General features: G+C 42.0%; 1 long non-coding RNA gene across 1 annotated transcript; it reads right to left on the minus strand.

Moving 5' to 3' along the window:
* Positions 1–2,939: 2,939 nt before the first annotated feature.
* Positions 2,940–21,414, minus strand: LOC115660200. Its single transcript, XR_004002776.1, has 3 exons — positions 21,297–21,414; positions 21,167–21,168; positions 2,940–2,950 (listed from the first exon to the last, which is right to left on the minus strand). It is a non-coding gene; the product is annotated as an uncharacterized LOC115660200 (long non-coding RNA).
* Between the last annotated feature and the right edge of the window lie 50,675 nt (positions 21,415–72,089).

Below are 72,089 nucleotides of genomic sequence, written 5' to 3' on the forward strand. Positions count from 1 at the left end.
GCCCATTTCCAACAATTGACAAGAAGGTGTGAGGAACAGTAGGGGGAATAGTTATACTTTGTTTAACAATCCATCCACTCCCAGTCTTTATTCAAGCCTAATTTAATGGTGTCTAGTTTTCAAATTAATTATAATTCAACAGTTTCTCATTGGAGTCTGTTTTTGAAGTTTTTTTGTTGAAGAATTTCCAGTTTTAGGTCTGTTATTGAATGACCAGAGAGACTGAAGTGTTCTCCTACTGATTTCTGAATGTTACGATTCCTGATGTCAGATTTGTGTCCATTTATTCTTTTGTGTAGAGACTGTCCAGTTTGGCCAATGTACATGGCAGAGGGGCATTGCTGACACATGATGGCATATATCAAATTAGTAAATGTGCAGGTGTACGAGCCTCTGATAAGTGTGGCTGATGTGATTAGGTCCTATAATGGTGTCCCTTGAATCGATATGTGGACAGAGTTAGCAACAGGCTTTGTTGCAAGGATAGGTTCTTGGGTTAGTGTTTTTGTTGTGTGGTTGCTGGTGAGTATTTGTTTCAGGTTGGGGGGCTGTCTGTAAGCGAGGGCTGGCCTGTCTCCCAAGAGCTGTGACAGTGAGGGATCGTCCTTCAGGATAGGTTGTAGATCCTTGATGATGCGCTGGAGAGGTTTTAGTTGCGGGATGAAGGTGACAGCTAGTGGTGTTTTGTTAGGTTCTTTGTTGGGCCTGTCCTGTAGCAGGTGACTTCTGGTTACTCTTCTAGCTCTGTCAGTCTGTTTCTTCACTTCAGCAGGTGGGTATTGTAGTTGTAAGAATGCTTGATAGAGATCTTGTAGGTGTTAGTCTCTGTCTGAGGGGCTGGAGCAAATGTGGTTGTATCTTAGAGCTCGGCTGTAGACAATGGATCATGTGGTGTGGTCTGGATGAAAGCTCGAGGTAAGTATAGCGATCAGTAGGTCTCTGGTAGAGGGTGGTGTTTATGTGACCATCGCTTATTAGCACTGTAGTGTCGAGGAAGTGGATCTCTTGTGTGGACTGGTCCAGGCTGAGGTTGATGGTGGGATGGAAATTGTTGAAATCATGGTGGAATTCCTCAAGGGCTTCTTTTCCATGAGTCCAGATGATGAAGATGTCATCAATGTAGTGCAAGTAGAAGAGAGGTGTTCGGGGATGAGAGCTGAGAAAGCATTGTTCTAAGTCAGCCATAAAAATGTTGGCATACCCTGGGGCCATGCAGGTACCCATAGCAGTGCCGCTGACTTGAAGGTATACATTGTCCCCAAATGTGAAGTAGTTGTGGGTGAGAACAAAGTCACAAAAGTTCAGCCACCAGGTTAGCTGTGACATTATCAGGGATGCTGTTCCTGACGGCTTGTGGTCCATCCTTGTGTGGAATGTTGGTGTAAAGGGCTTCTACATCCATAGTGGCCAGGAGGGTGTTTTCTGGAAGATCACCAATGGATTGTAGTTTAATAAATTTAATAAATAAATCTGTTAGTCTCTAAGGTGCCACAATGAAATCTGAATTTCCAATTCATTTGACGGAAATTACATTTAAAAAGACCCTAAAAAGATTCACTAAAACTGTGCTGATATTCAAAGCTCCATACAAACATTAACCTATTAATCCTCACCCAGCCACACCCCTCGCAAGTTATGTAAGAGCTTTTTCCCCATTTCACAAATAGGAGAATTAAGACAGTGAGATTAAAGCCAACATTTTCAGCAATGTCCCTTAATTGTGAATATCCCATTGGAGACAGCTAGGACCTTGTTTTCAGAAGCTGTGACCTCTCTCAGCTCTAACCAAAATAGTTACTTAGACTTTGCCAAAGCTAAACCATGTGTGCCTAGACCAACTTTCAATACATGTTGGACATCATATTTATTTTTAAAATATTCTTCTTTTTAGCTATCCTTCCATGCAAAGCCTGAATATTTCCCATGGGCACAGCATTATTTAGCATTTCTTTAGAGGAACAACGCTCAACTTATTTAAAAACAGACAAGCAGCATCACAGCTCATTTGTTCTGATGCAAATCCGAGAAAGTAGTTACAGTCTGTACGCTCAACCAGAGGGAACATTTTGCACAGAAAGACATGGCAGGACCTATGTTTTTAAAAAAGGCAAGGAATGACAGTCTGGGAGAAAACTATTCATCTGAACTTCAAGAAGTAGATGAATGGCCAAATTCCCCTTTCTTGTCCAGCAGTGCAGCTCCCAGTGGAACTAAAAGGGAGATGTGGCACCAAGTCTGTGATTGTAGGAAGCTTTCATACAGTCATGGTCAACCCAGTGTATTTCTGTCCTTGTCCAATAGGGGGAGTGCTGCCCTGTAGGAGGATACAGTGAAAAATCCCAGCTCTACAGAGGGAACACAAGCTTAAGTTTCCTTCAAAAGACACATCTCCTCTTTCTGGCAGTAACACATTTGAGGATGCAAAATTGTAGCTACTCATCAACATCATCATGGCAAATCTCAAAAGGGATGTAACCTCCTTGCAGACTGAGTGCCATCCAGATCAATCTCTAACTAGGTTCTTAAGATTGCCAATGATAGACAGACAATCTGTCTGGATGTTCACTGCCACTGAACCTTTTGATGCCCATATGATCACCGATGACTTTGAGGCATTCCTTGGTGAACACACTGTGCAATTTATTGGTCCCAAAAATAAGTCTACACCAAGGAAGTCACCAAAACCAAACTAATACTGATGGAGGAGGTTGGTGGGTTTGGCTTCAAATAAGCTTATTGCTGATCTTATCCTGCTACTTATTATGGAGCATCTGACAAAGACAACAAGCATCAAAAATGTCAATCTGAGCTCTTCAGCCTTCCTCAGTGCACGTGTTTCACTGCTGTACAGGAGAGAGTAAGGGTATGGCTACACTTACAGCTGTACAGCGCTGGGAGTTACAGCTGTCTTCGTACAGCTGTGTACGGAAAGCGCTGCAGTGTGGCCACACTGACAGCTACCAGCACTGCAGTGTGGCCACATTTGCAGCGCTGTTGGGAGTGGTGCCTTATGGGCAGCTATCCCAGCGTTCAAGTGGCTGCAACGTGATTTTCAAAAGGGGGGGGGGGCGGTGGAGTGTGACAGGGAGCGTGGGAGAGACAGAAAGAGTGGATTTTTGGAGCTGACACTGTGTCAGCTTCCTGCCTTGCAAGTTCTAAGGACTGGAAGATACACAGCACCAACCTTCAATCATTTTAGAAGTTTCGACCCCTTCCCCCACCCCTCTCTTATTCACTAAATGCAAAAGCCTTCAGATCAGATAAGCAGCTGCTCCAAAATGGACTCCTCCCTCTCCCCCCGGCTGTGTTGCTTCTCTCCTCAAGCAAACTGTGAACATTCCAAATGAATCCCCCTGCCTGCCTCTGCTCGAGCAAATGAGCTGTGTTTGTTTTTTAGATAAGCAGCTCCAGGAGCCCGGAGTTCACAACAAAACAGCAGAGTGGCTGAACAGGCATTCTGGGATATCTCCGAATACCTCGGAGGCCAATTACAGCACTTTTGATGGCCACACTTTGCTGAGCAGCGCTGCATCACCAGCGCTGCAATCCTTATACCCCAGGCAGAGCAGGAGTACAGCCAGCGCGGCAGCCAGGGAGATGCAGCGCTGTATGTGTCTTGCAAGTGTGAACGGTGAGTAAGTTGCAGCGCTGTAAACCCACCGCCAGCGCTGCAACTTTCCAGTGTAGCCAAGCCCTAAGTATAGCTGTAGACCCATAGAGCTGCAGCTTCATAGTAAGCTTGATGTCACAATGTTTCCACAGAGGCTACTGAAGGGTCTGGCACATGGCAGTGGCTGCTGCTCTAGGAGCATCCACATATTTCAAACATCCTCCAGCACTGTCTATGATGCTTCCTAAGTATTTGACAATAGATGGCTACTAAATATCCATCCAGACAGGTTGATACTAATCAGTTTGTAATCTAGAGTAGGGGCTTCTTGATAGTAATGACCAGGGACTCAGTTTTATTTGGATTAACAACCAGATGAATACATGCTGCTTCTTGTCTGACCAAATTGGCCATCTGCTGCAACAACTGACCAGACTGAGACAATAAGGCAACAGCATCAGTGTGTTTGAGATTTCAAAGCAAGATGGTGTTCAGCTTGATGCCACCAACAGCTGCCACTTCAAGCTTATCCGTCAACCAGTCAGTGCCTCTATTGAACAACAATTTGGACAATGCACAGCCTTGCTTAACTCCTGTGGAAACAGGAAACCATGCTGTGTATCTACCATTAGCTAGAAAATAGCATCATCAGTCGAAGAGCTGCATAATGGAATGGACAGCTATCTGCTGAGTCACCTTACCAGATCCCACAAACTTGTTCAAAGCATTGTATAAAAGGCTTAACAAAAGTCTATAGAAATTGCTGTGCAGGGCTGATTAAATTCAGCCATTTTCTACAAAAGCTGTCTCAAGGTAAAAGATCTGGTTGACAGCGAAATGAGCAGGTCTAAAGCTGCACTTAGGATCCCAACAATTGCCATGAAGCACATCATTGATTTGGGACATTAACGCAGAAACAAAGACTCTCCCTGGGGCAGACAACAGCATAATACCTCAATAAAATTTGGCTTTATTGTCTTTTTAGAACAATGGCTGAACAGCAACCTTCTTCCTAACATCGGGGATTATATTATTAGTGCGCCAGATGGCTTGGAAGAGCCTATGCAGCCATGGTACAACAATATTCTCATCTGTCTTCATCAACTTAGGGTCTTACAATCTCAAATTCAGATCTCTTCTTGGTTGAAGGAAGGTGGCCCTATTGGAACTTTCTGACCCACTTCAAGCAGAAGGGGGGCAGTAGGTGGAGGACAATTGGGAAGCACCTTGAAATAAATAACCTTACTATCAATATAAGTGATCTTGCAGACTCTGGATGCTACAGCCATATAGAGTCTTCACTGGACAAGATGGTGCCACTTTCTACCCCAACACCACAAAGTTGCCCACAAGCTGTGGGGTTTGCTAACTAATATGACAAAACTGAAACTTTAATGTTTTGATCTACCTCTGTAACTGCACGTTTAATGTTTCTCTGCATCCTTTTCACATCATTCTTTCTCACTCTTCTACCAATGCTGTGCAGAGCTGACTTGATACACTATATAAACATACATAAATAAAAGCAGGTAAGACTCAAGAGGGGACCCTCAGACCATAGGCAGTATCTCTACTTCTTGCTCTACTTGATACAAGAGAAGAGCATCTCTATGGTGAGCCAATAGTTTTATTTATTTTTTTTGCCAGTTCATCAAGTAATTGGGCGGGCGGGGAGGGGGGGGAGGTAGGTGCTTTAAAATAAACTTCGTATCTGATTCACTTCCAATCACTCTTGAACAAATATTTTAGTGATGTTCATGCACTTTCTATGTATACAGCATACAAGAAGGTTGCTTCACTGTTATGCTTTAGAAGTACTAACAACCATTTTGTTACCTGCAAACCTGAAAACTCCAGCCACCTTCTGTGTACAATGGAGTTCTTGCCTTACCACTTCATTGCTTACGTGATTTTGTTCCCTTTTGTTTTACAGAACTGTTTCCGTTTTGCCAGTCCTGCCTTCAAATGAAACATCAGGGTGATCGACTGGTGTGTAGAAATGAGGGACAGATACCTGCATAGATGATAACACCTATTTTATTACCCACCCTTTTCTGCACTTGTCTCATAACAAATTTATGGGTTAACTTTTTTCCATTTTGGAATTTCTTAAGCCTTAATTTTTCCCTAGGGGTGAAAAGGACAACAAGCCAATCAGAAGTAATTCCTGATTTGTGTTACATTTTACAGGAGAGACAGAATTAGTAACATTATCTGGCATAACAAGCACTAAGGAAAAAAACAATCCTGGTAAAAAAGCGTTTTTATTTAAAGCAGTTACCAACTACTGTAAATGTACAAATAAATACATAAATAAATAAAATAAGAAGCCTGCATTACCCAGTGGGTAGCCCAATGATGCCATTAATTCCATTAATCATGTGGAATCATATTCATCTCAGCCAAGAATGTTAATTTACAGGTCTCTAAAGCATTTAGTTTGAGACTCATTAACACCTGACAATTGGGCGTTCATATTGGAAGGCTCCATCGACCTGACTGAGCAGTGACTCCTGTCACTGGGTAACAGATGTAGCCATATTATGATTTAGTGCTATGAATCACTGTGCAATCCCGTCGACCATTCTGACTCTTTTTTTCCCCCCTTTTCTTTATGTGGAATATTTTTCCCTAAGATTTGTGGACATGAGAAGGACTGTGTACCAGAGGCTGCAGCCTTGAACAATACAGAACTTCTTGTATTATAATTTCCAATCAGCAACAATATTCCATAGCTGTTTGTAATAATTCCCATTATATTTCAACAAATGTTTTATGGCTAACATTTGAATATATCTATCTATCTATCTATAATGGCCCATAATATTGTTCTGACAGGCATCACCAGGTGACACTTAACAGTCTTCCATATTCTTTGTCTCAACATGCAAGCAGATGTTCAGTCCTGAAAAAACAAGCTATGCTGTTATTTTTGTTATGCAAGAGAGTCGGTGTAGAGGCCATAGTCCCAGAGAGAGGGGAGCTGTGAGAATAACAGGAGAGTTTGATTGGTATCAATGAGGCTTTGGTTATTGGGCAGTGGTATTGGGCTGAGATTTCTTCAAGAAGAGATCACTCTGCATGCTGTTTGACCACCATTGTCCCAGGACTGGCATGCCTGTGTAAATAAAACAAGGTAAATTTAGAATATATCCAGATACCACATCACTGATTTCTCCTCCACTCAGAAGTTGACCTTCAAGGCCGTAGACATCTGCTATCACTCAGCAAAGGGATGACACTGGTGCCAGAATGGGACACTGAAGTCAGAAGGAATAACATTATACTATGAATATTGGTAAGAGCAAATTTCACTCCATGTGGATAAAACCAGAATGCTCTAGCTCTATGCCTATAATCTGGAGAGTTTGGGGAGATGAGAGTCACTTTGCAAATCAGTGCCAGAGTGGAGGGCTGCCATTGCAGCCCTCAGTGCAGCTGTGGGGCTTTGGATAGTGACTGAACTCCATGCTGGTTGACTATAGTTCAGGGGCAAATGGACCTGCATAAATGCAGATCTTCATCTCTTCTTCTTGCTTTCCCCTGAACCCGCAGTGACCCATTCCCAAACTGACCTCCCACACCAAACCAACACAGACAGGTGCTGGACAAAGAAGAGCTATGTAGCTGCCTGTATGGGTCTTGAGTGTTGTAGAAAACCTTGCAAACCAGTGTGAATTTCACCCATCATATATAATTATTACACTAAAAACCTACATTAAAAGAACATTATTATGGTTACAAAGTCTGATACTCAAAAGTCAGGAAAAGCCAGATTTAAAGTTCCCTGTGCAATCTCAATTCTGCGCACTTGTTCATATGCAGTATGATATTATCTTTAATCACATACCATTTTTCTACAGTACCCCTGCCTTATTCAGTGCACAGAATGAATTGTGCTTACTTAATATTTTGTTTCCTGCACATTCATGGCCCCACACTTTAGTCATTGCACGCTAGCCAAATCCTGCTACAAAAGGATAGAATTATTAATTTCCTCCTGTGCTCTTCTATGGTATTCTTCACTACAGTATTTAAGTTCTTCACAAACATTAATTAATTTTTCGCAACACCCCTATGAAGTGAGGGGGGTGGCATTATCCTCATTTTATAGATGGGCAACTGAGGCACTGAGAGATTAAGGTCAAAAGCATCCACCAGTTTTGAGTGCCCAAACTGAGATGTCTAGGATCTGATTTATCAGAGTACTTAGTATTATATAGACTTTATATAATCAAAGCACAGTTCCCATTGACTTGAGCTGCAGCTGTAAACACTCAGCACTTCTGCAAATCAGATGCCTGGGCCTCAGGGCACACACCAAGAAAATGAGAAACAAATATTGTGAAAAGTTTGGTTTAAGTGACATGCCTAGCATTACATAGGAACTCTGTGGCAGATGCAGGGATAGAATCCTGTTCTTCAGAGCAGTATCCAACTGCCTCATGAGACCCTCCTTCCTGTTCCTGCAGTTCCCTGCTTAATTTACTGTACCCCAGGGGTTCTCAAACTGGGGGTCAGGACCCCTCAGGGGGTCACAAGGTTATTACATGGGGGAGTCACGAGCTGTCAACCTCCACCCCAAAACCCCATTTTGCCTCCAGCATTTAAAATGGTGTTAAATATATAAAAAGTGTTTTTAATTTATAAGGGGAGAGTCACACTCAGAGGCTTGCTATGTGAAAGGGGTCACCAGTACAAAAGTTTGAGAGCCACTGCTGTACACCTTCCAACTTCTGCAACTAAATAAAAGAGGACATATGACCTTAATCCACAAATACATTGTCTTTGAGCACAAAGTACAATCTATATGGAAAGATCATGAGATTTACACTATCAGTATGTTTGGAATCAGAAGAAAATAGTTTACAGGATCTTAAAGGGAGACTTTTTACAGGGGATATCTACAAGGGCCAGTCTTACAATACTAAAGAGTGATGACTCACACCGAGTTATCTATGAGCCAGAGCCTCCTTGACGTGGTGAGTCATCAATTACCTGCAGGGTTTAGCCAATCCACAGGCAAGGGTCCCACCCAGGTTATCCCCAGGCAAGTATAAAGGCTCCTAAGGAAAGCAGTTTCTCCAGTCTGTTCAATGTTGCAACCTGGCTAGAAACACTCCCCTTTTCTCTGCTCTCACAGGTGCCCTTTTCCATTCTACAGTCGTTCCTGCCTCAGCCAGCCACTCAGCCACTCTGACAAAGCCACATTCTGTAAATCACTGTGTCATGGTATAATTCCCCACTCTGACCCTTAGCGTCCAAAAGATGGGGTACCAGCATGAATTCCTCTAAGCTCAGTTACCAGCTTAGTACTTGTAGCGCTGCCACCAACCAGGAATTCCAGTGCCTGGTACACTCTGGTCCCCCCAAAACCTTGCCAGGGACCCCCAAGACCCAGTCCCTCTGGATCTTAACACAAGGAAAGTAAACCCCTTCCCTCACCGTTGCTCTCCCAGGCTTCCCCTCCCTGGGTTACCCTGGAAGATCACTGTGATTCAAACTCCTTGAATCTTAAAACAGAGAGGAAAATTCACCTTCCCCCCTCCTCCTCTCTCCCCCTCCCGACTCTCCCTGAGAGAGAAGGTAATCCGAGCACAGAGAGAAAATTAACCTCTCTCTCCCCCTTCCCTCCTTTCTCCCCACCAATTCCCTGGTGAATGCAGACCCAGTCCTCTGGGGTCTCACACCAGAATAAAAAAAACAATCAGGTTCTTAAACAATAAAAGCTTTTAATTAAAGAAAGAAAAACAGTAAAAATTATCTTTGTAAATTTAAGATGGAATATGTTACAGGGTCTTTCAGCTATAGACACTGGGAATACCCTCCCAGCCTAAGTATACAAGTACAAATTAAAATCCTTTCAGCAAAATACAAATTTGAACTCCTTCCAGCCAAATACACATTTGCAAATGAAGAAAACAAGCATAAGTCTAACTTGCCTTATCTAAGTCACTATTCTGGACATATAGGAGCCTGTATCAGAGAGATTCGAGAGAAACCTAGTTGCACATCTGGTCGCTGTCAGAACCCAGAGAGAACAACCACCAAATTCTAACAGCACACACAAAAACTTCCCTCCCTCAAGATTTGAAAGTATCCTGTCCCCTGATTGGTCCTCTGGTCAAGTGACAGCCAGGCTCACTGATCTTGTTAACCCTTTACAGGCGAAAGAGACATGAATTACTTCTGTTCTATTAACTCTTAACTATCCGTTTATGACACACTGCTAGGCAAGTAAGGCTTGCAGGATCAGTCACAATCACTAGGGCCTATTCCTGAACACACCCTGAGCTGACTGTGCTCTAACCTTCCATTTTAGTTAAGGTTATGTACTTTGGTGCCACAAGTTAATTTTGGAAGGCCTCCTTCTGAATAGTTTTTCAAGTCTGGTGTTCCCAAACCTCTCCAAAAGTTTTCCCAAGATTTGTAAGATTTTACACCCTCCCTCCCCTCTGTGAGAAAGATTTAAATCCTGACTTTGAGTGGTACTTCCATCACAGCTTGACTAGGGCACAGAATTTTGCACACACCCTATACCTCCCTGCAATTGAGCTTTGGGTGCATTAAAACCTGTGCACACTGATGAAAGTTTCCAATGCCAGCACAACGAGGGGACAGAATTTGTATATACAAAGTTATTTTGTTCAAATAGATTTTGCACATGACAACTCTCTTCACCTGCATGTTAGTGTTGCAAAAATATACACACAGGTGTTTTTATGCTGGTGCATGGAGAGGCTTGGGTCTGAAAATCAGGCCCTTTGTGTTCTGTGAACCGGCCTCATTTTGTACTCCTTTGCATTTGGTAATACATCAAAGCCCAGCCCTTGAATGTTTATCTTTCGGTGAAACAACAAAAGCTGCCTTATAGCTGGATTTTAAACTTTTAGTGAAGATCAGGTTAAATTTTGATCATTGCTTTTCTGATCCAATAGAACTGCTTATGGAGTTAGGTCATTTTGAAAGGTGAAAACAACTACAGATTTGCTGGGCTTTTTTCTTCTGAAGGGAAAAAAAATGCTGATAACTAAGACTGTGTCTGAACTACTGTAACAAAGTGTCTCCCTAGAAATCTTAAAATCATGAAGATAGCTGGTTTCAAAGGAGTTGGTAGGACAGTTTTATTGTTTACATGCAGTTCTGGTTTATTGGTAAGAAAGCTAATATACCAAAAAAATGTTCACAGTCAAGAACCTGACATTAAAATTAAAGGCAAAATTCTGTTTCTCACCAATAGATTCTGCAGCGAGGATTATCCTAGAACTCACCTGTCCGTCCCGCACCTCCCCCCGCCTGCCGAGCACCCATTTAGGGTATGTCAACACTGCAAAGTAAAGGTGTGATTGGGGCACTGGTAGGCATACCAACGTTACCTGTGCCAGCTAGATTAAAGCTAACAATACCAGTGTAGATGTGCTACCCCAGGGGAAACCAGAGTACAAAGCCTCCAGGGACCCTGAGTATGTATTCTTGGGCTTCAGTACATGTTAGCAACCAAGCAACATGTTTACACTGCTATTTTACCCATGCTACAATCACACCTTCACCTTGCAATGTGGACATACCCAGAGTCACGTCAGAGCTGCTACACTAACCCTTGGACTATTCACAGTGCTGCCTTTATCTTCCCCGAATATAATGGTTTTGGCCAGTACATCTTAATTCTGGTGGATGAACAGACCAAGGCCATGCCTTTCATTTGGTATGGGTTAATCCAGGGCCTAAGCCCTCTTCACACACACTGGAGCAGAAGAGTTGATGCAGAGTAGTGCTCCTTGGCTCAAAGGCAGGGGTATAGGCACATGTAAACCCTCTCCACAACCTGGACCTATACATGGAGAAACAGTGCCACTTGTGCTGCATTTAGTGCCTTTCATGCCTGCTGGGTGGGGAGGGGGCAGCACGTGACCCTGACACTTTTGGTTTGTTTATTATATCTCGTTCTCTTAGGAAATTCTTGTGTTAAGTATGTGTTTGGATGCATAGAATGGGGAATATGGGCTTTTCTCTGTCATTTGCCAGTCAGTTTTTCACAAATTTTCACATATTCCAAAAACAAAGACTCACTTTCAGAAAGTGAATGTCTCCCCCCTTCCCCCAAAAAAGCTTTTGTTTTCAGTTAAGTGTTTCTTAAAACAGACACATCCGCATTCAATACAATGTTCCATATATAGGGTTAGATTTTCAAAAGAGCTCAGATTTCATCAGCTACACTCAAGACAGTGGGAGCTGTTAGGTGCCGAGATCTATATATTTCGGAGAGGTGCAAGCACGTATATTACTTTCCCAAGCCCTTCTTTTACCCTGCCAACCATTTCAGCTACCTCCTCAGCTTTAGCACACAGGCAGCTAGTGGGGCATACTGGAACATGAAATATAGGAAGGGAAAAGAGAAGCAGTAGGAGGGAGTAGCAGGGTCTAGAGGTCACTTAGCAAGTAGCATGAGAGTAGAGAGATCTACACAATGCATAACTAATCTTGCAAACCCTACTATTTCGAAGTTCTACTTTAAAAGAAGTCCTGTTCATTACAATAAAAACTAAACAGATGCTCCCCCAAATTTCTCAGTGGCTTTATTTATTAAAAAAAACTGAATCTGCAGCCACTCCAAATACCTCAGTGAAACCTGCTTTCCAGCTCATGAAAGATATTAACATACTGACTCAAGAGTTAGCTTTTTCAAACTGTTACAAAATATGATAGTTCTCTGGCTCTGCAATGAGCATGGCAGTATCTGTCTAAAGGGGGAAATACGTGAAGACATACATGGGCATTGAAAACAGAAGGTAAAAATCCTGCACCAAGTAAAGTTTCAGACCCAGCAACCTTTATGGTGTCCCTCTAAAAGGGAACAAAACTGAATTTAAAGACATTGTGCATATAATTTTAAGAGCATACAGATGTTATAAGAAGATTGAAACAACAATCACATATAACAATGAAAAAGGTAAGAGATCCCAAAAGAAACATTACAACACACAAGACAGTACCTGTGCCTATCACAGGAGCAAATGACTGTGAGCAATGACAACAGCTATGAATTCATAATGCATTTAGCTCCAGTTGCATACATGGATGAGATATATGGAGGTATAGTTACCCATAGTTTAGAGATATTTAAGAGATAACTATCCAATCAAACACCATAAGAGAAGAAATATTAATAAGGCACTCTAAAATAGCAGGAGGAAGTCTTTCTGGTTCTTTCTTTCCCACTTACATAGTAGAATGAGCAGATTATCTTTTAGTCAGGTTGGGACAAGATTTATATTAAGAGATCCCAATATTCAGGTGCCATTCACATCCCCAGATCCACAGGATCCTCACCCAATTTCCTACTGGGCGCTATAAGTCCACAGAGGATAGGAATCTGTTCCAGCCCCAGCTAAACAGCCTGGACTCTACAGCTCAACCAGTAGAGATCGGTATATTTAATTCTGAAGGCCCCTCTTCAATCCCCAGTGTTTCAGTCAAGATGGTGGGCATCAGAATAGCTCTATTTACCCTCCTCTAGATAGGAGCAGCAACAGAGCTGGAAGCTTCACTATCCTTCCATACAAGAATGGATAACAGGCAGGTGGGTTCTCTCTCTCCCTGAAAGTTTAGGATGAAGGAGAGTTGGACATTGAGGTTGGTTGTCAGTTCTGGAGCTGAATGGTGCTTGCCCTACTTTGCTAGATCCATTGAGCCAGATGTTTACTGACCAACTCTTAATCTGACGCTTTCTAGGTCAGCAGCATATCCCATCCTCAGACAAAGGTTCTCGTACTAAGTGTGGCCAGAAGTTTGATATCATGGTAATACTGAGCTTGTTGAAGAGCACCAATGTTTGTGTATTCAGCAGACTTATTATTCAGTTCACTGATCCAGGGGCGGCTCTATGTTTTTTGCCACCCTAAGCACGGCAGGCAGGCGGCTTTTGGCAGCACACCTGCGGATTTGGTGGCTTGCCTGCGGGAGGTCAGCCAGAGCCGCGCTATTGGCGTCCCCGCCACCGAATTGCCGCCAAAGCCACAGGACCAACGGACCTCCCGCAGGCACATTGCCCAAGGCTGCCTGCCTGCCGCCCTCACAGAGACTGGCAGGACGCCCCTCGCAGCTTGCCACCCCAGGCATGCGCTTGCTGCGCTGGTGCCTGGAGACACCCCTGCACTGATCCCTAATAGACACCCACTCTTTCTAACCAAGACCCTCCCCCCGCTTAAGAGCTCCAGATGAAGTCTTCCTCCCTGACTAGTGCTGCAGCAAGGCTAGCGAGACCCTCTGTAGAAACAGGGCTGAACAACCTGAAGGGTACTAGGCTCAGCCATACTAATAAAGAAATGTCTTTAAATTACATTCATGAGCAGGCATGGAGCTATCAGCCCTCAGATGCAACACTTGTTTCAGAGTGGTGGGGCAGATGGCAGAAAGCCCTGTCATCCTACGTTCATTGCCTAGTAATTGTAATTTGAAATAATTGGGAAGCTGCAGACCACGGGGACTTAAAATGGGCCTCTCTTATAATTACATACACAATATACTGACAGTCAAGGCTCAGGCTGTGATGAGACTGAGGTACATAAAAGGATTTTAAAATCAATCCTTTGTTTTATAGGCAGCAGGCACAGAGATTGGAAAAATATGCCTGTGCTTTCTTGCATGAAATACTACCCTGGCAGTAGATTTTTGCACAAGCTGAATATTAATCATCAAGCTACTTGGTATACGAGTAAGCAGAGCATTGCAGCAATTTAATCTAGAGGAGATAAAGACATGAATAAGCTTCTCCAAAAGATCTGAAATGAATATATACAACTGAAGAACAGCCACATCTTTCAAGATCTGAGGAAAGGGTTAATTTCCCTTAGAAAAGGTTCCTGCATCCCATTGAAATTCTCCCATACCTGAATATCCTCCCCAACTTTGACCCTGCCTCATGATCCCAATCCTAATGAGTTCCTTAATGCCATTCCTTAGTTGGCAGGAGATAACACTCCTGAGTTAAACAAGGTTTCCACAGCATTCTCCGACTGCAAGGCAGAAGAATCAGACTGGAAAAATCAAACCAGCTTCTCCTCTATGGCAATACAGAAAATGAACGCCATGCTGGCATGATGAGATGTTTTAGCCTCTTCATTGCTAATGTTAGTACTAACCCTGGGTAGCATATTCAGCATCTTCCTTTTAAGAATGGGCTCTCCATGTGGAAATTGCCACTTCAAAGGCAATGTGCCATTTATGGGAGATAGCCATGGAAATGCATTTTATTTCTGGCAACAGATATGTTAAGACTAAGTTCATTAACATTTGTAAAATGCTTTTAGATTCACAGTAATATAGAAGAGTTGATTGATAATTCTTCTACTAATAGCAAATTTGGTGTTATTTATTCGTGTTGCGGTAGGGCCATGGACCAGCCCCATTGTGCTAGGTGCTGTAGAAACAGAACAAAAAGACAGTCCCTACCCCAAAGAACTTACAATCCACCTATAACAGAAGAAACAACAGATGGCTGTAACAGATAGAGGAAAGCACATGGCAATGATGAAACAATAATGGTTAGCATAATTGGCTGTGGTTACAGTACACCAACTACCTAATCACTGTTGAATGCGTCACAGCTGGTTCCAGTACCACTCTCTTCATGGACACCAGTATGTTATGACTGGATCCCAACCACTGAATCTTATGTGTTTCTAAGTCCCCTGGATCTGGGTAGAGACTGGTCACTATTTCTAGCTCTGGGTCTCTCAAGGGAACTCCGAAGTGCTGACCCCATATCTGACATTCTTCCTGGGCAGTGGGACCCTGCAATCCAACTGCCTAGACTCTGGAACAGCCCTCCTGAGGTGTCACAGTTTCTTAGCCATCATTCCCCACATAGTCTACCTGACTTGGTGAAGTCTAGTTCCCTAGTTATACCCTTCATGAAAGCAAAGAACATAGACTTAGTAAAGGAATTTCTTAAACACATACACACTTTACTCTTAAAAAGGATAAGACAGTTACAGATCTACAGAAAACAATGAACACCTGAATGCAATCCCCACTCTGCCTTCACCAACCCTATGAGACCAGGACGTGGTCAGACTCCTTGAGGCCAGACAACTCATCTAGCCTTCTTAGCCCAACTGTCCGCCTTCTTTTTCCTTGCTTAGAGATCATTCCTCTGCCATCTTTTCTACCCATGCACTTTCTCTGGGGAATTTCCAGGCTCCACCATCCCCCTTGCCTGCATGTTGGCTTCTGGGGACAAAGTTGTTCAAAATCAATGAATCAGCTGGTAACAAACCCATTGTTTTGTTAGGGTAGAGCCATTTCAGCGTCAGTGGCCCTTGATTGCTCTGTCACAGCTTCCTAGATATAATCTCTCCATTGGGTATCAAGTTCCTGCTACAAAATAAATGCTACAAGACTCATCAAAGGTTACTAATGAATGTTAAAGTCATACAAAATGGATGTTGAAGTATAAAATGGCATTCATAAGACCAGAATGGAATTCCCAAGTTGACACACACACATCCTCCTAATTGTCACAGAGTGCACTGTAGTTTGTCAAACTGAATCACTTGGTTACATGCCCAAAATCACACAGGTGGTCTATGTTATTGCTGGGAACATCACCCGATCTGATTTCCAGGCCTACGTTTTAACCACAAGACCATATTTCACCCAATTCTAGAACAACATTTCAATTCCAGAACAAAGACCAGCGCTCCAGGCCATTATTTTTTGGATACCATGTATATCGATCAAAACCCAAAACAAAGGCTCTTGCACTGACCAAGTTTCTGCTATCCCCATTTTTATTGTTTATAACCTATACTGGTGGTCATCCATACTTTGGTAGCAGCCAGCTGACCACTTATTATGGTAATCATAGCATGATTTTGTTCAGTCATAAACTCATAGACCAGAAGGGACCAATGTGATCATCTAGTCTGACCTCCTGCACAAGGCAGGCCACAGAACCCCACCCATCCAATTTTATAATAACCCCTAACCCAGGACCGAGTTATTGAAATCCTCAAAATTGGTTTGAAGACCTCAATTTTAGCTGTTTAGCTGACTTACAGACCAATGAATCTATTTCTCACCCATATCAGTGCACAACATTGCAACCAAATATTGTGCCTGTGAATAGCCTGTCTCATAGGCAGTGTAAACTGTAAATATTTAATAGTAATACGTCCCGAATGGACTTCTGTGAAACATCCAGCATTAAGTAACCTCACAGAAGAACAAAAAGCTAGTTCTCAAAATAAATTGCTGCTTATCTGACAGATACGGTTTTGAACAATTTAAAACTGCACCAGACAAGCATGAAGGAGCTCTCAAGTATTTTAAAAGAATATTGGGATTTGAGAGCAGCAGAAGTAATACTAAGTAAAGATGGAGGCAAGAGCAGAGTGTGCAGAAGTGAAAAGTCATTTAAAACCTTAATGAGTGAGATGTTTCCATAGCGGGATGTGACTAAGAACACCACTGAAGTTTACTTTACAATGAATACGGTGATATGACTTGGACTGTGTTTTTCAAATCATCGAACCAGAAACTTAGTCAAAAAAGGAAAGGCAACAATTGTATATGGGCCAAATACTATTATTCATTTGTATTATGGTAGCGCTTCTGGCCTTAACTGAGATTAGGGTCCCACAGTGCTAGATACCAGTGACACTGACAGATCAAGTGTCCGCTCATGCCAAGGTCCCCATGTCTCAAACATACACTGAGAAATACATAGATGGAATCAGACTGGCTCACCTGTGTGTTAGTATTGTTAAAGTATGTATTAGAAGTATAAGAATGTGCTTAGATTTTACTGAATGCTTGTGAGCTGCTGCATGCATTAATCTCACTTATAATACCTGTATCCCATATTCTAAGATCATATATGAGCGGTTGTATTGTGAGCCTCTGTAACTGTGAGAATCACCAGACAGGAGAGAGACATTGAGTATGAAGGGCTAATCTTCAACAGTAAGTGTTACACCCTTTCCAAAGGGAAAGGTCCATCAATATCAGACAGACTATTGTGGGACGTTGCAACTGGAATTTCCCTTCATACCATCAACAAGAGGACAAAATACTTCTGTTGTTCTAGCCTCCTTCTTGTAAAGATGAGTCATGCAAGTGGACTCCTTCCATCAGCTGAGCTTGCAGCTCAGAGTACTTGGCAGTAGGGGGATAAAAAACCTAATAATAAGGAAGTGAGTATCTCTATGCCCCCAACATAGTCCAAGCGGCAAAGTGGTTCTAGGCATTAGCGAGAGATCCCCAGCTGCTTTGCCTGGATTAGCCCTACAGGACATAAAGTGTTTGCTGATTATAGTAACTTTTATTACCTTTTGAAATTTAAGATTGTTGTAACTCATTTGTGCATATATGTTTACCTGCTTTAACCTTGTAAATAATCCTCTAGTTTCCTATTTAATAATTCTTTATATAGTTTATTATAAGATTAGCTGCAAGTGCGGTCTTTGGTGTGTGAGATGTAAGGTGCAACTGATCTGGGATAAGTGAATGGTCCTTTCGGATTGGGAGTAACCTGAATGTTGCTGTGATTTTTGTTGTAAGGAACCATCTATCACAAAGATATGCTCATCTGGGTGGCGAGATAGATCAGCATACCCAAGGGGACTCTCTGACACTCCATTTTAGGCTGCTACTGTGCCTGAGGAGTTTTCACTTCATAATTGGTTGGTGAAACCTAATTATAGAACTCACAACCAATTTGGGGTTTGTGCCCTGGTTCCTCACAGTTTGCCTTGAGGTTGATACTCATGCTCTAGAGTCACTGCAGGCAGCAGTACAGTGCCATACAAGCATAGAGTAAGAGAGATTCCCTGCCCCAAAGTGCTCACAATCTAAGCAGAGAACAGACACAAGGTTGGAGGGAGAGGATATAATATCAGCAGAAGGAACAGTGTGATGATCTGCAACAGTCATGTTAGTCCCACCATTTTTTGTTTGAATGGCTTGCTGGTTGGTTTTATTTTTGGGGGAGTGGGGTGTTGCTTAGAGGAGATAGTGAAACAGAAAGACAAAGGAATGGAGAAAAGATTTTGAGGAGGGGGAACCACTAACAGGGGAGCTGAGTATTGGTAGATGGGAAGCGTGGAGGTAGTTGAACAGTCTGCAAGGATGATGTGGGAGGGAGACTGGGGGCAAATAGCCAATCAGCACAGGCATCAGCATCTGAAGGTCCCTACTGCAGCTGCTTGTGTCTGCTTCTGCTGTCTGGGTGTCAACTCCCAGGAGTTTCTTTCTTCCTTAAGCTCACATGGCTATGGGAGAGGAAGGATGATCCATTGGTTAGGGAACTAGCCTGGTACCTCAGTCCAAGTCCTTGCTCTGCCACAGATTTCCTGTATGATCTTGTGCAAGCACTTAGTCTCTCTGTGCTTCTGGTCCCCATCTGTAAAATGTGGATAATAGCAAAGGTAGACAATAGCACTGCCCTACCTCATTGCGCATTGTACAGATAAATATATGAAAGAATATAAGGAGCTTAGATACTATGCCACTGGTAATGGGGGCCACATAAAACTACTTAAGAAATAGAGAGGCCTCACTGAGCCTGGGGTTAGGAGCAGGGAGAAAACTTTCCCCACCAAAGTTCAATATGCAAATATTCTGGTATTGGATTTTGCTACACACACTGGAAAAACTTCAGCACAGGTTCACTGACAGTTTTATGAATCAAAGCTATTTATTAGGTTTGTGCCAAAAAAGTCCATCTATATAGACCAGGTCACATCTGAAGTTTTGGGAACTGTCTGAACACCAAACTCGAAGCAAAACTGAAAGGGTGACAACTCAGATAATCAAGACTACAGAAAAGGTTCTTATGAACCTTGAGAACTGAAAAGAAGAGGTGCAACTAGAGAAACAGAAAGCCAAGACCAGAGACTAACCCAGCAAGATTCATCCAACCATCAAAACTATAATCTTCCTTAAAAAAAAACTGGGATTATTCACAACACAAAATGAAAACTAGGTTCTGATTAAAGCAGATAAAATCAAAATTTCCCAACAGAATGATGCAAAGGAACTTCAAAGTCTGTCTGGATATTCCCATGACAATGCACAGTCTCTCTGCAGAGATTGTAGTGTACTGGCTAATGTCATTCTCTAGAGGCTGGCCCATAAAAGAGGTGGGCTATGCTATGCTGATAACTAATGTAGTTTCTCTATTAACTAAGGTCATGTCTTCACTGGCAACATTAAAGTGCTCTCCCAGCGCTCTAAAACCCTCCACCTCTATGAGGGGTGTAGGAGCCATGCTCCCAGCACTGGAAGCCAGTGCTGGTGAACTATCTATACTGGCACATTACAGCACTGAAACTTGCAGCACTCAGGAGGTTATTTTTTCACACCACTGAGCAAGAAAGTTGCAGCGCTGTAAAGCGCCAGGGTAGACAAGCCTTAATTCAAGTTTTCAGATTGTAAGTTATTTGGAGAGAAATGGACTCATTTTGTGTCCAATTGAGTTCCAAGTACATTATCTGTCCTTAAATAAAAACAAAACAAACAACAACAACAGAGGCCTGTACTATAAGGAGGCATCCCTTTAATGACTGCATGGCCCAGGCTAGGACTCAGGGAGCACAGCCGGCACTAGGCATAAGCAGACTAAGCAATTGCTTAGGGCCCTGAGCAGCTCCAAAGAGCCCCCATTTCCTTTTTATTGTAGGGGGGAATATTCCTGCTTAGGGTCCCCAGTGGGCTGGCACTGCCTCTGCTAGGGATACACTGTGTGATACCAAGCACCACATGATGGTGTTTAGACAGATAGACAGGAAGAACTGGAGAGTCAAGAAAAGACGGTTAATCATCTTTGTAACTGTTGTTCTTCGAGATGTGTTGCTCATATCCATTCCAGTTAGGTGTGCGCGCCATGCGTGCACGCTCGTGGGAAGATTTTTACCCTAGCAACTCCGGTGGGTCGGCAGGTCGCCCCCTGGAGTGGTGCTGCCATGGCGCTGTATATATACCCCTGCCGACCCGTCCGCTCCTCAGTTCCTTCTTGCTGGCTACTCCGACAGTGGGGAAGGAAGGCGGGTGTGGAATGGATATGAGCAACACATCTCGAAAAACAACAGTTACAAAGGTGAGTAACCGTTTTTTCTTCTTCGAGTGATTGCTCATATCCATTCCAGTTAGGTGATTCCCAAACCTTACCTAGGCGGTGGGGTCGGAGTGAGATGTCGCAGAGTGCAATACGGCAGAGTCGAAGGCTGTGTCATCCCTAGACTGCTGAACCAGGGCATAGTGGGAGGCGAAAGTGTGGACCGAGGACCAGGTCGCTGCATGGCAGATTTCATGAATGGGCACGTGAGCGAAGAAATCAGCTGATGAAGCTTGCACCCTGGTGGAGTGCGCAGTCACATGGCCTGATGGGACGTGAGCCAAGTCATAACAGGCACAGATGCACGACGTCACCCGGGAGGAAATTCGCTGTGAGGAGACAGGAAGCCCTTTGATCCGCTCAGCCACCGCGACAAAAAGTTGGGGGGTTCTGCGGAATGGCTTAGTTCGTTCTATATAAAAAGCAAGCGCTCTATGAACGTCTAGGGAGTGTAGCTGCTGCTCTCTGCGAGACAAATGTGGTTTTGGGAAGAAGATAGGGAGGAAGATCTCCTGGTTAACGTGGAAAGCCGATACCACTTTGGGGAGAAAGGCCGGATGCGGTCGCAACTGCACCTTTTCTCAGTGGAACACCATATACGGGGGGTCCACGGTGAGGGCCCGAAGTTCCGAAACCTGTCTCGCAGATGTGATGGCCACCAGGAAAGCGGTTTTCCAGGAGAGGCAGAGAAGGGAGCAAATTGCTAATGGTTCAAATGAAGGGGACATGAGTCTGGCAAGAACCAGGTTAAGGTCCCATGTTGAGGCAGGGCGGCGTACCTGAGGGTAAAGACGCTCTAGGCCCTTAAGGAACCTTGACACCATCGGATGGGAAAACACCGAGTGGCCATCCTCTCCTGGGTGGAATGTAGAGATGGCCGCCAAGTGGACCCTCAGAGATGATACCGCCAAGCCCTGTTGTTTGAGGGACCAGAGGTAATCCAAGATGTTAGATATGGATAGCTCGGCAGGAAGGAAATTCCGCTCCAAGCACCAGCCCGCGAAGCGCTTTCACTTGGCCAAATATGTAGCTCTAGTGGAAGGCTTCCTGCTACCCAGCAGTATCTGCTGCACCGGGGTGGAGCAATGCAGCTCAGAGTGAGTCAGCCACGCAGGAGCCACGCCGTGAGGTGGAGCAACTGAAGGTCTGGGTGACGGAGCTTGCCGTGGTCCTGGGTGATCAGGTCCAGGTGAAGAGGCAGGGGAACAGGGTCGGTTATGGATAGGTCTAGCAGCATGGTGTACCAGTGCTGTCGAGGCCAAGCTGGAGCTATTATGATCAAGTGGGCTTTGTCCCTGCGTGCTTTCAGTAGGACCCTGTGGACGAGTGGAAATGGTGGAAAGGTGTAGAGCAGGTGCGTCGTCCACGGCACAAGGAAGGCGTCCGCCATTGAACCCAGTGAGAGGCCTTCAAAGGAGCAGAACATCTGGCATTTCCTGTTCCCACGGGATGCAAAGATGTCTATCCAGGGAAACCCCCACTTCCGAAGAGTGAAAGAGCAACGTCCAGGCAAAGCGACCATTCATGGAAAAGGAAGGATCTGCTGAGACAATCCGCCAGCGTGTTCCAAACTCCTTGGAGAAAGGACGCGATGAGGTGTATAGAATGGGCTATGCAGAAGTCCCATAGTTGTAAAGTTTCCTGGCACAGGGGTGAAGATCTCGTGCTGCCCTGTTTGTTTATATAGTGCATGGCTGTTGTGTTGTCGGTGAATACCGATACACAACACCCCTGCAAGTGTTGTCGGAACATCTGACAAGCGAGGTGGACTGCTCTCAGCTCCCAGACTTTGATGTGGAGGTCCAGCTCGTGAGGTGACCAACGGCCTTGGGTGCGTAGGTGCCCGAGGTGAGCCCCCTAACCAAGGGACGATGCGTCTGTTGTCAGGGATGCCGAAGGCTGGGGCAGGTGGAACGGGAGCCTTGCACACACCATGGAAGAATCCAGCCACCACTGGAAGGAGTCTAGCACAGTTCAGGGAATGGTGACGACCATGTCCATAGGATCCCTGGCTGGATGGTATTGCGAGTTGAGCGAGGATTGGAGGGGCAGTAGGCGCAGTCTTGCGTAGTTCATTACGAACGTACAGGCCGCCATGTGGCCCAAAAGAGCGAGGCAAGTGTGTACCAAAGTTAACGGCGCCACTTGCAGCCTCCGCTCCATCAGAGCCTGGAACCGTGGCAGGCAGGCTTTGGCAAGAGTCGAGTCCAAGGTGGCACCAATAAACTCTATCCTCTGAGTGGGGATTAGAGTCGATTTTTCCACATTGATCATTAGACCTAGATGTAGGAAAAGGTTCTTGACAATGCGGACGTGACTGAGGACTCGCCTCTCGGAGGTCCCGTGGATAAGCCAGTCGTCTAGATACAGAAAGATATGTATCCGACTGCGGTGAAGGTGGGCGGCGACTACAGCCATACATTTGGTGAATACCCTTGGGGCTGTAGAGAGGCTGAACGGGAGGACTGTGAACTGAAAATGCTGCCGGTTGACCATGAACCAGAGGAACCTCCTGTGAGGTGGGAAGATGGCTATGTGAAAGTAGGCATCTTGCATGTCGAGGGCGGCATACCAGTCTCCAGGGATGGGATAATGGTCCCCAGGGATACCATACGGAACTTCAACTTTACCATGTATCTGTTGAGTTCCCACAGATCGAGGATTGGTCTGAGACCTCCCTTCGCCTTGGGGATCAGGAAGTAATGGGAATAAAACCCCTTGCCCCGTTCGTGCTCCGGTACCTACTCTATGGCTCCTTTGGCGAGAAGCGCTTGAAGAGGGTGGAAGGGGGGGGTTGAAATAAATTGCAGATGATATCCAATTTCTAACATGCGTAGGACCCAATGATCTGATGTTAGCTGGGACCACGCAGGGAGGAAAAAGGAAAGCCGGTTGGAAAAGGGTGGGGACGGATCCTTTAAAGAAACTGGTACAACGCCCTCGGGCGCACCTTCAAAAGGAAGGTTTTGGCCAGGAGGGAGGCTTGGAGGAGCTTTGGTTCTGGCTCCCTTGGTTGCCTGATTGTCTCAGGCGGCCGTTTCTGCCTCGCCGTCTGGCGAAGTCTTGTCTCTGCCGGGGTTGAGGGTAAGGGCAGTGCTGTTGGGGTCGGAAGGGCCTTTGCTGAGTTACAGGCATGTGCGTCCCTAACGAACACATAATGACCCTGTTGTCTTTTAGGCTCTGCAGCCTAGGGTCAGTTTTGTTCGAGAACAGCCCTTGACCCTCGAATGGAAGGTCCTGAATTGTGTGCTGGAGCTCCGGGGGGGAGGCCGGAGACCTGCAGCCACGAGATACGGCACATAGTCACGCCAGAGGCCAGAGTCCTGGTGGCTGAGTCCGCGGCGTCCAGGGAAGCCTGGAGGGAAGTTCTCGCGACCTTTTTCCCCTCGTCGAGGATCGCCGAGAACTCCTGCCATGCGTCCTGCGGAAGCAGCTCCTTAAATATGTCCACCGCCGCCCAGGTGTTGTAGCTATAGCGGCTAAAGGAGGGCTTGCTGGTTGGACACCCGGAGCTGGAGAGCTCCCGCAGAGTAAACTTTACGCCCAAGCAAGTCCATGCGCCTCGCGTCCTTCGATTTAGGGGCTGGGGCCTGCAGCCCATGGCGCTCCCTCTCTTTAACCGACTGGACGACGAGGGAGCAAGGAGGAGGATGTACATATAGATATTCATAGCCCTTTGAGGACACCATGTACTTGCGCTCTATTCCTCGCACAGCGGGCGGAACAGAGGCCGGAGATTGCCATATTGTAGTGGCATTGGCCTGTATGGTTTTGATAAATGGGAGAGCCACTCTAGTGGGGGCATCGGATGACAATATGTCCACCACTGGATCTTGGACCTCTGGGACCTCCTCAGCTTGTAAGTTCATGTTCTGTGCAACACGCCTGAGGAGGTCCTGGTGGGCCCTGAGGTCAATTGGAGGAGGGCTGGCTGATGAGGTTCCAGCTATCACCTCGTCAGGGGAGGACGAAGATGAGAGACCTGGAACGAGCGGGTCTGAAGAGTGCTCCGCCTGAAGCATCGTGTCCATCTCCCTGGGGAGCTCGGAGTCCTGTGGCTGGGTCACCCTTTCCTCCATAGCAGGAGGGGGAGGGCTGGTAATCGTGGCCTCCGGTGCCCTGTGTTCCGAGACCGTCGAATGCAGTGGACCTGGGGGGGGGGCCTTGGGCTTGATGGTACGCCCAGGGCGTCCAGAATCCCCACTACTGCAGACCATGATCCTGAGGCTGGGGCTTGCTGAACAAGGCAGCAGGCTCATCGGTGTCCGGGGCGTATACACTGTCCACCTGAGAGGACAGGGACGGCTCCCTCCTGGCCATGGAGGAGCCGAGCGAGGCTGGTATGAGTCCCTCGCTCCCGTCGTTGGAGACCTCCTCGGTGCTGGGGATCGGTACCGGGAATTGTATCGGTGCCAAGACCGAGACCGGGACCTGCAACCAGCGCTGTGCCGGGAGGTTGACCTGGATCTCGAACGTCTACAATGGGACCGGCTGTGAGAGTCTCGGTGCCGGGAGCGGTGCCTGGAGCCAGAGCGGTACCAAGAGTACCGACCAGGATGAGAGGTGGATCTGCACCGCGAGTACGACCGGTGCCGCCTGGGTGAGCGGTGCTGGGACTGCGAGCAGCGTCGAGATCGGGACTGACCGCAAGACCTGGAGTGGTGCTGAGACCTGGATCGGGATCGGTGCCGGCTCGTCGACTCCAGCGAAGGAGGCCTCATAGTGGCAGGCTTGCCTCTGGAATGGAAAGCCCGCACCGGCGGTGCCGGGGGTTGAGGCAGGGCCAATTAAGTCATCGCAATAAGATCCCTGGCCGAGGAGAATGTCTCCAGCGTGGTGGGGACCGTCAGCTTGACCACGGGTCTCACCGGGGAGCTCTCCTGGACCAGACTCGACGGCCCTCTCAGGACCGGAGTCGACGGTACCAAAGTTGTCGGTGCTGCGGCAGGGGTAGGTGCCGGGCGATCCGGGCGAGTCTGCACTGAAGGTGCGGAGGAAGTTGAAGGCCTTCGGTCAGGTCCCTGCACTGGAGAAGGCCGGTGCCGAGGTGTCTTGGTGGGGCCGGCGCGGTCCGGTGCCGGAGAAGCGCTGTCAGTGCTCAGTGCCGGGGACGGAAGGTTAAGGGCTGCCTCCATAAGGAGAGTCTTTAACCGAAAGTCCCTCTCCTTTTTAGTCAGTGGCTTAAAAGCCTTGCAAATGCTGCACTTGTCAGAGATATGCGATTCCCCAAGGCACTTTAAGCAAGAGTCATGGGGATCGCTTGTGGGCATCAGCTTTTTACAGGCCGAGCACGGTTTAAACCCTGGTGAACCGGGCATGGGCCTGGGCACCGGGTGCGGGGAAGGGCTAGAGCCCAAACCCCGCTAAACTATGTACAACAACTAACTAACAACTATAAACTATAAAACTAATTATACTATGAACTAAGTCAACTATTCACAACAAGAGATCAGACGAATGGAGAAGCTAGGGAAGTGGAGGACAGCTAAGCCACGCTCCACTGTTCCAACGACCGACACGGGCGGTAAGAAGGAACTGAGGAGCGGACAGGTCGGCAGGGGTATATATCCAGCGCCATGGCGGCGCCACTCCAGGAGGCAACCTGCCGACCCACCGGAGTTGCTAGGGTAAAAATCTTCCGACGAGCCCACATGCCTAATTGGAATGGATATGAGCAATCACTCGAAGAAGAACTGTACATGTTCAATAAAGTAATCCATTTGCATTCACTGCAGCCAAGCCCACCTCTCCTTATCCATAAGGCAAGCTACAAGCCTGATGTTTATTAAGCCAAACATCTGAGTTTCTAACCGAATGATATGAGCGTATGGCAATTGTTAGTGCCTATGGGCTTGCTACAATTGTTCTGTGAAATTCTGAAAGGGTTTTAAATTTTTTTTTGGAGGGGGGGAAGTCTTTATTGCATTCTGAGTAATTTTCTATCAGTTACCAGTCCTTTTTCAATGCAGCATATGGCTTATGGGATAGGTGGTAACTTGTAGATTAGCACTTCACTTAAAAATAGGGTTGACAGAGACCAAAAAAAAAAAATCTTTCCCAGCTGGCAGCTGTTCATTGGCTCACATTAAATGAGCTTGTGGTCTCACACCTGTCTCTGCTGGACAGGCATATGTATTACAAAACCTACTGTCACAAATGGCCCCATTTCTGGTGTCTCAGCAGAAAGGCTAGAGATTTAATTTGCATGGAACCAGATGCTAAACTATGTTTTCACCCCAGAAGAGTTAAGATGCACTGAATTGGATATTTATAGCAGATGTATTGCCACTGCCTGAACTGTACCTGTTCCAAGAACACACAGAGGAAGACAGGCTCTGGACCTGTCATTCCTGAATTCTTCACAAGCCATTGTAAGAAACACTCTCCTGAAATTTACTAAACACCCAGAGGTATTTTTCCTTCCTGCAAAACTTCCTAAACATTTTACAAAACACCATAGCATTCCCACATGCCAGGCCCAGTCCTGAAGTCCTTATCTGGGCAAAAATCTCACTGACTGCCATGGGGATTTTGCCTAGCAGAGCCTGCAGGAACAGGCTCCAAGTGCTAGTGAGCCATCCCAATGGCTGACCCTGTGGGCACTTGCACAAAGAGAAAAGACAGATTAATGAGACAAAACTGAAGGTTACCAACAAAAAATTAGCTGCGACTCACTTGGCTTTGACAAACACTCACTTCCTAAAGGCAAAGAATAAAGTAATTTTTTTTTCAGATTATTTAGCTGAACTTTTTCCACCAGAAAATGTTTCTTCTGTTTCAGTGTGGGCACGGTGATGTTGTTTTTAGCTCTGTCCCACTGAGACTGAACTGACACAGATGGAGAAATCCAAGCAATTATGCATTTAGGGAAGTGAACTTCCACTATATTGCTGCACTGCAGAAGGCCAAAATGACATTTCCTCCCTTCCCATCCACTCACATGTTCTGGAATTAAAATGACTAAATTGCTGCTTTTTACCAAATTCACTTACTTGATTGTTAACTCATCTCTGGAGTCACACTGATTTTCACATAAATTTCAGAACCCAGTCTGCAGGACTAGAGATAGTGGAATAAATTAAGCTGTACAGTATCTTTTAACAAGAAATCTAATTTTGGTAACTGATGTAAAGAATCAGAGTGGCAGACGTGTTAGTCCATATCAGAAAAACAATGAGAAGTCCTTGTGGCACCTTAGAGACTAACAAATTTATTTGGGCATAAGCTTTCATGGGCTAGAACCCACTTTATCCTGAAGCAAATACTCACCAGCAACTACACACCACACAACAAAATCGCCAACCCAGGAACCAAACCCTGCTACAAACCCCGGTGCCAACTCTGTCCACATATCTATTCAAGGGACACCATCATAGGACCTAACCACAACAGCCACAACATCCAGAGCTCGTTCACCTGCACATCTACCAATGTGATATATGCCATCATGTGCCAGCAATGCCCCTTTGCCATGTACATTGGCCAAACCGGACAGTCTCTACGCAAAAGAATAAATGGACACAAATCTGACATCAGGAAACATAACCAAGTAGAACACCCCAATCTCTCTGGTCACTCAATAACAGACCTAAAAGTGGCAATTAGTCAGCAAAAAAACTTCAAAAACAGACTCTAACATGAAGCTGCAGAACTGGAATTAATTTGCAAACTGGATACCATCAGATTAGGCCTGAATAAAGACTGGGAGTGGCTAGGTCATTACAAAACCTAAACTTAATTTCCCCAATACTAATTTCTCCCTACTGTCACTCATATCTTCTTGTCAACTGTCTGTAATGGGCTACTCTCTTACCACTTCAAAAGTTATTTTTCCTCCCTTGGTATCCTGCTGTTAATTAATTCTCATTAGACTGACCTCACATTAGTAAACCAACTCCATCCTTTCATGTATTTTTCACTTCATGCATCTGATGAAGTGGGTTCTAGCCCACAAAAGCTTATTCCCAAATAAATGTGTTAGTCTCCAAGGTGCCACAAGGACTCCTCGTTGTTTTCGATATAAAGAATGAATCTCTAGGTAACAGAATCTAGAGTAAAGCCATTCAGAGTGTAAGAAATCTTACAGATGGCACAAAAACAACTTTGACATGTAATCCAACACAGTATAAAACTAAATGAGATCTGTGGGACTTTGAAATTACAGTTCCATATGGCTGCTGTTACAGGGAATCACCAGAGACTACCATCAACTTTGTCAAACACTATTTATAATAAAAAATTATCTAAAAATGTAGGTTACAATAATCCTTTAGAAAGGCAGACAATCCACGAATGAATCTACCTAAAAATCACTGTAATATGTGATATGCTTTAGCGAATATTATCAACAGGTAATGGGGATTGGAGGGAATCTGATAAAAAGTTGACAGGAGAATACTGCAGACAAAATAAATGTTGCAGACAAACAGCAAAGAAATAAGTTTACCGGGTAAAAGGTGGTAGAATTAGCACACTATGAAGTTTGTACTGTTGGGGCACAATGTATCTGTGGAGCACTGTGGTCATTTATTTTCAGATAAAATGAATCTATATGCATGTAGATTATTGTCTCACAATAAAGAAGTTTTTCATTACAAAATCTATCATGAAAGTGTTAACAGTTACATTTTCATTGTACTGCTGTTGTCTCCTCCTCCTCTGTGCCTCCAACATTTCCCTGATAAGTAAATAGGTAACAAGCTTTAGAACAGCAGCAGCTACTAGAAGATCATGTCTCAATCTCTGCGCTGTCTGTTTTCTTATAAATCTGATGGAGGAAGGAAGTGAGGCAGCAGACCTCTGAATACATTGTAGGGGAAGGGGATTGCAGGCAATCACTTCCCTCCAAAAGACGTAAGTAGGTCAAAGGATCCTAGGTTTGGGAATTGTGGGCTGGGGGAAATCGCTATTTTCATTGAGTTTTAGAGAGTTTGTGTGAACTTGGATCACTAAGGGATCCTCAGGCTGTGTAAAGTTACTGCAAGATAAACCCACCCAATGTATTCTGGGGGTGGGGTTGGGGGAGAATTGAGTCTCTTTCCTCTGAAGCATCAGAGATAGCCACAGCTGGACATGGGAGATTGCACGGGCTGGGCCAGTGCTCTAAATGACACTGTGCATTCTCTCTCATGTGCTCAGCTGACTGGCTCTTGCATAGATACTCAGGATCTGATTGCCATATGTGGGACTGGCAAGGAATTTTTTCCCAGGTCAGACTGGCAGTGATCTTGGGGCTTTTTCCATCTTCCTCTGCAGCACAGAATGTGGGTCACTGGTCAGACTTACCTCGGTATATCTCACTTAATTACCAGCCATTTCAGAGGCTTCAGGCACTACCGCATTTTGGTTCTGCCTGCTCTCTGCTTGTGGCACATAATAGTTTAGTCTCTTGTGGGTGGTGATATTTTAGTTTAATTTTAGTTGTTGGGATGTGGGTTCTGGCCGGCCTTAAACTTTATGACTATATACTGTACTTGGGGGGATGTTTAATAGGAACACTTTACAGTAGGCTACCTTTGATGGAATTAGATAAGTACAATTAGTGAGATTAGATACATCCTTAGTAAACATATAGGGATATTAGCTCACTTTTAATGTTATTTCCCTGGTTTAATTTTTTTCTCCTAAAAAGCAAGACAAAAATAGTATTGAAAGACCAGCATTGAACTCAGCTGATATCAGAATTTAACTGTCAAAAACAGCACATAAAGTAATGCTGCTTCAGCTGTTTTAATGCTATGGTTGGCAGTTTAGAATGATTGCAATCTTGAGACCCAAACTTGACTGATTCAATTGCTCTTATTTGAATTTTAAAATTATTCCTGTCAAAATAATAAGTATCTTTCAAAACATTAAATCAAATGAATCACAGATGGAGATCTCAAGTTAGACTGAATTTCTGCAGATTGTCTATCAAAGAAACCTAATAAAAAAGCCAAAGGAATAGGTCTTAACTGAAGTTCAAAATAATTCCCTATAAGGTCCTACACTAACATACATGCTTAGCAAACCGATGAGTTGATGTTAAAGTTTCTCTTTGGTTTTCCCCTTTTGATTCAGATTCCTGATAATTTTTAAAAAAGGTTTTACACAAAACATACAGGGTGGAATTTTCAAAAAGCATTTGTTCAGCTGCTGCCACTGATATCAATGAGAACAGAGTTAGGTGAACGCTGAGTGCCCTTGAAAAAACTCCAACTCTATGTTGAAAAGTAATTACAAACAAGTTCCAGGTAATATCATTAATACATTTGCATCTCACTCATGTCATTGTCAGTGATGCTCATTGGCTTTTGCAAGCCACTTTCTTCCAAAGTGTTTCAGCCTCATCAATAGGCTGACCCTGCAATTCGATCCATGCGAATGAACCTCAGATCCCCTACACAGAGTCTCTCACTGAAGCATATGATGCTCTATACCTGAACAAGTGTCCACCCATGACGTCCACCCATGTGGATCCAGTTGCAGAATCAGGGTCTTAATAATAAAAAGTTCAAAAGACAGTTAATTAAGCTGTCTGGAGAAATACTTCAATTAGTATATATCGCTCTTAAAAAAAAACCTCCATTTTTATTCTCCAGTACAATTTTTGCAATAAATCAAGTGCCTCACTATAGACTTGTTCCATCATAAGAAATCCTGGATTTAAAAAAAAAAAGATCAATTTCAGACTCCAATCTGCAATAATGTCAGTACTGGTTATATATTACAAGTTCTGTAGACGTAAGCGACTGACAGTCTGTCCTTGGTAATGACTTACGCTTTCAGTTTGCTACTTGTTACAGAAATTTGCCTTGTACGTCTAGGAATTAACTGGTTTAAAAGATTATTTTGATGTCGCTTGCCTGAACATTGTTTTAAAATTAGAGAAGATGACATACTCCTGAACCTTAATGTGTAGAACACAAGGGTCTTTTTTTCCAGTGTTGATTAACTAAGTGAGCTGTTCTGTACTCTGAAGACACCAAGGGACAATGAAAGAGATTAGAAACAATATACAATAGAAAGTAAACCCTTCTAGAAAAATCCTACTGAATTTAATACCTATAGAATTGTATAATAGAGGTATAATTCTCTGTAATTTTATACCCTGACATATATTTTATAAAAAGGATGCCATTTAATGGGTTTTAGAATGATTTCTATAGATTCAAAATTAATTTCTGTAGAATCCCTTTAATTTAATTCTGTAGGATTCTTCCATAAGGGAAATCACAACTCTGTTGGATGATTTATACTAGTGGCTCTCAACCTTTGCAGACTACCACACCCCTTTCAGGATTGTGATTTGTCTTGCATACCCCCCATGTTTCACCTCACTTAAAAACTCCTTGCTTACAAAATCAGACATAAAAATACAAAAGTGTCACAGCACTCTATTACTGAAACATTGCTTACTTTCTCATTTTTACCATATAAATTATAAAATAAAGCAATTGGAATAAAATAATATACTTACATTACAGTGTATAGTATATAGAGTAGTATAAACAAGTAATCGTCTGCATGAAATTTTAGTTTGTACTGATGTCGCTAGTGTATTTTACGTTACCTGTTGTAAAACCACGAAAATATCTAGATGAATTGATTTACTCCCTGGAAGACTAATTTATAGAATGGAAATCATCATGAGGGACTTTGAGGTAAAAAGAGCAATATTATTTAGTGAGCTATCATAATTAGAAGTGAAGTTAGTATCACAAATGATTGGTGGACCCTCAGGCTAGTAAAATTAACAGTAAACAGACATATTGGTTTAGGAATTCCCCATTGGCCTGATCCAGATACTTTCTGGTCTCGTTGTGCTCTAGGAGTAGTGCAAATGGATGAGAGCAGGGATGAGAGTGAAGCCCTGTGGTTTTCTGGGTTTTTTTTTCCTGATGATTATATTCAAAAAAGGATTTTTCCAACCCAAAACATCTGTGAAAAGGAAGTGTAGTGGTTGGTACATGAGAACTCAATATTACATGGTGCTTTGAATTACTAGCATTAAAAAAAAATTAGGTGAGCAATTCATTCCATAAGGTCAGTCAGTACTTTTCACTGCAATCCCACACATAATATATTTGTTTATATGACTTTTATAGAGTACCATGGCCAACAGCAGCATTTCCGTTTGCTTGCACACTCCTGCTTGATGCCCTTCTGAAGAAAGTCTGTAAAAATCACACTATTAAGATTACAAGTGACTTGTGTCACTTGGCTTTAAAACTTACATGGGTAAGGCGGAAAAAAACAGTTGTTGCTGCACTCGGCACAAACATTTCCAATGGATAAAGCCATTATTCTTTATAAATTGGGACTTGTAACTATAGACAGCAAGGACTGAGGAGCGTATTTTAGAAACAACACTTGCATAGCTGAAACAAGCCTAAAAACCCAATGAGATTTCAATAGAGATTTCAGTTGGTATATGTAAGCTTAGAACCTATCAGAGGATACAGTGAAACTTTGTTAAGGATAGGGACAGATTTGACATTTGTGAAATATGAAATTTGGGATATCCGTGCAAGTGTATCTTGGTGGGCATTCTACAGTTCATTGTATAGAAGAGAACACTCAACAGGGAGCCTAAACCAACCAGCTCCATAAGGATCAGAAAAAGATATGTGAACCTTATTCTCATTGTACTAAGGACCCATTATACCCTTTGGCTGTGTAAGGGGACTTAAAGTTGTCATAAATTAGATCTGCATCCATTGTAAGACCCCTGTACATGGCTAGACCAGTATAAAGGAGCCTTAGTGTTAAGAAGAATCAGGCCAATGTATTTTTTGATGTCTGGAAGTAAACAAAACATGTTGTCAAAGGAAAAAATCACATTGATGAAGAATGGAGATAAGGAGAAATCATTGCAGATGCTCCCAGTAAGAGACAGAGTGAAATCCTGGCCCCACTGACCCTGTTACTTTAAAAAAATGAATTGCATAAACTGCTTTAAACTCTAGGCATCTTTCTCCAAAATTTTACAAAATTCATATGAATCACTGTGACAACTGCAACTTTTTCTAGGAATCTCTTACAATATTAAACAAGTGTCTTTTTTTAAACATTGCCATTTAATATGGTCTGTGCTTAGAAATCATACCCCTGGGCATGTTTAAGATATTTGGATTGGACAGGCAAACGTATTCCTGGGGGGAAGGGCTGAATTTAATTGCCCTACCATTTCAAATCATGGGAGTAGCATTTTGTGACTCATGTCTCATTCAATAGCTATGCTCTGATCTTGCTTTTACTAAAGACTGACATTGTGGCAATATGAATAGGGTAATTTGTATGTGCTCTAAAATATACAGTGGCTTTATATTTGATGACTCACTACAGCATTATCAGCATTATCATTACAACATTATCAGCTAATTCATCTTTGGCTGCTCTTGTATAAAAAATAACAAATTCATCTGCATGTAAGGACAGATCTGGGTAATGGAAACAAACCTCAGTATAAGGACTTTGCTCAGAGTAAAAGTATCTCAGGCCTGAGAGATAAAATCCTTAGCTCCAGCTAGCCAGCAAGTCCATTCAGAAGGGCTGCAGTCACCATTAACTTGTAGTGGGGAAAATAATGGATGTAGCCCAGAAGATCTACAAAGTGAACATGCACATATCCAGTTCACACTCTACACCTCTACCTTGCATCAGGGAGAGCTCACCTGCATCATCCAGGGACCTTCACAAGATCTCTGTTGCTTTTGCCCACTGAAGAGCTAACATATCGTTTGAGATACTTTTGGGCCTTACATGCCAACAGAACATCCTCTCAGGATTTGCTATTTAATGAATCAATGTCACTTGAGACTGGTGACATGAGAAAATATGTAGGCAAAGATAACACAAAAAGAAATGTTCAGAGGCAATTCACAGCAGCAGGTAAATATTGTCCTGTGCGTCATGCAAAATAAGAAGGGGATGCCTGACAGAAAGACAGAAGGTTTTCATTTATAAGGCAATAAATCTGACTTAGTATTACAAATCTACAGATATGCTTCTATTTTCTGTTCTCCCAAACCAATACATATACAACCTAAAAGCAACACAATCCTGCAAAATGCATGTAAGTTATCCTTACTTCTCCAAATAGTGCCACTCAATGCTCTAAGTGTAGCCAAATTGTCCGACATGACTTGTTTTCAATGGTCCTGTAACATCGAATGAATATACTGGTGGCAAGCATCTATCTATTTTAGCAACAAATTTAACTGCTCTCCTAGTTCATTTCTCACTTTTTTTTCCCCATTCAGTCTACATAATTGTACAGGACATAGACCCAATACAACAGCATAGACAACACTGATAATGGAGAAGATAAAGTAGATGGTGTAAATGGAAGAAATCAATTCACAAACTCACCCAAATTTATCTTAATACAATTATATTACATATAATTTATTACATATACAGTAGATACCAAGATTGATTTGATATTAGAGGCAGCATATTACTCTTAATTCAGATAAAAGGGTTAAATGATAAACTGCTTGAGCTGAGAGGCAGTAATATATCAATATGCAGTATCTATCCACTCATAAATTCCACAGCAAAGAATGGGGGAATGAGTACACAATGCTCACTTTTTCATTCATCCTGGCTTTCTGCAAGGCTTTTCCCCCAGTGTTACATCATCTGCCATAAGCAGCTAAGGACTGGGGAGAGGGAACGTAAGGAATCCCCATCCATGCCTTTTATACCAATCTCAGAGGTGGGCGAGATAGGCATCTCTACAGTGAATTTTCACCACAAGAGTATCTCCCTGGAATAGTGTAACCATCTTGTGGCTCCTTAGACCAGCTGGAGAGCCTGATTCTGCTGGTGGCACTAATGTGGAGAGACACCACAAACACTTGAGAATCTGGTCTATTGTTTCTAACAATTAAGCATGTCAGAAGCATTTCAGTGAATTGAAAATTCAGCACCATGGAAAGCACTATGAAAAACAAACTAGCCATGTAACCATCTACAAACATGTACAACAATCCCTATTTATAGCAATAATTCCATTATCCTCACATTCAGCTAAATCCAGCAAGTGTATGTGAAACACCCTTCACAGAATCCCAAGCCCTATGGCCTCAATTTTGGCTGCTCTCCTCAAGGAGACGCAGGACCTCAGGACATACGTCTGGATGTTCTCCTCATGAAATCTCAGATAACCAGAACTCAAGCATAATACTCCCTTAAAGGCTTCCAGACTCTCTGGCCCCAAGTCAGGCTTCTCTCCTAAGTGAACCCTAGACCCACGTACCACAAGAAGCTATAGATTGTGAAATCTAGCTTTTTACAGCTTTACTGCCAGATTCCTTTGTAAACTGTAGTAAGGTACATTTTCCTATTCTTGTCTCAGTAGCTTCTGAAATAACACTAAACAAGCAGCCCTATTATCCACAGTACAAGGAAGAAGCTAAAAGCATGAGTCTATGGGGTGACTCAATATGAGCGATTAACATACAACTTAAGCCACACTAGGGACTATTACAGCAACAGAGAGCATGACTGCAGTCAGAAAGCAGGGGACTGTTACCAGAGAAACAAAGAAAAGCAAGAACAGTGTTTCTATAGCAACTGGGAGACATCGACAGAGCCTTCCTAACAACTGTGGTGGTGACAATGAAGTGGCAAAGAATGACCTCCTATACATGCCCCCTCTCTGGAGATGTGCAAGACCCTGGGTTTGATTATCTCACACTTAGAACATGACTAATTAGGATGATCTAGGATTTATCAGCAACATTGCATCTTAGATCCTCTGATTCCTAAGGCCCAGATGGTGCCTGGCCCCTGTAACAAAGCTGAAAGTGCACATTCTCCAGAATACAAAGACCGATCCCTCTTTCAGTGCCCCCTGGAGTGCAAGCCACCCCAAAGGGGGATAGGAGACTAACAGAAAAGATTGGAAATATTGCCCATTGTGCAGTACTGTGCCTCTCAAGCACAATTTGGCCAGAGCTAATCATCCAGCTGCACAATGAAAGTTAGTGCAGGATAAAATAAATTGGATTGTAACTCCTGCCAAATTAACCCTTATTTTTAAGCTGTTACATTTTCCAAGATTAATCGTATCTCCCTGGATCCCCATATAATACGGGCTAACATACTTTGAAGGCAGTTACTTTAGACATTTCTTGCTTAATGCCCTCCTAACCTCCTCCAAACATACTGAGTATATGGAGACTTTTTTTTAAATGAAATTCTCCATGTGATAGGGGAAAACAAATTAAAAGATCAAATTTATCTACACTAGTACTGGGTAATACAAACACATGCAAACCAAAAAGAAAAAATAAACTAGGTTTGAAAGAACAAATAGATATATTTTCATAAGAACTAACTTGTAATCATGCACTAGAACTTTATGATGATGTTGGATTGTAAACAGTAACCTCGTCCCTAACTAAGCTCATAAACTGCGACTGTCTCTCTACCTTGAGGATGGAGATGTTATCCTTTTGCAGCCCCAAACAAACCAACCCACAGTCTCACTTGTTATTCATTCTAGGAGAGAGACTAACATTTTTTAACATTTCTGCATTTTTAATCTATACAGAAACTTTTATGTGAAATTGTATAGATGTTAATGGATGAGAAATTCAGCATATTTTCCAAGGGTTCTCAACAATGCTGAGGGGAGTGATAGAGAAGGAGGAGGAGAAGGATCTGATATGTTTTGAGTGCTGATCTTTTGATCTGAGGGTCCTGCCTAGTCCAAGAGTAATTATCTGCAGCTAGAATCAAATTTCAGTCTTGATCCAAAGGTGACAGTACATGTGATGTGAATATCTAATGAGAAGTTCATCTGTTAAAATTACATGTAGCAAAAATTTCCTTGGCTAAGATATCCTGTGAGAAGACCATTTTGTCATTGCATGCATATTATAAATATCAAAGTGCAATCTTCCAAATACTAGTGTTAAGCCACAGAAACTGACAAAGTAATACATTTTTAAAATATATATAAACACACACACGTATATTGTGTGTATATGTGTGCGTGTATATACACACACACACACACACACACACACACACACAAAAACCTCAAATGCAAGACAATTCAGTTAAGACAAATTCTATCCCAAACTGTCTCCGCAGCATGCCCACATATTGGAAGACAGACACTAGATAATAGCACAAAATGTTCTTTAAAGAAAAGAAAACAAGGGTGGGTGGGTAGGAGGAGTAGCTAACAGTATATGGATTCATTGTTTACGACAGAGTTTGAGAGAAGGAAAGCAGCAGAAGCCAAGGAGCAAGGAATAGCAGAGAGTTCAAAACTTCTGATTAAACACTGTCAGAATGTAACTGCAGCAAAGTCTTTATCAAAAAGATACATTTTAAGACAATAACACCATTTGCATTGTGTTTGTCAGGTCAACACCTTGGGTGAGATGAGGTGCATTTGTTAAGTTATATTTTCAGCATTTAGCCCGTAATCATCATGTGTTTGAATTGTTATCCTGTGATCTCCCCAGGGCAGACATAAAGGGGCAAATCCCCTGCTGGTGTAAGTGGTCATAGTTTCATTATGGAGCTATGAAAATTCACACCAGCTGAGGATCTGCCCAAACCCTCTCTGCATTTGTAAAGCACTGGCAATGCATAGGACATTTCATAAATGTTAAATTATAATTTTAAACAAGAAATCTGGTTGATGTTCTTTGCTGCTACGATGGAGACATGTCAGTGTCAGAAGATCAGGTCTGGCCTGCCCTACCCACATCAGCAAGAGTGGATACATGTTGGTACTGGGGTCTAAGGCCTTGTCTACACTTCTAAAAAGGTGTATTTTTTACCTCAGAGTAATGAATGGACATGAGCTATCACAAGATAAAAACACAGTGAAAACTGAGCAGTGAAATAACTGTGTCCACACAGGGGTTTTCACCAGTTTAATTAAATTGTTTTAAAAAACAATTTAAGTTAAATTGGTGCAACTCTCTTGTGTAGACAAGGACTTCAGAGTAGAGTTGGGTGACAGTTTTTTGGACAAATAGTTTATTTACTGAAAACTGCCATTTCGGATCAATTGAAACTATTTGCATATTTGACTTGAATTTGGCAAACTGTTTCACCTCAAAAAAATTAGAAAAAAGTAAAGAAGTTATGGTGACTTTTTTTAAAACAAAAACACGGACATTTCATTTCAAATCTATGTTTCATTTATAAATTTAGCTAGGATTTATTTAAAACACACACCTGAAAAACAAAACAAAAAGGAAAGGAAAATAAAAATACATTTCAGGTTGAATTACATGTTTTGTTCAACCTGAAACAAAATTTCTTCAGTTTCTTGTGTCAGCAACAAAAACTGACAAAATTCTGTTTTGAATAAACTCAAAGCCATTTTTTTTCATCGAACTTAAAAAAAAATCAATTATTCGCTCAGTTCTACAGAAAAGGATACGGATGATAAGCAGAGAGCAGATGAAGTCTGGGCTAAAAACAGTCTTCACACTTTGTTCCCACTCCTACCAGCCCTTACTTGCATCTATTATTCTATGAAAGTCAAATAACCCAATCCTAGTTTTCAATGGGGATGCAGTTCACTCACCTGCACTGTATCTGGCCCAGTGGGTCTATTCATGAGAGTTGCAGGATTGGCCCATAAAGTAACAGACTCTGCCTAACATTGCTCCCCAGGCTGTGACAGTTTCAGCTATAAAGAGAAATGAAAAAATTAAACCCCAGGAATCAGATATTATAAAGTTTAATCTAATTAATTATTTTAATAGGTTTTTATTAATCCTGTTTTATGGGAGAAAGCTTTATAAAATGACAGAGTTTGTGGTATTCCTCTGAGTCACCCTGAACAGAAGCTTGGATGTGTGTGGGGCAGCGCTCAAGTTTTCTAGATAAGTGAGGTCCCTTCATCCAGAGATACTAGAAGTACAGCTGTGCTGCTATCTCCTGCGTAAAAGGACTTTCTCACATCAACATATCCTTCATATGACAGTTGATAAACATTTACATAAATTTCCGTGTACAGGGCATGGCTTTAACAATATATTTGGTCTTGGGGAAGATAGGGGTGAGAAATTATGATAATGTGGTTTTTCATTCTTGTTCAGCAATCAGCCTGTCATAAACAGATAGTAAGGGTTAACAGAACAGAAGTACTTCATATCTCTTTTGCCTGTAAAGGGTTAAGTTCAGTGAGCCTGGCTGTCACCTGACCAGAGGACCAATCAGGGGACAGGATACTTTCAAATCTCAAAGGAGGGAAGTTTTTGTGTGTGCTGTTAGATTTTGGTTGTTGTTCACTCTGGGGGCTCAGAGGGACCAGACGTGCAACCAGGTTTCTCTCCGATACAGGCTCTTATAAGTTCAGAATAGTGAGAACTAGGTAGATAAAGCAAGTTAGGCTTATGGTTGTTTTCTTTATTTGCAAATGTGTATTTGGTTGGAAGGAGTTCAAATGTGTATTTTGCTGAAAGGATTTTAATTTGTACTTGTATACTTAGGCTAGGAGGGTATTCCCAGTGTCTATAGCTGAAAGACCCTGTACCTATTCCATTTTAAATTTACAAAGATAATTTTTACTGTTTTTCTTTCTTTAATTAAAAGCTTTTCTTGTTCAAGAACCTGATTGTTATTTTATTCTGGTGTGAGACCCCAGGGGACTGAGTCTGGATCCACCAGGGAATTGGTGGGGAGAAAGGAGGGAAGTGGGAGAGAAAGGTTAAATTTCTCTCTGTGTTAGGATTACTTTCTCTCTCAGGAAGAGTCTGGGAGGGGGAAAGAGAAGGAGGGCGGAAGGTGAATTTTCCTCTCTGTTTTAAGATTCAAGATTGAATCACAGTGATCTTTCAGAGTAACCCAAGGAGGAGAAGCCCGGGAGAGGCAACAGTGAGGGAAAGGGTTTACTTTCCTTGTGTTAAGATCCAGAGGGACTGGGTCTTGGGGGTCCCCGGGCAGGTTTTGTGGGGACCAGAGTGTACCAGGCACTGGAATTCCTGTTTGGTGGCAGCACTACAAGTTCTAAGCTGGTAATTGAGCTTAGAGGAATTCATGCTGGTACCCCATCTTTTGGACGCTAAGGTTCAGAGTGGGGGTTTATACCATGACACAGCCCCATTAATAACAGAGTTGCAACTTCTGTAGTAGTATCCTGTTACTAAAGCACTCACAATAAGAACAATGCTTGCTCATACAGGAAACTACCCTAAAAATGCTGCTTTTCTCTAAAAGGGCTTTCATACACTGTGTCAAATACTGTTACAACAGTATCAGAGGGATAGTGGTGTTAGTCTGGATCTGTAAAAGCATCTGATGAAGTGGGTATTCACCCACAAAAGCTCATGTTCCAATACGTCTGTTAGTCTATAAGGTGCCACAGGACACTCTCCTGCTGTTACAACAGTGTATATCTGGAGAAATTCCACTGGTTTTGTCCTGTCCACCACCTAAGAGATGATAGTAATTTACTAGTTAGTGAAAGGAAGACAACCGAATGATTGGAGAAGAGGGTTTTCTCCTAGAATCACAGAGCAGCTGAGATACAAAGAGAAGAGATATTGAAAGCAATTAAAATAATGAATAGGGCTCCTAAATACAAGGACTGTGCTTAGCATAAATTCTGCACTTTGGTTACAGTCATACAAAGCCAATGGAGTGACTCCATTTTTAAATAAAAGGTATGCCTACACTATAAAATTAGGTCGAATTTATAGAGATTGATTTTTAGAAAATCGATTTTATACAGTCGATTGTATATGTCCCCACTAAGTGCGTTAAGATGGCGGAGTGTGTCCTCACTACCCACTACCGTGGCTAGCACTGACTCACAGAGTGGTGCACTGTGTGAAGCTATCCCACAGTTCCCACAGGCTCCACTGCCCATTGGAATTCTGGGTAAAGTTCCCAGTGCCTGATGGGTCAAAACATTGTCACAGGTGGTTTGGGGTATATGTCATCAGTCTTCCCCCCACTCTCTCCCTCCGTGAAAGCAACTGCAGACAATTATTTCACACCTTTTTTCCTGGGTTACCCATGCAGACACCACAGCACAGCAAGCATGGAGCCCGCTCAGCTTGCTGCTGCTGTTGTGAGCATTGTAAAACACCTTGCGCATTATACTGCAGTATGTGCAGAACCTGGCTAAAAGACAGCAGCACGAGGACGATTGTGAGGAGGACATGGACACAGATGTTCCTGAAAGCACGGGCTGTGGCAATTGGGACTTCATGGCGGCACCAGGGTTGGTTGATACAGTGGAACACCAATTCTAGGTCCTGCAAAAAAGCACAGACTGGTGGGACCACTCAGTGTTGCAGGTATGGGATGATTCCTAGCGGCTGCAAAATTTTCACATGCATAAGGCCACTTTCCTGGAACTCTGTGAGTTGCTTTCCCCCACCCTGAAGTGCATGAATACCAAGATGAGCACAGCCCTGACAGTTGAGAAGCAATACCCTGTGGAAGCTTGCAAGGCCTGAATGCTACCGGTCAGCTGGGAATCAATTTGGAGTGCAAAAATCTACTGTGGGGACTGCTGTGATTCAAGTAGCCAATGCAATCACTGATGTTCTGCTATCAAGGGTAGTGACTCTGGGAAATGCGCAGGTCATAGTGGATGGCTTTGATGCAATGGGTTTCCCTAACTGTGGTGGGGCAATAGACGGAACGCATATCCCTATCTTGGCCCCGGCCCACCTTGCCAACCAGTACATAAACTGAAAGGGGTACTTCTCAATAGTGCTGCAAACACTGGTGGATCACAAGGGATGTTTCACAGACATCAGCGTGGGATGGCCTGGAAAGGTGCATGACGCTCGCATCTTTAGGAACTCCGGGCTGTTTGAGCAACTGCAAGAAGGGACTTACCTCCCAGACCAGAAAATTACTGTTGGGGATGTTGAAATGCCAATAGTTATCCTTGGAGACCCAGCCTACCCTTTGATCTCACGGCTCATGAAGCCATACGCAGGCAGCCTGGACAGTAGTAAGGAGCAGTTCAACTATAGGCTGATCAAGTGCAGAATGGTGGTAGAATGTGCCCTTGGATGTTTAAAAGCTCGTTGGCACTGTTTGCTGACTAGGTTAGACCTCAGTGCAACCAATATTCGCATTGTTATTACTGCTTGCTGTGTGCTCCATAATATCTGTGAGGGTAAGGAGGAGACGTTTATGGCAGGGTGGGAGGTTGAGGCAAGTCACCTGGCTGACATGCTTTGTGCTGCAATGATTCCAGACTACTTGCTACTGGCTTGGTGTGATAAAGCGTCCTACTGTGCAGGATGAAATAAGGCAGTCCTCCCCATAAACCTTCTGCAAAGGCTTTCAGAGTACCTCCAGGAGAGCTTCATGGAGATGTCCCTGGAGGATTCCCACTCCATCCCCAGACACGTTAACAGACTTTTCCAGTAGTTGTATTGGCCTCGAATGCATGCCAAGTCTTCAGGGCAAATCAAACACTATTGCTCTTAAACCCTGTACTATAGTTACAAATGTGCACTCACCAGAGGTGCCTTCTCCGCCTTCAGGGGTGGGGATCCCACCTTGGGAGGGTAGTGGCTCCAGGGTGATGAAAAAGTCCTGGGTGCCAAGGAGAACGGATTCACCACTTGTCTGCTGTGCATTCTCCTCCTCCTCTTTCTCATCCATAAAATCCTCCTCCATGTTGCATAAGACTCCCCACCTTGTGGTGTCTACCAACAGTGGTGGGGTAGTGGTAGGGTCACCCCGCCCCTAGAATGCCATGCAGTTGTTCATACAAGCAGCATGTATGGGGCTCCAACCCAGAGTGACCATTTACCTCCTTTGTCTTTTGGTAGGCTTCCCTGAGCTCCTTGACTTTCATGTGGCACTGCTGTGTGTCCCTGTTATAGTCTCTATCCATCATCCCCTGTGCAATTTTGACATATATATTAGCATTTCTTCTTTTTGATCGGAGTTCTGCCTGCACAGATTCTTCTCCCCATACAGCAATCAGATCCAGTGTCTCCCGTTTGCTCCATTCTGGAGCCTGTTTGCAATTCAGGGGGGACTGCATGGTCACCTGTGCTGCTGAGCTCGCCACGCTAACCAAACAGGAAATGGAATCAAAAGTTCCCAGGGCTTTTCCTGTGTACCTGGCTAGTGCATTGGATTTGAAAGTGCTGTCCAGAGCGGTAACATTGGAGCACTCTGGAATAGCTCCTAGAGGCCAATAACGTCAATTTGCGTCCACACTACCCCAAATTCGACCCAGCAACATCGATTTTAGCACTAATCCCCTCACCAGGGAGGAGTATAGAAGTCGATTTTAAGAGCCCTTTAGGTCGATGGATTGGGTTGCTTGTGTGGATGCATTCATTATAAAATCGACCGAACGCAGCTAAATTTGACTTAACCCTGTCGTGTAGACCAAGGCAAAGGGAATGATACAGAGACATAGATTCTCCACTCATTTACACAGGTGTAACTGAAAGCAGAATTTGGCCCATGAAATACAGTGCATGTGTTGAGGGACCTTTCATTATTTTAATTGGTCCACTGAACTTGAAAAAGTATTTTCTGAAAGCTTTTAAGAAAGATTTATTATAATATCTGTCCTGCAAGGTGACTTCTTTTGGAGAATACCACATTACTGTAAAATAAATTTCTGCCTTGACAGGTATACTAGTATTAAAAATTTATACTGTATTTTAGGTATAAAGTTGCTAGGAAGTTTAGACATTTGATCAGGCTAAAATTCAAACTGCAGTTAATTTAAAAAATACCATCAGTTACTTATGAATAAATATTTTCAAATTATTTTCAATGTGAATTTTATATATAGTAAATATATGATAGTAAAAACTATAAAAAGGTATGAAACAGTTGTTCTAACCTTGATGCTTTTCCAACCTAGATCAATCTTTCTAAATGGATATAAAATCCAAAAAAAGCTTACATCCCGCCGTGACTTATATACAGGGAATGAAACACTCTACAGCAGGCCTGCACAACTCGCAAAGCGGCGAGGGCCATATTACTCTAAAGAAAACAGCTGAAGGCCAAACCCCCCCATCCCCCGCCGAAATACTCCCCCCCCAGACCCCAGCGCCACCCGGCCCCACAGAAACAACTCCCCCCCGCCACAGCACAGCCCACCCCGTGGAAACAAACCCTCCTTCCACAGCACCGCCCCACCGAAACAGCGGTATTGAACCTTGGTAATATGTTATAGCGGGACCTTAAGGTAGCATAATTAAGTTTAAATGTCTTTTTGCCAGAAATGGAATATGTATGTTGTGCAGGCTTGCTCTACAGTATAACATTAATTGCCTCCCTTTAAAAAGCTTTTCATTTGGCACAGATTTCTGTAGATGCTTCTTAATGACAGAGTAGAGGACTTCTCGGCTTTCCTACAAGTTCCTACAAAAATATTTAAATTGCTTTAGTGGAGCAGCTACTTTATAGTTTTGCATTTTACAGTTGTGCTCAGGAGGTAGAATGGAGTCAGGCTATTCAGAGAAGAATTTATTTTCCATTTTGTATGAAAACTCCAAGCTCACATACATTTTTAGATACTTTTCCAAGTGAAGCTATCACCTGACTCCTGACTTCAATAGATATTTTACTTATTGAACACTGGGAATGACACTGGGAGCCTTATTCTCCAGTCATTTATACCCATTATTCCACTGACACTGGAGTTAGTCCTAATTAACACATGTGTAAGTGAGAATGGAATCTGATTTTGTATGTAAGTCTCCTAACAGCCGTTTTGACTAGCTAAGTAACACCTTTAGTGCGTGATCCCAGACTTACTCACATACTTAACTTTACAGATTGTGAGTAGCCCCACTGACTTCGGGGGGGGGGCTACTCATAGTGTGTAAAGTGAAGCATGTGCAAAGTGTTTACAGGATGCCTTATTGCAAATGGCCTTTAGGATCAGAAACAACGTGTTTAATTACCACTTGTTTGCCAGGTGACATAATTCATGCAATCCCCCTTTTTTTGGAGCAAGGGGTCAGTTTATTTCTTACCCATGTTTTGTATGAAATAACCTGATGTGATTAATGTGAGAAAAGACCCCAAATATCTTAGCTCATTGTGTATAATGGATATGTTCTCTTTACACTAGGTCTTAAATTCTAAAGATAAAAGCTGAAAACTGTTTACGTAAAGGATGGATATTTGGGGTCTGAGTATAAGAGAAGCATGCATAATTGCGCATGAAAAGTGCACTTGCAGTCTCAGTAACTGCATGCACAAGTTAGGTACATATTTGCAAATATATTATTGGTAACCCAATCATTTGAATACAGTTTGCCTTATCTGATAGATAATGTATTTTTGTTGCTCTGGGAGAGGCAGACTTCTTTCATATCATTTCATACATTTTAATCGTACCTTCCCAACAAATGTCAGGCTGGTTTAGTGGAAATTGGCTGTGTTATGTTCCTAACTGAATCCTATTTTCATACATATCCCGGAAATCCCTGTAACAGAAGCACATGCATACTCCATTCAGATAAAACTGTCCACTCTTGTTTTTCTTTTAATTCCTTACGTTTTTATGAGAAGGTACACATCCACTGAGATCTGATACGTAGGAAATACCATCAGACACAGCTGTCGGTGTTTTCTACTACATAATATACAGATATATTTAAAATTGACTGGTTATATATCTGAAAGTCTGACTCTAGAATTTCAATAGTAGCCTGGTGACTAGTCAGTTATAGTCAGATTCTAGAATTTTGGTGCTATTCTGGGAATCATTGGAGGACAAGAACTAGGGAATAGCATCTACTCAGTGTGAGTAAGCGGGGCAGACTGAGCCTTTAATTAATAAGGACTAGATTCCATACACCATACTCATCTTGAGTAGCACCTACACTCTAGGCAGCAGAATCTAGTTCTTAATGTTCTCACAGTGCTTTGAAGATACAATGCTACATATTATTTCCTCCATGCTGTACAGAAAAATATTACTACGTATAGTGACAGAATTTAGGCTTGAGCCAAAGCCTTCTGAAGTCAAGGGAAATCTTTCTACTGATATCAATTGGCTTTGACTCAGGGCCTCAAAGCATTTCTGTAGGGTGGAAAAAGTAGATGACATCTTGCACAACCCTGAAAAGATGACCACTGCCATCTCCCATCTCTAAAACATCTGTACCTAATTATCACACTGCTAACTGGAATTATCCAGAGAGGCTGAATTTGCAAAGCCTGACTCTTGCACTAAACTTTGCTTTTTGGTTATCAAAAGAGAAAGGATATTAATGATGCAGTTTATATGAATTTGCTTCAGCCACTTCTCTAGCATCTGACATTAGCTTCTGAAGTGACATTTGCCTTCATCCCTTGCTAAACTTGAATATTTAATGAAAAAGAAATATGATAAAAGCAAGCACCCAGTGAACAGTAACATAATTTCTGACAATAATGTGAATTGCAATGAAGACATTCATGATTTCCTAGAAAAAAAAATCTTCTAAAATTTGTAAATGATAAATACTTCATGCATGATAAGGTTCATTCTATGAGGATTTTATTTAAAATAGTGCCCTTTTTGCTACTTAGAAAGCAATAAAACTTTCCAATTTTATGACAACAAGGAGGCCGGTGGCACCTTAAAGACAGATTTATTTGGGCATAAGCTTTGGTGGGTAAAAAACCACTTCTTCAGATGCATGGAGTGAAAGTTACAGATGCAGGCATTATATACTGACAAATGAAGAGAAGGGAGTTACCTCACAAGTGGAGAACCAGTGTTGATAGGGCCAATTCAATCAGAGTAGATATAGTCCGCTCCCAATAACTGAGGAGGAGGTGTCAATTCCAGAAGAGGCAAAGCTATTTTTGTAATGAGCCAGCCACTCCCAGTCCTTATTCAAGCCAAGATAATGGTGTTAAATTTGCAAATGAATTTTAGTTCTGCTGTTTCTCTTTGAAGTCTGTTTCTGAAGTTTTTTTGTTGAAATATAGTTTTAAAATCTGTTATAGAATGTCCAGGAAGATTGAAATGTTCTCCTATTGGCTTTTGTATGTTACCATTCCTGATGTCTGATTTGTGTCCATTTATTCTTTTACGTTGGAACTCTCCGGTTTGGCCAATGTACATGGCAGAAAAGCATTGCTGGCACATGATGGCATATATCACATTAGTCAATGTGCAGGTGAATGAGCCCCTAATGGTGTGGCTGAAGTGGTTGAATCCTCTGGGACACGTATATAATATAAATGCAGATTCTCAAGAAGTCAAAGTATATCTTTTATAATTTCTCAAAAATAGTTTCCTATAATATGTATAGTATATACTAATGCCATACAAAAACGCCTACTTTAATAGAACTTTACAGTTGCATTCTTAAAACATGCAAAATCAGGAAATACCAATGTAAAGGTTGTTTCCGCAAACTTAACTCTACCCCTTTCTGTGTATGTATGATAGTCAACCACCAAAGCAAACACTATTTCTCAAATATGGCATATTTTTCTGCTACTTAACGTATGTGTAGCATTTTGTAATTTTTTTCTACTGTTGTATACCTTTATATATTTTGTTGACATGATGACCTAATATTTATTTAGATAGATAGAGACAGATAGATATTTGTTTCCCCTGCAACAACTTTACCTCTATGGCAGTAACAAGGGCTCACTATATGTCTCTTAGTCAGATTCCTTAGTAAAGAGATATTCCAGTACTTGAAGTAATTAAAAACAGTTGGCGTAAGCAAGCATAACGCCATTGATGCCACTGCAGCAATGCTGATTTACACCAAATGAAAATCTGGCCTGTTATTTTAGATAATACAAAACAATATTTCTATTTTATATAAATTTTGTCAGGACCCACATACTAAACATTTGAAATGATTTTTCTCTTCTGCAAACAGATATTGCAATAATAAATTACTGTTTAAAGGTGTATCTCAGAAGCTGTTTCTCATAGAACTATATATACAGAACAACTGAAGTTCATAGTTTTATGATTTCTTCTTTGGTTATCTGTTATAGAGAAGTGTAATGATCTGGTGACACAGCCCTACCATAGTTCCACTGATGCAATGGGAGCCCAGCTGATTTACACCACCTGGGGGCCTGACCCTGTTTTTAATTCCTAGAAGTACAGAAATATCTCCTTACTAACAAGCTCTACAGTAGACAATAGCTTGTGTCATTTTAATTTCAAGATTTTTTTAAAATAAGCACTTGCTATCTATTTTAAATGGCAAGTTGTTTCAAACTGAAAAATATCTCCAATACACATTTATGATGAATTTTAATTTATTCACATTTCTATACTTTTAGGAATGTCATTCTCCAAGCTTAAAACCCAGGCTTCACTTTGATCATTCTCTTATTCATTTGGCGCAAACTTTGGCTGAATGAACAAAGATATTGCTTGATTTCTCCATTATTGTCATATTCTGCATTTGTGTTCAGATGCCAAGGCTTTCTCTTTAAATTAAACCTTCATAATTCCCTTCTTCACTTTGAATACTGTATTGGTTTCCAAACACAGAAGCCACACAGCTTCCTTCTGCAAGCAGACTTCTTTTATTCAATTTAATGAAATAAGTAGTTTGAACAGAATAATGTTTAGACATGCCATAAAGGCTAAGACACAGATTCTGAGTGGATGGAAATAAACATAGTTCCACTACTTCCATGCAGAATACATCAATTTATATCTGTTGAGAATCTGCCTCTTAAAGTTTCTTCCCTTGAAAAGATCTAAGATTTTATCACTGCCACCAAGTAACTGCCTTCAATAAAAGTGATTTTATCTAACTAGAAACACTAGTATACACTTAGAAACAGACGTATAAGTTGCTATATGAAAGCAGAGTATGTGACGCTAGTCCAAGCACAGAGGTGAGGACTAAAGCAACAGTATTGAAGCACAGTAGCTGGGTTGAGGAATAGGGTTGCCAACTTTCTAATCACAGAAAACCAAACACTCCTGCCCTGCCCCTTCTCCGAGACCCCATCCATGCTCTGTCCCTTCTCCAAGGCTCCACCCTGACTCACTCCATCCCTCTCCCTCCATTGCTCACTTTTCCCCACCCTCACTCACTTTCACTGGGCTGGGGCAGGGGGTTGGGGTGCGGGAGGAGGTATGGGCTTTGGGCTGGGGGTGCAGGCTCTAGGGTGGAGCCAGGGATGAGGGGTTTGGGGTACAGGAGGGGGTTCTGGGCTGGGGCAGGGTGTTGGGGTGTGGGAAGTGAGGGCTCCGGCTGGCGGTGTGGGGGTGAAGGAGGGAGCTTAGGGCTGGGTGTTGGTGGGGGTGCAGGCTCCCCCACCAACACCCAGGAGGGGAGGGAGTTTAGGTGCAGGAGGGGACTCCAAGCTCAGACAGGGGATTGGGATGCGGGAGGGGATACGGGGTCCCAGCGGCACTTACCACAGCTCCCAGGAAGCAGCCACAAGGTCCTTGCAGTGCAGCCCCTAGACACATGGGCCAGGGAGGCTCCATGTGCTGCCCTCGTGCCCACAGATGCCAGCCCGGCAGCTCCCTTTGGTCACAGTTCCCAGGCAATGGAAGCTGAAGAGCCGGCACTAAGGGCAGGGGCAGCGCACAGAGCCTCCCTGGCCACCCATGTGTCTAGGGGCTGCATTGCAGGGACCTGGCGGCTGCTTCTGGGAGCCATATGGAGCTAAGGCAGGCAGAGAACCTGCCTTAGCCCTGGTCCCCTGCTGCGCTGCCAACTAGACTTTTAATGCCCTGGTTGGCAGTGCTGACCAGAGTGCCCAGCGTCCCTTTTCGACCATGAGTTCTGGTTGAAAACCAGATGCCTGGCAACCTTGTTGAGGAATAAAGTGCTGTTCCCACAAATTCCTATTAGTAGCAGATATTGCTTAATGCATAGTATCCAAGGGCTTCTCTAAAAGAGAAGTTTATCTAAGGAAAAAAAACAAGGTAGTAAGAAGATTAAAGGAAAGCGTGAGTTACATAATCATTGTGATCACATTTTTTTCTGAAATAAATTTGTCAATGTTAATTTTCTCCGAAGCCGTGTGAAAATACAATGGATTAAAAAAAACAAAACCCAAAACCAAACCCCCCAAATCCCTCTTCTGTTTTTTAATCAAGTGATGTTTTCCAAACATAACTTTTCGCAGCTGATGAAGATGGTTCAAGACTGAGTGTTTAAATTAACCTACAAAAAGATACTACTGATGGATTTACTGTGAAATGCTTAAAAGGTTTAACGTTCTGAATGGAGATAAATGAAACAGCTTGGAAAGATCTAAAATTAAGGAGTATGCACAATCCCATGATCTGAACAAATGGCTTGGATTACTTTAAATTTTGATGCACCAAAAAGGCAATGTGATGCCATGTCACTTGTCAAAAAACAACAACAAAAAACCAGGCACATCACATTATATTATGCCATGATTATGCCATGAGGCATGTTAGCTTTCAAATACATCCTTCTTGAAATGATGTGTGTCCCTATCAGTGTGTATAAATGACTGATTGAGAGCATTTTTAAAAGAACTGTTAGTCCAGTGGTTTTCAACCTGCGACCGCAGACCTCTGGGGGCCCACAGACTATGTCTAAGATTTCCAAATGGGTCCACACTTCCATTCAAAGTATTTTAGGGGTCCACAAATGAAAAAAGGTTGAAAACCAGTGTTAGTGAAACAAAAGCTGCTGTAAAGTGGACATTCTCACGCTGTTTATAAAGAGAAGTGTAAGAACATCCTCAATTTTCAGTCTTATACGCAATTATCATCCCATCTTTTCTATCATCATATAAATTTGGACACACAGCCTTTCAGTGTTATGTGAAATGCTTTTAGTCAGCGGTAAAAACGAAACCAGTCTCCAAAAATCCAAAGCTTTTTGCAAACCATCAGTGACAGCAATAGCACCTTTGTTTGTGTATGTGACACTTGGAAGATCTTTCTGTGTCAGCATAATCTATGCTTTTTACTAGTCCGTGCCTCTGCCACCCCTCTATAGTGCTCCTTCCTGGGGATGTGCTGGAGAACAATTTTTTCTTTGGTCTCATCCTATGGCAATTTTTATTGTTTCGCTCCCTTCTTCACTGATCTCTGGGGGAGTGAAGCAAGGGACCATCCAGAAAGTATCAAATAAAGTCACAGGAGTGAATGCAGAAATTCATTTGAACGAAACCTTTTAAGCATTTTTGTGAAAACAGAATGCTGCTGAAATGTCCATTTTTGATTTGGGAAAAGGTGTCAACACCCCTGAGAGAAAGAGCATGCATGTACATGTCTCTCCTAGAAGTTAGGGTACTGGCCTGGAATGTTAGATACCCAAGTTCAAGTCCCAGCTCTCACATACTCAAAGCAGTTTTTCATCCCAGATCACTCTTGAGCATGGCCCTTCCACAAGCTAGTAACTTAGCCATCAGGCTACTGCATGTGAAAAAGTCTCTCTGGATCAGACATAATGCTTTTTGAATCCTTAGTCCCACGTTAACACCTTCAACAGGACTACTCCTGGAGGCAAACTCTATGCCCAACAGTTTTTGTGGGATCAGGCCCTTAGACTGTAAATTCTGAGCCAGGGACAGTGAATCAGATCCTCAACTAGTGTAAACCAGTGCAGTGATACTGAAGTCAATGGAATATGCCAATTTAAACTAGCTCAGACTCTGGCCCAATGGTCTTTTCTTTGTAAAGCCCCTAGCACACTGTATAAATAATAAAATCCCAAACCTGCTCCTTATCTAACTAGCATTTATTCAATGTTGTTAGACCTCTATGGTTATTTACCAGAGATCAGACTGCACGCTGTAAAACAAACTCAGACAGCTGAATGAATAGGGAGGACTTGGATTACTGACTCCAAACACCTAAATTTAGCATTAAATTTAAATATCTCTGGATTAAGAAGGAATGTAATTAAATCACTATTTGCAGCTGTGGTAACATCACCTGTCCTGTGCAGCACCTCTTTACCAGGACCTTACAAACCATATGCTGCTGATTTAATAAAAGTGAAATTGAATAACCAGAGCATGTACAATGCAGGAGAAATGCCAATGAAAGCAACAGCTGATCCTGATGTGAGGGTCATGTTTATGAGCAAGAAGGTGATCAAAGAAGCTTCAGAAATATTCACTACTGTAAAGGTGCTAAATCCTGCCACCTTTTCCATGACAACAAGGGCCCCAGATACAGCACAAACAGAACAAGCATGATTCCCCTGAATAAGGGCAGATAAGATTTAGTGAGAGGTTCTGGTCCACTTGGGTGTACAGAGCCAAGCTCCAACAGGTCTCACTGGTTTTTAGAAGGCTAAGACAAAAAGCAGTGAAGGTGGAGCCAGTAGATCATCTGCTCCATGAATCCAGAGGTTATTGGCATTTGTAGAGTGGAGGGGAACGAGTAAAGGAGACTACTGTAACCTTTGACTTTGATGGATTCCCTCCCATTGAGCCTCTTACATTATATCAACTCGTGTTACTTGGCTATATCAAGGGGATGATATGGATAGAGTTTAACTTTAAAAATAAATAAGGAAAAGACAAAACTATAAAATACATGCTTCATAGAAAAGGCTTAATTCTATCCTTAGATTGTAGCTTTTGTACAGCAACTACAGGCTTCAGTGGGAGCTCCAAGTATGCATCTGTATAGGCTCCCATCTGGCTAATCACCCTGTCATACCATTCTGGAAAGCACACCGGCAGGGATGAGAGCTACTGCTTTGCACAGTCAGATAAACCCAACTGCGCACATGTGATTCCTGGACACTGTAAGGCAAGCTAAGCAAAAATGCTAACACTGATGAATGAGGGTGGCCACAAAAAAAGACATTATTACTGTTTCCTAATGACGGCTCTGTGTGAATGGCTCTGTGTGAATAAGTCATTACAGATATTTTTTTTAAATCTATGATGCCAGTTGTCATGTTATGCAAATATTTTTATTGATATTGGAATGTTTCATTGGGGTGTCTGTGTTGACACTGGTCCTGCAGTCCTGAAGTCACTATCTCCCCTTCATAAGATCATAAATCATGCAGTGATGGGAAGTGGTATTTTTGGAAGAACAGACTCCATGCCCAGGAGACAGATGGCCTGAAAGCAGCAGTAATATGAATTTAAAAAACAAAAAAACAAAAACAAAAAGAAAGAAAAAGAAAAAAGCAGAAGTGGAGAAAATGAGTGGAAAATGATTAGGAGGAGAAATTATGACAATATTGGTCTTTAGTTAGAAAGTATACTGAATTACCCATAGGGTCATATACTTTGTATATATCAACTGTTACCTCAAATATCCATCATAGGCTGATGGAATTGATACAATGAATTATTATGGGATAAAAAGGTGTGTGGCAGCTCCATCATGGTCTCTGGGTGCATCTGACACATAGTTCACACCCAGGCACAGCACAATTATATCTATCGAATGATACCAAACAGATATTAAATCATAAATAGGGCCCTACCAAATTCATGGTCCATTTCAGGTTATAGGATTTTAAAAATTGTGAATTTCATGATTTCAGTTATTTAAATCTGAAATGTCATGGTGGTGTGATTGTAGGGGTCCTGGCCTAAAAGGAGTTGTGCAGGGGGTCTGCAAGGTTATTGTGTGTGGCGGGGGGGGAGGGGCGGAGGTGCAGTACTACTGCCCTTACTCCTGTGCTGCCATAAGACAAAGGCAGATGGATAGGGATGGCTGCAGGCCGGGAGCCCAGCTCTGAAGGCAGAGCCGTCTCCAGCAGCAGCGCAGAAGTAAGGATGGTATGGTATTGCCACCCTTACTGCTGTGCTGCTACCCACAGAGCTGGGCCCTTCTGTCAGCAGCTGCCACCCAGCTCTGAAGACAGCAGCACAGAAGTAAGGGTGGCATGGTATCGTATTGTTACTCTTACTTCTGCACTGACTTCAGAGCTGGGTGGCTGGAGAGCAGTGGCTGTTGGCTGGGCACCCAGCTCTGAAGGCAGCGCCCTGCCAGCAGCAGCACAGAAGGTTGGAAATACTGCGACCATCCTAGAATAACTGTGTGACTCCCCTGCAACTCCCTTTTGGGTCAAGATCCCCAATTTGAGAAATGCTGGTCTCCCCCATTAAATCTGTATAGTATAGGGTAAAATCACACAAAATACCAGATTTCACAGAGGGAGACCAGATTTCATGGCCTGTGATGCATTTTTCATGGCTGTGATTTTGGTGGGGCCCTAGTCATGAACATTCTTGAACACTCCGGGGACTCTATACCAGCAGTCCTATAGCTGATAGTGAATTCTCACTCTCTAAGCCAGCGGTCCCCAACCTTTTTCGTCTGGCGGGCACCAGATGATGAGCCATGGAGGACCATAGCGGCGGATAAGCGTCCGCTGAAATGCCGCTGACAAGCAGCGTCATCCTGAGGCATCGCTGCCAAAATGTCGCCGACAAGCCACGTCATCCAGAGGCATCGCCGCTGAAATGCCACCGAAAATCGGCGATATTTCAGCAGCGACGCCTCTGGATGACACTGCTTGTCGGCGGCATTTCGGCGGATGCTCGTCCGCCGGCCAGTATGCGGGCACACTTAGACGGCCTGGTAGGTGCCATGGTGCCCGCGGGCACTGCGCTGGGGACCAGTACTCTAAGCAGTCAGGCCCAGACTTTGTGGGGAAATGTCCTCTTGGCCTAGAATCCTGGCATAGCCTGATCCCACTGGGAACCATAGTCCTCCCAGATCAAACATTTTCATTTAAATGTCTATTTCCCTAATGAGACACAGTTGTCAGCCCCTCCTTCGAGGAATGACAGCCCAGACGTTCTTTGGGCACGACAGATGTTTTTCTTCCCATCCAGAAAAGCTCAAAAACACCTTTCCCCCAGGTGACAGATATGCTTGGTGAAAGTCATGTTTCCTTATCCCGTCCTCTGATGCCACAACAAAATATAAAGCAAGGCCCCGTTCCAGTCTTTAGCTCTTTATGACTGAATGATTGTAACTGAACTAAAATGTCTATGGAATGCAATGTGAATTTCCCTGAGTCTCATTGAGATTATAGCAGGCAGGACCAGATCCTGTCCCTAAGGAAGCAAGAGACAAATCTTAAACTTCAGTGGGACTTCACAACACTGAATGCAGTGAAAGAAGAATTGGGCCTTCTTTTTGGAACAAATAAATAGCAAATTTTACTCATTTGCAAAAATGAAGATTTTTCAGTAACAAATATGCTAAATGCAACAGGGAAAACTCACGGATCTTAGTGCAGCTCTCTGTTTTTCTCTGCTATTCACACACACACACACACACACACACACACACACACACCTGTCAATGCTAAAAAATCCCCACACTAACATTGGGCAGAGGTGCTTTGGATTTTCACTATTAGTGGACAGTAAGGTTTGCCAGTAAAAACTAATTTTTCATTTCACATAAATTAAACTTGCAGGATACAGAAGAGTTGGGGGATGCAAGTCAAGTGATAAGTTGTATGAGCTGCAACATGGTTCTGGCAGCTGAACATTTCCCTGGTGAGCAGCAGTGTTCTCTCAGTAGACAGCAAAGAGCCTGGAGAGGGAGGGATGCAGATCTGGAATTGCAAGAAACAGGCGGCACTGGTGTTCGAGTATTCATACCTGCCTTCTCAATGAGTTTTTCACTGCTTTGGGAAAACCATATGTTATTGGATAGATGAGTATTTACCAGTAAAGATCAGAAAGCTTACAATCCTTTAACCAAGTGATTTTCTGTGGCAGATGTTCTCAGGCTCAAATTATTTTATTGATTGATTCCCCATTACTTCTCCCCACCTGGATACAATACATGCCTCTGCTCTGAGAGCTGGATGTTCTACAGAAGTTCCATATTTACTGAACAACACAAATCCTTACGCTACAGTGCTCTTAAGCTCCTGGCTTTTAAAAGGCATTCAGTTTATTTCTACATATAAATTATGGTATCCATCCACAGTGCTCTTTTGGTACACAGTACGTCAAATGGCACTAAGATCCTGACACTGTACACGTCTATGTATGTGTTTAACTTAAGTAGCCCCACAGAAATCAGTGAAACTATTCACATATGTAAAGTTAAGCACATGCATAAGCATTTGCCAGACTGGGGTCTAAAGGCTTAATGCAACATACTACACCTATAGCATGGACCCCGACACAAATCAGGACTTTTATTTCTAGATCAGTATTTCAGAATCAGCATACCACAGGTAGCTCAGGTAATCTCACTGCATTCTAGCTGGGTAACGAGAGGAAGAGTGGTTTATTAGTTAGGGCTTGGGAACTGGGAGACACATATTCTAATCCTTACTGTACCATACTTCCTGCATGACCTTGTGCAAGTCACTTAGCCTTCTGTAAAAATACAATAACAGCACTTCTCTACCTCACAGGGGTATTGTTAGGATAAATACATTAAGGATTATGAAGCACTCCAATATTATGTTAATGCAAGCCAATATAAGTATCCTAGATAAACAGATAAGGAGTCATAAGCAAGTATTATCTAAGATTGCCTGAACAACCACATTTGTCATATTCTATTGCGTACTGTTATGTATTAAAAGCCAAATGGTTTATACCCCATGCATACAAATATAAGCACCTTTGTCTTCTATAAGACAAATGGCACAGAGTCACAGAAACATTCAACTATGAACTAAATTAGTGTTTTAAAGTAAAAAAGGACACAAGAGACTGAAATTTCAAGTAAGGCTGTCATTTTACATTAGCATACTAGCAAAAAGGTAACAATCCATTGAACAGAACTCATCTTTGTTCCTTTGTATACATTTCCTCAGGCTTCTCAAACTCCCTTGCTGAATATAATGATATTATGGGCTCTTTATTAAAATCTGAAAGCAACTAAGCATAAAATGAAATCGAACTAGTTTTCAGGCAGTACAGCATAGTTCTTAATAGGAATAGTCAAAAATATAGGTTGCACCATTAGATTGCTGGGTCACATTTTTCTAGTTAACAAGAACGATCTAGGGGGAAAAAAGCATCAACCATAGTTTTATAAATCAAGAAAAAAGAAGAAAAGAAAAGAACTGTCTCTAAGTTTTACTTCAGGAGAAGCAGCACATTTTATTGAGTGAACCCATCTCTTATTCAATCCTAGAAGTGTAAATGTTTTATACTTGCTAAAAAAAATTTTTAAATAAGCTCTGAACTCCTCTTGGGGTAACTCTTCACCCACTTCCTCTCTCTCTCATTATTACACTGAAGTAATATCTTTCAGTGGACCAACTTCTATTGCTGAGAGACAGACAAAGGGTTCTTTTACGTAAGCTTGAAAGCTTGTCTCTCACCAATAGAAGTTGGTCCACTAAAAGATATTACCTTACCTGCCTTTTTAATATTCTGGGACCAACACAGCTGCAACAGCACTGTGTATTCAATGTAATGTTACACAGCTATACTGTATGATATTTTTATGTAGTCACTCACACTCATTCCCCTTTCTGCATGTTACTGTTCTGGTACCTTATCCAACTCTTATGATCTAACAGTCCCCACATTGTAGGATTTGGACAGGAGAAAGGGAACACCTTGATGCCTTACCAACTTCCACATGAATCTTTTTCTTGTCCTCCCTCGTACCCACCCTCCACATATGAAAAAAATGAGTTAAATTAGAGGAAAATAGGCCATGAAATCTTGCATTTATTACATTCTTACAGTTTGCAAGACATCTCTAAAGGTGCATAAACTTAAACCACTGAAATGCTGTCCAAGCTTACCTTTCCAGAGTAAACTCATCAATATGGAGTATAGCTGTGCCAGAAGAAGAGATCCCTTTAGTTTATTTTTATTTTATGTTTGAACAAAGTTGAACTTTTCTTTGTGTTCCATATTTTTCTATAACAGAGACTAGCAGAGCATGAAGGAGTCAATTAAGCTGTTGCTCAGCAGGAAAACAATACCCATTCCTTTATAATCCAGAAGGATTTAGAAATAAGCACCAATATCTATCACTTTCTGATTTGTGTAGAAACACTTGTCACAGATTCTGCACTTTCTTTTACAGTGTGATAGTTGACTTTAGTGTCCAAAATAATTTAAAAGTACAATTTTTTGTTTAGAACATTTTTATTTTATTACATCTTTAGCTTCCCATCAATTCCTGATGCTTTACGAAACCACTCAGATTTATTTCACTATTAACTGAATTAGAATTGAATAATTTCAGGCAATCATAGCTTGCCATCTCTTCCCCTTCCCCCTAGCCACAAACATACCTTTTGAAATAATACAGTACTTTGGGCAAACCTTTGCCTTTGAATAAGAGACCCTGAGGGTGGAGTGTGGTTAAGAGGAGAGAGCATCAGTCTGCTTGCCCTACACATTACTCCAAGAAGCCTCCTGTTTTAATCATTTGTTGTCTCCCATGTTTAGCTGATTCTTGATCTGCACTCCCTCCCTTATTTGAGGGGTCAGGCATTTTGTTCTTGTGGGCTCTGCTCACCCTTCCAGGATTTCAAATAGGCTACTTCAAGGAGTCAACTTTTTGGGCTGAGTCAGAGCATGTACAGGAGAGAAGGACTACATAGCCCATGTCCAGACTAACCCGCGGCATCGGCGGGTTAAAATCGATTGCTTGGGGATCGATATATCGCGTCTAGTCTGGACGCGATGTATCGATCCCCAAGCACGCTTACATCGATTCCGGAACTCCATCAACCCGAATGGAGTTCTGGAATCGACACGGAGAGCCGCGGACATCGATGCCACGCCGTCCAGACGGGTGAGTACCTCGATTTTAGAAATTCGACTTCAGCTATGTTATTCCCGTAGCTGAAGTTGCGTATCTAAAATCGATTTTAATACCTAGTCTGGACGTGGCCATAGTCAACATAGTCTCTTTTGGAGTTTATAACAAGGTACTCTGGCTTTTTAAGGCAGGCTTACAGTCCAGCACTACCATGTTCCTGATAGATACAAAAAACTTAAACATCCAGGATGATCCTGAGCCCATAAAACCACGGTGAATTTGATTTAAATCACTAGTCAGGAAGACTCGATCTAATCATGGATTTCTACATAAAAGTGCGTTCTTGTTGGTTGTTATAACCTTAACACATATTCTTCATAACTCAGAAATAGATGTAGGTTTCATTTTTAGAAGGTACACAGTATACATTTTTAAGTGATTTATTTTGAAAACTTTTCAGATTAGTTTTACAGCTATATCAGAAAATGAATGATTGTTTGGTTATTGTAATTGAAGCGGATATTTATGAAGTCATTAGGAGGTGAACTATCTCCAGTTCAACAGGTTAATCCTTAATATTTGGAGGATTTTCTTGCCATGCTGTATTAGGAGGAGAACACCACCAGTCAAACATTTAAATTCTTTTATTTAACTAAAACAACGTTAGATATTCTGGATTTTTTTCTCCAACAGCAAACATATAATATTTTAACAAAACAAGCATTTGCATTTTTGAATTTAGTAAAACATCCAAGATTTTTAAAATCAAGTTTGTTATTGTTAAAATTGTTTTTAACTAAAATAAAATATTTAAAAAACAAAACCAAATATTAACTATGTCAGCAAGGTCAACATGAGAAACTTAAAATATTGGCGTCTGCAGCTAACTCAGTCATTTTCACCTTCATTTTCCTGTTCATAATCTGGAAAAGAAAAACAAGCTTTCCTGGTTTTTCAGGTCCCAAATGATTTCTCAATTTGGAATGAACTAGTCCAAAGGAAGAAAATATTCTTTCTACACCAGCAGAAGAAGCTACTGCTGTTAAAAGTGAGATTATCACTTCAACAGTTTCTGAATCCAAGTGCTTAAGTTCACTGGTGGGACTCTCTTTAAAATATCATCAGCAAACATATTTCTTGAATGGTTCACCCTTATCTTCTGCAGTTTATCATAGCTGGCATTATGGAGGGATTATTCCTGGATGTCCATGTCATAGCCAACTCCTCTTCTGCAGCAGTTAAGGTTTGACCCTGGTACCGAATATTGAGAATATCTGCAAGAAAATGAGCTAGAGATGGTGCTTGTCCCATTCATTTTTTCAATGCTTGTAATTTAATTCTGTCTTTGCATATTTTTCTCTTTTTAAGGTCTCACTCAGTTCCTTCCAAATTTCAAGAGCATCAGCAATAAAACAGCTATTTCCCTGCATTTTGTTCAAAACTACAGAAATAGGCTTCAGGATACTCAGTATGTGTTCAACATTTCTCTTGAGCCCACCATTGAGAACTTTAGCTAAGACAGTGCCATCTATTTATTCACGATTTTGTTCACAAACTGTCATCAGATTAGCTCAGTTCTTGATATAGTGCTCAAAACAGTCCACTACTGAGTTCCATTGCATGTCTGGTGGGAGAGTTAGCTTGATTCCGCCCACTGTTTTCAGAGCAGCTGCTGCAAAGTGGTTGTTAAGCAAGTATTCTGCAATTTCAACATTAGCCTTTATTTCTGGAACACTGAAGTCTTTGGCTAGGAGGTGCATCAAATGAGTACTGCAACCGTGTTATTAGCTTGAGTCTCTCTTCACGCTCTTCTATATTTCTTCTCATCTTGGATACATTTGCAGCATTGTCTGTGACCAAGCTGCACACTAGACATTTGAATTTTTTTCACAGTTTGTTATAGCTTTTACTGCTACTTCTTGTAAGTATTCTGCTGTGTGTGCACTTTCTGACGTATTAATTGTTTCTGTAACGAAGACGTTCCCTTCTTCTGTTGTCACACAAGCATTTTATACTGTAATGTATAGCACCAAAGGGCATAGGAGGGACCAGGCTAAGAAACAGCCAGATGATGGGTAAAGTGCCCTAATGAGACATCTGTCACTAGACAGGGATGCAGACACAGACAACTCCTGGTTCCCCAAGAGGAATCTAATGGTTTATAGCAGCACCAAAGGAAGTAGCCGAGGGGGCAGAATAGTGGGGAGAGTTCTCAGACCTCATGCCTACTTTGTTGTCTAGGGCTCAAGACTGAAATATTTGGAACAGGGAAAGCAGAAGTTCTCCTTCTGCTGGGACAGATGCTGCGGGTGTTTGGGCGGCGGGGGGAGGGAGGGTTGTCTCTGGTACACCAAGAGTGAGAGATTTTGAAGGCCGATGCTGACTCCAGAAGAAAGGGCTGTGGACTTTCATTTAGACTTCTGTTAATCTAGAAAGGGTCAAGTTTCAGTTTAGCTGGAGATAGGAACCAATTAGAATACCAGGACAGGAAACTGACGCAATAGCGGCTTTAACACAGGGAGATGGTAAGGTCTCCATGACAACCCTCAAAGATTTGTATAAGCATCTGAATTCGACTCCAAACCTTTGAGAGATTCCCCCCACATACACAAACTGCAACTAAATGGCAGTCACTTAATGACATCACATAATTGCTCTTTGTCTAATGAAGCAGAACGGTTCTTTTCCTTGCGTATAACATTGACAATAAGCAGTAAGCACTTGAATTTCAGGTTTTTGAAAGAGCTTGGGTATTATCTTCCTGAGAGCTCTACTTAGTTTAGCCACTTTTTTTTTTTTTTTTTTAAAGAAGATCAGGGTTAGAAGGGACCTCATCTAGTCCAACCCCCTGCTCAAAGCAGGATAAATCCCTAAACAGTTTTTTTTGTTTTTTTAAACCCCCGTTCCCTAAATGGCCCCCTCAAGGATTGAACTCACAACCCTGGGTTTAGCAGGCCAATGTTCAAATCACTGAGCTGTCCCTCTCCTCCCTTCATATATCAGTGGGGCTGTTTTGGATGAATCGTGACATAACAAACTCTAAATGACTTTTCATCGCCTGTTTACCACATTGCTCCCTGACACATTTGCAAGTGCACCATAGAGAAGCAGGACATAGAACTATGGGTACTGAGGAGACATGGGGTGATATCTTGGCCCCACTAATCAATGGCAGTATTCCTATTGACTTCAGTGAGTCAGGATTTCACCCCGATGTATAACCAAAGGTGTTTATGCATCCCGCACATCTCCTAGTTGTGGTGTTCTGCCCCATCTAGTGGTTCTGACATATGAGAGAGAGAGAGAGAATGAATATGAATCTGCTCCACAGCCTTAGCTAACAGTCATATGGCTTTTAGCTCATTCACTAAGCTCTAGAGGTCCCAGAGTTCGATGCCAATGAGTGAGTTCTGTCAGCGTTACAGTAACAGTAAAATACACACAGATATTTGGTCAATTAATTTAAATTAAATTGAATATTTTAAAGTGTTCTTACCATGAAAGGGTAATCTGTGCATACTGCCTGAACATTTAATCACTAGAGAATTTATCTGGATATTTTGCAATCACTTAGTCATGCAAAGAATTTCAACATTTTTTTAAAACTAAATTTCTCTGCTACAACAGCAGCATCGATATTGCATTAATTTATGCTGTAATTAGGAAAACATAGTTTAACAGTAAGTCTTTTTCAGCCAAAACCACAAAAAAAAGTTTCAAAACTACACCTCTACCCCAATATAACGCGACCCAATATAACACGAATTTGGCTATAATGCGGTAAAGCAGCACTCCAGGAGGGCAGGGCTGCACACTCAGGCGGATCAAAGCAAGTTTGATATAACATGGTTTCACCTATAATGCAGTAAGATTTTTTGGCTGCTGAGAACAGTGTTATATCGGGGTAGAGGTGTAGTTGTTTCCAGACCAAGTTTCTTAATATAACATGTATACCCTCCTGTATTCTAATTCAATGGTTCTCAAACAAGGGTAGCCATGCCACAGGGGGTACATCAACTCATGTAGATATTTGCCTAGTTTTACAAAAGGCTACATAAAAAGCACTAATGAAGTTAGTACAAACTAAAATTTCATACATACAATAACTTGTTTATACTACTCTATATACTATGCACTGAAAGTTAAGTACAATATTAATATTCCAATTAATTTATTTTATAATTATATGGTAAAAATGAGAAAGTAAGCAATTTTTCAGTACTACTGTGCTGTGACAATTTTGTATTTTTATGTCTGATTTTGTAAGTAAGTAGCTTTTAAGTGAGGCAAAACTTGAGGGTGTGCAGAACAAATCAGACTCTTGAAAGGGTACAATAGTCTGGAAAGATTGAGAGCTACTGTTCTAATTCATGTGCTAGTCTGAGGTCAGGTCTAGCTTCTTCCTCCTTTCATATATTAACACCACATTCAGATAAATCTGATATGCTGCTCACTTCGCCAGTGTTTTTTCCTAACTATGATCTCAAGAAACCTACAGATGCACATGGTAGGAGAGAGAAATATGGAGTAGTTGCAAGTGACCAGATGGCCTCTAAGACATAAATTGTCCATGAGTAAATAGGCCATTTGATCACACTTCTCCCCAGAAATGTTGCCACTATCACCATATTGATTTGGTTTCTTAAGTGCATGATATACCTCAATAAAGTGTCGCTAAGCCATCTTGATAGTTAAGTTAAAGCCAAAAGAAGGACAGAACTGCAGACTACAACAGAATCTAAAAAATCAAACAAACATACAATGCACCTCAATGCCTAGGATCCCAGGCCACTTGTGCTTTCAGCCATTAAACTGCAGCAAGTAAAACAAAAGGAAACAATTCAAAACATGGCTGAGAAGGGCGTATTTATCTATTTGAGTCAGGGGCCTTTTGCGCTCTCAGATGGATTCTCCCTCTGACTCTCAGAAGGGACATGATGTTCCATTCCAAATGACTAATAGACAACATGGAGCCTCCTTTACTGATAAAATCAAACTTAGTATTGAATTCTAAATGGGAACAACAATTTAAGATGTGTGAGCAAAATCATTTTTATATTTTTTTCGGTCTGATGAAATAGCTCTTAATTTACTGGGAATAATTCTGATATAAGAGATCTCATGCAAACCAGAGTTTTAATGGATGGCATCACTCAGCAATGGTAATCAGTTTAAAGACAATGCATTAGATCTCTCTGTAAAGAACTGAAGTTAGGGAGGCATTTCCTGCCAGAACAGCTCACAAAACTCTGCAAGATCTAATGCTGATATCCTATGCTAGTTTTTCATTAGGAAATCTTGTCTTCTGTCAAGTATCAGAGGGATAGCTGTGTTAGTCTGTATCCACAAAAACAATGAGGAGTCCGGTGGCACCTTAAAGACTAATAGATTTATTTGAGCATAAGCTTTCATGGGTAAAAAAAATCCACTTCTTCAGATGCATGGAGTGACAATTAAAGATAAATATACTGGCACATGAAGAGAAGGGAGTTACCTAACAAGTGGAGAACCAGAGTTGACAAGGCCACTTTAGTCAGGGTGGATGTAGTCCACTCCCAATAACTGATGAGGAAGGTGTCAATATCAAGAGAAGGAAAATGGCTTTTGTAGTGAGGCAACCACTCCCAGTACCTATTCAAGCCCAAATTAATGGTATTAAATTTGGAAATGAATTGTAGCTCTGCCGTTTTTCTTTCAACTCTGTTTTTGAAGTTTTTTTTGTTGAAGGATAACTACTTTTAAATCTGCTATCTAATGTCCAGGGAGACTGAAGTGTTCTCCTATGGGCTTTTGTATGTTATTATTCCTGATGTTGGATTTGTGTCCATGTATTCTTTTACATAGAGTTTGTCAGGTTTGGCCAATGTACATAGCAGAGGGGCATTGCTGGCACATATCACATCAGTAGATTGCAGGTGAATGAGCCCCTGATGGCGTGGCTGGGTCCTCTGATGGTGTCGCTAGAGTAGATATGGGGACAGAGTAGGCAACGGGGTCTTGTCTTCTGTATAACACACACACTAAATATATCTTGCGAACCAGGTTAATTTTGTACATAAAAATAATTTCAGTGATCATCTCTGGAGGCATAGCATTATTTAATTCCTTTTAAAAAAGCAATCTCATTAGCATCAATTCACCTGGCACATGGTTTAATTTAAATGAAAGAGAGAGAGGGAATTTATATGCCCATTACTCTGAATGGTGCCTTTAAAATGTATGTGACCTTTTCCCCTTTTATTTACAAAAATGTAGGAGTTTTACATTTTTCAGGCTTAAGCTTCTGGTAAAAATACCAAGATGTAACTAATTAAAAATATTATAAATGTTGCAGGACTTTTGAGCACAGAGGTTATCAATTATTTCAAGAAAGGGTAGGTATTTGCAAACAGGTAGAGGCTTAAGTATCAAAAGCCAGGAGCTGTCATCTTTTCTGGATTGGATCTTGAAGTATTTCACTTCATTCACAGGGCAATATTCATGGAACACTGCTCCCACTGTAATAGGATTTGGCCACACCTATAAATCCTGAACTCCATGTTTATGTACTTACCCACATATAATAAGGTCACAGAAAATTTCCGTGTATATATTACCATGCAACTATTGTACCGAATAGTTTCCTGATTACCTGCTACCTCAGTATAAATTAAGTTACTTTAACTTCCGATATCTTCCTCTTTTCATCCAAAAACATAACTTCATAAATACCTACCTTTATTTCCACTGGTATGCATTACTTCATACAAAAGTTAAACATTAATATCTGTAATACTGTTTGCACGGTAAACAAACACAAGTTAATCCTGGGGACTGGGACATATCATGCAAGTGTCTTCTGTAAGTTCTCTCAAATTTTGTGAGTGCATATATGGATGCCCTATGGACATACGGCCCATGACACACAGCACTTTCCAGTTCAGAAGTGTTAGCTGGAGACCTATACAAGTAGTATATATTAGATTTAAGTATAGAAGTAAAGTATTTAGTATATAGACTACAGAAAGTCAAAACCTCATCATTATCTAACAGGCTCACTAATTCTTTCCATGAGTAAAACACAAATATCATCCAATGATAATTCAATCAAAAAATGATGGAGAAAGTTTTATACCTCAGATGGAGTTTGTCATAAACAGATACGTAAGAGTTAATAAAACAAAAGTGCTTCATATCTCTTTTGCCTGGAAAGGGTTACAAGAACAGTGAGCCTGGCTGTCACCTGACCAGAGGACCAATCAGAGGACATGATACTTTCAAATCTTGAGGGAGGGAAGTTTTGTGTGTGCTGTTAGATTTTTGGTTTTGTTCACTCTGGGGGCTCAGAGGGACCAGACATGCAACCAGGTTTCTCTCCAATCTCCCCAATACAGGCTCTTATAAGTTCAGAATAGTGAGTACTAGGTAGATAAAGCGAGTTAGGCTTATGTTTGTTTTCTTTATTTGCAAATGTGTATTTGGCTGGAAGGAGTTCAAATTTGTATTTTGCTGAAAGGATTTTAATTTGTACTTGAATACTTAGGCTGGGAGGGTATTCCCAGTGTCTATAGCTGAAAGATCCTGTACCTATTCCATTTTAAATTTACAAAGATATTTTTTACTGTTTTTTCTTTCTTTAATTAAAAGCTTTTCTTGTTTAAGAACCTGATTGTGAGACCACAGGGGACGGGGTCTGGATCCACCAGGGAATTGGTGGGGAGAAAGGAGGGAAGGGGGAGAGAGAGGCTAATTTCTCTCTGTGTTAGGATTACTGTCTTTCTCAGGGAGAATCTGGGAGGGGAAGAGAGAAGGAGGGGGGACAGTGCATTTTCCTCTCTGTTTTAAGATTCAAGGAGTTTGAATCACAGTGATCTTCCAGGGTAACTCAGGGTGGGGAAGCCTGGAAGAGGCAACGGTGAGGGAAAGGTTTACTTTACTTGTGTTAAAATCCAGAGGGTCTGGGTCTTGGGGGTCCCCGGGCAAGGTTTTGTGGGGACCAGAGTGTACCAGGCACTGGAATTCCTGGTTGGTGGCAGCGCTACAGGTTCTAAGCTGGTAATTGAGCTTAGAGGAATTCATGCTGGTACTCCATCTTTTGGACGCTAAGGTTCAGAGTGGGGAATTATATCATGACAGAGTTACAATAAGCTATGGCCATTTATGCAAAGTCCATCCTGCTTATTTCTTATACTCGCTGAATTTAGGTAGAGGAAGCATTCGTGTAAACATTTCCCCCATGTTGAGTGGCATGCGCCTGCCTCTCTTCACCCCAAGGAATGTGCAGGAAGGGAAGAGAAAATGTTTCCACATTTCACTTACCACCCTGAGCTGTTAGCAGATCAACTTCTCATAAAAAAATCACTAGGGCAGTTTCCAGTCTCAGCTCTGCACGCTGATGTCATCCTATCAGCACAAAGCTCATCACTATGAAGTCAATGCACAGTACCAGAGAGGAAAATGAAGACTTCAGTGTGTCTGTGGGCCTAGTGAGTTAACAGGAGCAGAGCAGTTGGGTGCACAGCCTCAGAGTGAAAGTGAAGAAGAGAAAAACAGAACTATATATTTTTTTTGAGAAAGATGAGATTTAAGAAGCAATATTGGAAGCTAACAAGAGGAGTTCAGATGGAGCTTCTGAAAATAGTAAATTCCCTTATCCTGAGTTGGGTGTCTAACTTGGGATGGTCAGTGAAGGGTGAAGATGGGTGGTGGTTTCAGCATGGAACAGGCTCAGGGAGATTCCCAGATCAGCATAACTAATGGGAAGCTTTTCCAATGTTGGCAGGAAATATGGAGACATTAATTCATTTTCCTTTCAAATACTGGCTTATTTCCTTTATTTACAAAATCAAATTTAATTAGAGAAATTCCCTTCTGGAGGAAGTTGAATTTATGCATTGATTTTTTTTTTAAGGGAAAGGAGAGCAGACTGGGAAAATGCTGAGAAGACAATATACAAATTAATTATAAAGAAAATACTACCCATCTACTCTGGTTCCAAGTGAGACAAGAGCTCTTGAGGATCATGAAGATTTTGGCAGTAAGGAATTTCACCAGAAAGAGTGGGAGTTCTAATACCTCTAGAAATTTGGCTGGCAGAGATTGGGGGAGAAGCTCTCCTCCCTATGCATGAAGATCTCCCATTGAAACTCTTAGAAATACTCTGTTTCAATGTTTACCTCACAAAGCTGGTAGGCAAAGCTCCAGGAGGAAGACTGATTCTGACACACTGAAATTACACAATGATTTCTTTGTTGGGTATTGGTAACGGAGGCTTCTTAACGACGCCAAATACAGTTTTGAAACTAAGCAGCAGAGTTCACTCTCTGGCACCTGTCCAATCTGTACCAACAGGTCAACTGTAAGGAGGAGAGCAGACAATGCATGTTCACCCCCTTATGCAGGATAGACAGTAGTGCCTATTCACTTACAGCAAGCAAATGGAGGTGCCATGCTGTGTACTACAAAGGATCTAGCTCTGATGTCCATGGCAAGTAGGAAGGGTACCTCATCTTAAAGCACTGAGCAGAAAAGGAGTGAAACCGAAGTGATGCAGAAAAACTATGACAAAAAAAATCATTTAAATGGGAAATAAGTATGTAACCTCAAACGTTTGCCCAGGGGGCTTTGCCTAACAGCTCTGTGAAGGATATAGTTCTCCCTCATTTGGCAGTAATCTTCCACTGACAACTCCTGACACATATGTACAGTACCTCTCACTTCACTGACTCAGTTCAGCCAAGAGTCTAGAATTGCAGCACACAAGTTAACTAGAGAGGAATGGTGACTGGCCAAGTTACCTCTGATGGCCAAGTTACCTCTGATGTCATAATGAGACTATTTAAGATGGACCTAAGCTAGTGACTTAACAGCTATACTTACAGTCAGGGCAAACTTTGCTTACTTATATCTTCGAATATAGCCTATGCTTGAGTTTTCAATACAATCTAACTGCATGTAGAGTCTGAAGGGTTAGTAATATGCCATTTGTTAGGTAGACTGCTATTAAAAAGGCCATACTTCAATTTTAACTAAAATCAGTTAATAGATTATTACTTAAAAATCCTCACACACACACCCCCCCCCCGCAAAAATCTATCTTTACTCTGACTATGAGCTGTAGAAATGGGGAACATATACACTATCCTTCATACAAAATAAAGGGAGTTGAATCTCTGATTTGAGAGAAAACTCGACACTACATTAACTATGGATGGTCAGTGCTTCAACAACAATGCTCTTCAAAAATGTCTTAGTACAGTTAAAAAATTAGAACACATCAGTTTCCATGTAATTGACATAAAAAAAAAAAAAGGATACGAAAGTCCTTGGGGAATGAATGGAAATCCAAATCTAAGAGAGGCAAGGTCTGAAGTTAATACAATACAATGGCAGGACACACAGCGCTTTTAACTAATGAGTTTAACTTCAACGATATCTTAGAATTTTGCAAGCTCTTTCATCCCCTTGCCACCTTCCCGCCATGTGTTATGTTTAAATGAATTTTACAATAACTTTTGCAAAATTCCAAGACATATGCCTTGTTGAAAGATAAAGTTTTTAAGGGGGTTATCCTAAGGAAAATGTATCAGCAATTTGTTCTTAAAACTCATAAAAAGCCATGTGATAGCTCACTTGTCTGATTTTACATGAGACAATACGAGGGGCAGATTAGTTCGCTTAGAGCAGAATACTTGTACCTTGCTCTGAAACATCTAGTACTGGTTATTATGAGACAGGATACTGGAAGACATAGACCTCAGCTACCTGGGTTTCATATATTCTGTATAATTCTCAGCCAAGCCACACATTTCCTGAACTGCATATCAATAACTCCTAGACCTATTTAAATATTTCCACTGATCCTCATTTACAGAAGGGTCTCTATCCTTGGAGCCACCATACAAAGGACCCAATACACAAAGATATGCATCTACATGCCTAAGATCTCAATCAGGCCCTTTTCACTCCTAATAAATGAAGATGGATGTGCTAAGCACAAGGCTTTATAAACAGAAGGAAGTTCTTTGGGAAACGAAGTATCATCTCAAGGGTAAATAACTCTAGGATATAGTTATATTTTTGAGGCCTGGAGATATAACTTACTACTATACATCAAAACACTTTTCACAAAGCAATCACTCTATATCTGACCTTTCAGTCCTTGTCCTCAGACAAAACTGCCTAACTCCTTCCTAAGATGAGACTGGGAACTTAAATTTATAACTTTGCTGGACACTAAAAACCATGAGCTTAACTGATTTGATAGCTCAGTAAAACTTGTAACACACCATGCTGCCTACTAAACTTCCATTATCCTATGACTGCTGAGATGTTAACTGCCTTCTTCATTTTAAGTGGTCTCCTACAACAGGTGTGTACCCCTTATGCTTAACCATCTGTTCTACCATGTACTAACTTGAACATGCTAGTTTCCTCCTCCACACAAATTCCCACCTTTCCTTTAGGAGAACAGGATGGTTCTGAGAGATAAAGCCACCTGTGAAATACAGCAACATGTTCTAAAGGAAACATCTCATGTGGTTCACAACTTACACCAGCAAAACCAAATGACTCAAATCCAAACCGTTACTCACGTCTTGTTTATATGGGAAAGTTCTACCTGTTATAGTGGTACAATTATGTTGGTACAGTTAAACCCATATAGCTATGTCAATTTAACACTCCATATGGACACTCATTCTGTTATGTGCAGCTTTTCTCAGTTTAGCTTAAACCCCTTCCAAAGCAAGAAAATCTAAGCCAAAAAAAACCTCCAAACACTCGAAAAAAGACTGTCCTCACAGGGGGTTATAATAGTATCACTATATCCTATTACACTCACAACTATTGGTATAATTTTTCTATGTAGACAAGTCCTAAGACTGAAAGATCCTTGTGGCAGTGTCCATTTCTTCCTGCATGTTTGGATGGTGCTCAAAAAACAATAATGTTTATAGGAGAAAAATGAATTTACCACAGGAAAAACAGATGGAAAAAATGCATAACACTGTTATATTTCAGGAAACTGCCTTCTCTGGAAGAAAAGAAATGTGATTTATTAAGCATATATTTCCATCTGCGTTTTCTAAAATAAATTCCATCTGCTTTTTCTAAAATAAATGAATCCTCCCCTTCTCCTCCAGCTCATAAGCAGTCCGAATTATGTTTTGTATAATATGACTATTTGAACAACTCCCCCTCTTCTATCATGGCAGTTATTCTAAATGTCACATAGTTATAGAGATCGACAGGCTCTTTCTCCCTCATTGCTTGACATCTACTCTCACCACCACACTACTCCTCACCCACATTTCCTGCCGTTTTCCTGCTTTCCTTCACTGGTTAGCTCCCTTTTGCCTTCCTACCACTCCCCGCTTGTCCTAGGATTCCTTCTTTCTAGGTCTCCTTGGCTAACTCTCCTCTCAAATCAAGGAGCTCCTCTCACCATTCATAGTTCAGATTTCTCTAATACTAAAATTAAGTAATATTTGGCAAGTACCAAAACAGAACAGTCATTACAACTCTTATTTTTCCACATTATATGTTTTTGCTCAAATTAAACTTTGGCCCAGGCTGAAATTGAGGCCAAATTCAGCTCTGGGGTAAGCAGGCACAGCTCCAGTGTTGTTAATGAACATCTGACAGTTTATGGCATAGCTGACTTTGGACCCTGTAAATTCTTCCACACATAGTGCCTTCTTTCGTCTCTAAGGTCATAGGCATAGCTGAGCAAGCCACGGAAAAAAGTGTTTTTGTGAACATGTTGACTAATTCTGATGTACAGTTCAATACAG

This window comes from Gopherus evgoodei, chromosome 12 (genome assembly GCF_007399415.2).
Source record: "Gopherus evgoodei ecotype Sinaloan lineage chromosome 12, rGopEvg1_v1.p, whole genome shotgun sequence".
Taxonomy (NCBI): domain Eukaryota; kingdom Metazoa; phylum Chordata; order Testudines; family Testudinidae; genus Gopherus; species Gopherus evgoodei.